General features: G+C 51.9%; 3 protein-coding genes across 4 annotated transcripts in view; all 3 read left to right on the top strand.

The window, feature by feature from the left end:
• Nucleotides 1-5215: 5215 nt before the first annotated feature.
• NOTCH3 (notch receptor 3) lies at nt 5216-37715 on the top strand. Of its 2 annotated transcripts, XM_045778561.2 has the most exons (33): nt 5216-5416; nt 7974-8052; nt 11439-11581; nt 11661-11999; nt 12091-12213; nt 12299-12532; nt 13148-13303; nt 13394-13579; nt 14195-14308; nt 14672-14785; nt 15340-15573; nt 15693-15803; nt 16276-16468; nt 16545-16696; nt 16927-17040; nt 17506-17661; nt 18567-18792; nt 19203-19404; nt 19544-19697; nt 20119-20303; nt 20868-21000; nt 21087-21344; nt 21427-21545; nt 21925-22490; nt 24175-24507; nt 25899-26053; nt 26157-26379; nt 27408-27492; nt 29641-29803; nt 30965-31269; nt 31527-31674; nt 34683-34780; nt 35618-37715. In XM_045778561.2, the coding sequence occupies exons 1-33, from the start codon at nt 5299-5301 to the stop codon at nt 36668-36670; spliced, it is 6972 nt and encodes a 2323-aa protein (XP_045634517.2). In that variant the 5' UTR covers nt 5216-5298; the 3' UTR covers nt 36671-37715. The 2 variants fall into 2 exon arrangements, with proteins under 2 accessions (XP_045634517.2, XP_087723332.1); XM_087867206.1 differs by lacking the exon at nt 16927-17040.
• Nucleotides 37716-44309: 6594 nt separating this feature from the next.
• On the top strand, nt 44310-51239 carry LOC123779807 (olfactory receptor 10T2-like). The gene is made up of 3 exons (XM_045778352.1): nt 44310-44489; nt 44967-45098; nt 50286-51239. The coding sequence occupies exons 1-3, from the start codon at nt 44310-44312 to the stop codon at nt 51237-51239; spliced, it is 1266 nt and encodes a 421-aa protein (XP_045634308.1).
• Nucleotides 51240-69034: 17795 nt separating this feature from the next.
• Nucleotides 69035-69557, top strand: part of HACL2 (2-hydroxyacyl-CoA lyase 2) — a 7589-nt gene continuing 7066 nt past the window's right edge. The window contains exon 1 of the mRNA XM_045778577.2: nt 69035-69393. The gene's annotated coding sequence lies outside the window, so the exon portion shown is untranslated. The remainder of the gene's footprint in view (nt 69394-69557) is intronic.

The following is a 69557-nucleotide window of genomic DNA, read 5'->3' on the forward strand; positions in this document are numbered from 1 at the left end:
TCCGAGTGAACTGCCAGGTGAAAGAAGCCTTCAGGGTTTGAGAAAGGTGCTCCCTCCGGTGGATGCAACCTGTGCCAAGACTGGGAAGGCTGGGAGACAGAAGTGAACCTGGTAAGGCGAGGACAGTGTCACTCTGGGCACTGGGGAGCCATAGAGGGTTGGAACATGAGAGGGCCCTAGGGAGGCAGTAGCCAAAAGAAATAGTTGAGCCTATAGCCAACGGCCCCTGGAGTCCACCCTTCCCACTTTTGCCCAGGGCCCACACCCAGCAGCCCCCACCCCTGCTGGTTCTTTTTGGACTCCCATGGCCCACTGTCTGGGCATAAGGCCCTGGCCCCAGTTTTGGTGCCGAGGGTGGGACTGTGGTCCCGGGAGGAGAAGCCGAGGGCATGTTCTCAGGTTCCTGGTCATCAGCCCTGGGCCCGGCAGCTGTATCTTGGCCTGGCCCCAGGTCCTGTGTCCCCGGGGACTGAGCTCATTGAGGAGAAATGCAGTCCTGGGCCAAGGCGGCCGGCAGGGGCAGGGGAGAGGGCTCCAGCTCACCCCTACCCCCACCACGTTGGGAACTGTGTGGCAGCCCACTGCAAGGCTGTGGGAATGGTCGCTCCAGACTATCCTGTCCCCCAAGGATCCTGACACCTTGGTCTGGATCTGCCACTGTGGCTGGAGGGTGGCAGGAAGCTGGAGCCAGGAATCCATGTTCTGGTGGCTGAGCCATGGGGACTTCAGAGAGGGACCAACACACAGTAGGCACTCTGTAGACTTTCTTTCTTTTGTGCCCACTCAACTCCCCATGCTGGCCTCGCCTGTGTTTTTACTATTATTGCTCCCTCTCTGTCTCTGTTTGCCACAGACTGGAAGCCACCAGATCAGCAGAGTCACAGACTCTAGACTTCCTGTCTAGCAAAATGTGGGTCTAGGTTCCTTGGTTGCTCCTTCTGATGGGGAGCTCAGCACCTCTTAGGACATCCATTCCAGCAAAAAGTCCTTTCTCAGATGGGTCAGGGTTAGAGCTAGCCTACCTCCTAAAGCCCCTACCTTTGCCCCTGGACCCCCAAACCCATTTATGGACCCCCCAGACCTCCAGAATGGTACTGAAGAAAGTGGTCTGGATCCCCCTATGGCAGCCCTTCTGGGCTGGGCATCCTAACTCCTTCAGCCAATTCCTGAGTCACCAAACCCTCCCATGTTACCCCTTCTGTGTCCATACCATGCTGTGTGATGCCTGGTTCCTGCGAAGCTCCCGGTCTAGGTGAGGAAACAGAGCAGGACACAGATATCCCAGCCACTTATGGATAAGGCTGGTAGAGAAGGAGGGTGCTGGGAAGGCCCAGGGGGCCTCTGCCTGGAGGGGCAGAGAGGGCTTCCTGAAGCTGGAAACTTTCTTTTCCTTTCTTTCTTTTTTTTTTTTTAACAATTTTATTTATTTATTTCAGAGAAAAGAGAGAGAGCAAGCATGAGCAGAGGCAAGGGTGCCGGTGGTGACAGAGGGAGAAGCAGACTCCTTGCTGAGCAGGGAGCCCGCCACGTGGCTGGATCCCAGGACCCCGGGATCCTGACTTGAGCCTGAGGCAGACGCTTAACCGACTGAGCCACCCAGATGCCCCTGGAGCTGGAAACTTGAGGAATAAATGGGAGTTCCCCAGGTACAGGAATGGGGGGAGGGTTGGAAGGCATGCTAGAAAGAGGGACCGGGACCGGCATGGGCAAAGGGGTGGCACGGGTGAGAAATAGCAGAGCATTCCCTGTAACTAGAAGAAAATATATTTTTGAAGAGAACGCATTTGCTGTGAGTTCCTGCTGGGGGAGGAAGCAAAAGGGTCCTTTTAACTTGCTGGGTATCCCAGCAGAGGGAAGAACCTGGGCAAAGGCCATGAGGGTGCAAGGCCTGCTGGGTGAGGAGGGAGTGACTCATTGTGATGGGGGGGAGGGCTGGAGAGGGTATGGACAGGCTAAGGGCTCTGAAAGCAAAGCCAGGGGTTGGGGGGGGGGCTTGGATCTCCTCCTGGGGTGATGGGCACGGGAAGGGACTGAAGCTGCCCCTGCCCTAGGGCCTGTTGACTCAGCACGCTCACTGTGAATCAGGCTGTGCCCCTTCTTGTGCAACTTTCGTCCTTTTTGCTGCCCAATCCCCAGTCCCGCCCCGCCCCACCCCTCACACTCTGTGTGGCCTGGAGTCACTCAGACCTGGGTTCTAACATCAGGTCTTCCTCTAGAAAGCCTCCAGCAAGTCACCGTAAGACGGGCAGGTACTCCTTCCCTGGGGGAGCTGTATCCAGAAATGGGACGGGCAGAGCAGCCTCAGTTCCTGTCCCCAGGGGCCTATCTACACCCGCCAGGCCAGGCTCTGGCCAGTCATTCAACTTGCCCCCTTGGCTCTTCATGCTTCTTCTTTCTCGCTAACAGTACTTCTCGGCCTCCATCCCCTCTTCCTCTTTCAGCCTTTAAAAATCATCTAATATATTAATGGATGAATGGATAAGCAAATATGGTATAGCCATTCAATGGAATATTAGTCGGCCATGAGAAAGAATGATGCTACAGGGAGGAACCTCAAAAACATTATGCTGAGGGAAAAAAAGCCAGACACAAAAGGCCCCACATTGTCCAACTCCATGTACACAAAATGTACCCAGGCAAATCCACAGAGGCAGAAAGCAGATTGGTGGCTGCCAGGGGCTGGGGGAGGGGGCTGGGCAGTGGCTGCCCTTGGGGACAGGGCTGCCTTTAGGGGTGATGGACGTGTCTTGGAAGTGGATAGAAGTGATGCTTGCGCTAAAGGTCTCTGAGCTGTACATTTTAAAATGGTAAGTGGTTACTTTTATGGTATGTGAATTTTATCTCAGTTTAAAAAAAACCTCAGAGGAAATCATCAGTCCCTGCCCAAACCAGTGGGTGAACGTGTGGTGGGCACCAGGATATTCACATCATCTCAAAGTATCTCCCCACATGATGCCGATATCGATTTACTACGGGAGGAGGGGTGGGAAGAGAATGGTACGGCAACAGTAGGGAAACCTGGCCAACCTCACTCAAGTGATCAAAGTCTAACCTCACCAATGGTGGGAAATGACGTCAGGTACCTCCGGATACGAGACGCTGGGGAGGACCAGCATCACCTCTGCGGTTCCAGACAAAGACACACACCCTGAACCGGGTCAGGAGGAAGCAGCAGGCCGGCCTACTGGGGGACATTCTGTGAAATGGGTGATCTCCACTTTCCAAAAATGTTACTATCAAAAAGATGGGGAAAAGCTGAGGAACTGATTCAGATTACAGGACACCAAGAGACATGACCATTTCAAGAAACACACGGTCAGGGGTTAGATCCTGGACCAGCGAAGAAACACGCTATAGAAGATGCTATTGGGGCAACAGAAAACTTGGAACACAGACTGAGGGTGGCAGCTGTGGTCTGTCTGGGCAAGAGAACACGCTCGTGCTCAGGGAACACACAGTGGTGTATAAAGGAACATCACATCCACAACTTGCTCTCAAAAATAAAAAGGCATATTGGGGCACCTGGGTGGCTCAGTTGGTTAAGCGCCTGACTCTTGGTTTCCGCTCTCGGGTCAAGATCTCTGGGTGGTGAGGTGCTCAGTGGGGAGTCGGCTTGGGATTCTCTCCCTCTCCCTCTGCCCCTCCCCCTGCTTATGCAGGCTCTCTCACTCTCTCAAAATAAATAAAAGCTTTAAAAAATTAAAAAGGCACATAGATATGTGTGTGTGTCCATATATATATGATTATAAAGCAAATGTGACAAAGTGTGGAAAGAGTTGGTGAATCTGGACAAAGGGCACATGGAAATTACATTACTCTACATTTGAAATTATTTTAAAATAAAAAGGTTAAAAGTTGCCTGAAGATCTCGGGGTGCCCTTGTGACTATCTCCCACCATGGCTTCCCCATGCTCAGCCCCAGTGTTCAGCTGCACATAGGCGACCCCCAGGCTCCATGGATTCACCCCCAAACCATTCCTTCCCCCTGCAGCCTCACCACCAAGCCAAATACCAGGGAGGCACCCTGGCCTCCTTCTCCTCCTCCTCATCCCAGGCCAGTGTGGCCTGACCACTCCTTCTCCTTTCTCTGCTCCCTCCTGTGGGTGCAGGCCTGTGTCTCTGCTGGGATGTTTTCCCTTTAATTCATCCTCCCTGGCTGATCTCCACTGGACCCTCCTCTGGGAAGCCCTCTCTGGGGGAAGAAGGTATACCCCCAGTCCCTGGAACAAAGTCAGACATCGAGCTGGAGCTTTATATCTACTTGTTGAATAAATGAATGAACAAATAAGCAACTACCATCAGGCAGAGCCCTCACCAACCCCTCTGTATGCCCATCCCAGACTCCCTCCCTCTGGCCCAGCTCTGAACCCACAGAGCTGGGGGTGGGGGGTGGGGGTCTGTGTCCAGCTTTTTCTTCCCCAGACTGAGGGCTCCTCCAGGGCTGGGCTTGGGGCCTCTCGGGGTCCCTATTATCACCACAGAGACAGAGTGGGCTGCTCCGCAGCTTTGCAGCAAGACTGATTTTGGAAAAGGCAGTTGATCAGATTGAGCGAAAGCTGAGCAGCAAAGCTGGGTAGGGTATGGGTGGGGCTGGGGGCTGGGATGGAACTTTGGAGCTTGTGCTGGGTAATAAGGAGCTTTCTAGGAGCTGAGAGTAAGAAGGTGTGTCTCTGTGTGTGTGTTCGCCCACATGCATGAGGCTCCCGTCTGAGGTCTGAGGCTGCAAATGCTGCCGCCGCCTCAAGGCCTGGCTGGGCCTGAGCTTTGGACTTGTGTTTTATGTTTTAAGTCCCCATGAAGCTCCGTGCATGTGTCTGCGTCTGTGCCTGGTAGCTGTGTGTGCATGAGCTTCTCAGGACGTGCTTGGCCTCAGTTTTGAGATATCTGGAGGTCTGCGTTTGTGTCCTGGCTCTGCGTGTGTCCCCGGCTCTACGTGTGTGTTGGGAGCCGGGGTGTTCACGAAGCCGGTGTGTCTGTCACTGCGGGTTCAGCCCACGCTTCACCGCATGGCCCGCCTGAATTTCCTAGGGTCTGCGGGTCCCACGCTGTGTGGGTGGAGGGTGGGCAGCGACCCCGGGAAGCCGGTTGGGGGTGGGTGGGAGTGGGGTGGTGTGGTGGTGGGGGGGTGCGGGGGAGCGCAGGGCCGGCCCCGGGGCGGGGCGAGCCTCCCAGGGCTGGGGGCGGGGCAGCCCGGCAGCCTCACTTTGGCGAAGTTGGCGGCGCGGAGGCTGGCCCGGGACGCGCCCGGAGCCCAGGGAAGGAGGGAGGAGGGAGGAGGGAGGGTCGCGGCCGGCCGCCATGGGACCGGGGACCCGGGGCCGCCGCCGCCGCCGTCGCCCGATGTCGCCGCCGCCACCGCTGCCGCCCGTGCGGGCGCTGCCCCTGTTGCTACTGCTAGCGGGGCCCGGGGCTGCAGGTGAGGGGCTGGGACCTGGCGGGCCGGACTGGGTGGGTGGGATGGGGGAGGGTAAGAGCGGAGTTTAAGGACCCCCGAGTTTGGGGCTGGGGGCGCTGGTCTAGGAGCCAAGGACCAGAGCGGACAGGGAGCAGGAGCCCGGGGGCTACGTGTCGCTCCCGGGGGTCAGGGGCTTAATGGGGGGGAGGGGCAGGGCCCCAGAGGTCCGCAGAATAGGGGCCCAGGAGCGATCAGAGCTGGGGATGAAGGCACCCAGGAATGAGGGACTGGGGAGCTTGAGGTGTGGGGGATCACGGACCCAAGATCGGGGGGATCAAGAGTCTGGGGCTCGCTCCCAATGCACGTCGGTCTGGGGCCCTGGGAAGGTCACGATTGGAGCCCAATACCCCCAGGTTGGGGACCCCTCGCACAAAAGCCCCCACACACACCCAGGGCTGGCCTGTCCGGGTGGGGGACGGGGAGGGGGCGCGAAGTTCTCGGAGCTCCGAACTCGGGGAAAAACTTCTCAGGCCGGAGCGCGGCAAGACCCGGAGCCGGAGTCGGAGCTGGAGCCACAGCGGCGCCCGCTCCCCTTTCCCCGCCCGCGGCCCTGCTCCCTCCCCTGGTCGCAGGGACCCGGCGGCCACGGGACCCCGCCCCCGCGAGGGGAGGGCCAGGGAGGGCGGGGGGCGCGAGCCCACGTGTTCCTTTCCAGCTCCAGCGCCCCGTCTCGGCAGCCCGAGCCCCTCCCCAGCCGGCCGGGGCCCCCCGCCCCTCCCCCTCCCCGCTCTCCCTTCCCCCGCTCGGGACAATGGCCGCGCCGTCTAGACACCCCCTCCCCCCCGGGCCGGCCTCGCGCTTTCTTTGCCAGACAAAGCGGGACGGGCGGCGGGTCCTGGGCGGAGGCTGCGGGGGCGCACACCCCCAAGGGAGGCCTGGCCGGCGGAAGAGGGACGCTGGCCGAGCGGCCCTGGCCCGGGGTCCCGGGGAGCCGCTGTGGGGCTCGGCGCTGGGAAGGAAGGGCCTGCACCGCCCAGCCCCGTTCTGATCGGGCAGGATCGGGCAGGAGCTGCCGCCCCCGCAGGGCCAGCGCACACACACATGGCCTGTCACACACTCGCAGGCACACAGAGCCCTGGGTCACACATGCGGATGGAGACGTGCACACACACACGCACACGCACTACACCGGCAGAGTGGATACGCAGCTCACACACTAACATACTTGCACATACAGTTACACATGTTCACACATACCAGGGATCACCAGCCCAAGGCCCTGTACACTCTGCCTGCACACATTCAGACACACACAGATCCGAGGCCTGCCTATCCCCAGTTTATACATGCAGCCAGATGGGCACATCCAACCCACACACAGACACACCTGAGGATACACTGGTCACGCAGAGACACACAGCTGCACACCAGAGCAACGGCTCTCATGCACGGGCACCGCGACAGGTCCAGCCTGCACATAGATGGCACACCTATACACCCATGTACTTCAGGCACACACACATGTGGCTCACATGGCCCACAGTCTGGTGAGGCCCACAGTCTGCATCATGTGGCTCCCAGTGTGAGTTCACAAATATCCACAGGCCCCTGTCTGGGTGGTCGTGTTCTGTCTCTGCCTGTCCCCTGAGGAAGGGGACACACGCCATGTTGTCCTGGTCTCATGTCCTGCTCGACTTGCCCTGTCTCTCCCTCTCTATCTCTGTTGATCTCTGCCTCCTCTCTGTGTCGGCCTGCTTCTAGTTTCCTTTTTTGTGTCTGTCTCCGTTTTCCTCTATCTCCCTCCATCTCTCTCTTTCCATCTGTCATACACACACACACACACACACACACACACACACACACACACACACACACTGGCCCCACACCTGCCGGCACACACAGTTCTCCACTAGCTCACACCCAGCAACACCCCAGACCAGTCTGGCAGGACAGTTAGACTGCCACACCCCAGAGGGACACAGCCCTCAGGGATGGGGACGCTGGACAGGGCAGCACATGCCTAGTGCCAGCAGCTCCTCCCTTCAACCCACACTCTATCCCTGCAAAGTCCAATGCTGGCTGTGCGTGGGGTACAGGCCTTGGCCCCTCTCACCAGAGCACCACTCAGCTCTGCCCAGCTGGAGCAGATGTCCAACATCAGGGCAAGAAAGACCCATGGCCCCAAGCCTCCTTGCCCCTGCCCTCTCCATTACCCTGGGATCTGGGCACACAGCCCCAAACCTCCCTTCAACGCTCAGCACCCTCACTTCCTGCCTCAGCACCCCCCATTCTGGCAGCTTCCTGAGTCCCCACATCTGGCACAAGTCAGCACCTCCTCCTGCCCGCCCCTGCCTTGTGGTTCCCAGGGCTTGAGCTGGCAGGGACAGCTGCAGCCCCAACAGCTGGGGCCGGGGCGGGGGGCCGTGGGAACTGTGGATGCGGGGCCTCCATGCACCCACAGAGACACCCCCAGCCCGTTGCAGCTGTTGCCTGGGGGAGGGAAGAATGGGCCCTGTCACTCTGAGCTGGGGTTCCTGGGTGCCTGGCTGACCCCCCATTTTCCTTTGCCCCTACACAGCACCCCCTTGCCTGGACGGAAACCCGTGTATGAATGGAGGTCGCTGCACCCAGCCACCCTCCCGGGAGGCTGCCTGCCTGTGAGTGCCTGGCTCTGAGCCATTAGTGGGTCCTGTGTGGGGAGGTAGTCTGTCTTCTCCCCTTGCCTCTGTGTCCACCATTGGATGCCTCTGCCACTTCCTACATGCGTATGGCTTGGGTAACCTCTTATTTCCCTGTTGGAATCAAGCAGGGTTAAGAATGGAGGAAGGTTAAGAGCAGGGCCTCTGCAATTTGCCCTGCCTGGGTTCAGATTCCACATCGTGTTGCTCACTGCCTGGGACCTAAACTCTTTAAGCTTCGGTGTCCTGGTCTGGAAAACAGGCGTACTTTACCCCCCACTTCACAGAGTTCTTGGCTGCCTGAGGTCATGTGTAAAGCCTGTGATGGAGGTAGTTATTATTCAGCCAGCAGATCTTCAGGGACCAATGGCAAGTGACTTGGCAGTAGTGGGTACACCAGTTGCATCCTCCCATGTCTCGACATGTAGTTGGGGGGGGGGTACAGGGAGCCTGTAATACAGCCTTGCTCTGTCACTTTCTTGCTGTGTGACCTTGGGTTAGTCACTTCTCTCTAGATTTCATTGCATCTGTGAAATAGGGGTGCTTTTCCCTGGCTTGTGACCATGAAGGGGTTCAAGAATTCAGTTGTTGGATAATACAGGGAAAGGCAGAGGGTTGGAGTTGCTGAGCAGAGAGAGGTTAGGAAAGAACCGAGCAGAGGGAGACAACTCAGCTTGAATTCTGGGCTCTGGGATACCTTGAGCAAGTGCTTTGAGCTCTCTGAACCTCAGTTTTTGCACCTGGAAAGTGGGGTAAAGGTCCTTCTTTATGGGGTTGATTATAAAGATTAAGAGACACTTCATATGATGAACTCATCATAGTGCTCAGCAAACAGTAGTGCTCCGTAAATAGGGATGATGATGATGATGATGGTGATGATGATGGTGGTGATGATGGTGGTGAATAATGGTAGGGGCACAGGAAATACGCGCCATAAAGGGGAACGTCTCAAGGTTTTTGGGAAATGCTTGGTTCCTTTTATAATATCGGTCATTAGTAATAGTAGCCATTGATTGATTCGTTAATGTATTCGTTTATTCAACAACATGTGTGCCAAGCTGGGTGGGTCTGGGGTGATTTCTGATTCCGGAGAGCCCCTTTGAAGTTACACACGCATTTTGACTGGAGGCCCACTTGGGCTCCCCCAGGTGGGGGCTTAGCCTGGCCGAGCGGGTTCCTCTGGTTGGGAGTCTGCGATGGTGGGGGCGGGGGAAAGTGTGACCTTATCCTAAGCCACTCACCTGGGAGGCGGGGCCGCGGGGCCGGGCGCCTGCGCAGTGGAGCTCTGCACCTGGAATACAGCCGACAGGTGAATGCTACCGCGGCTGCCCCGCCCCTCAACAGGTGAATCACCAGCGCGCGCGGCCGCCCGGAGCCCGGATTACCCGGAGTGGAGCGGGCTGTTCCCAGAGCTGGGCCGTGGGAACCACTCCCCACGGGCCCCCCCAATCTCCTTCAAGGTTCTAAATACTCGTATCTTTTCAGGAACGCCCCAATAGGTCACCCCTCCACGGATCCCCCTTAGCCTCTTCCTTAAAGTAGCCTCCCAAGCCGTCGTCTCGGTCTCGCAGTCCTCGCCGCACCCCCTCCGCTCCCGCCGACCCCCAACCAAGTGTGCTCTCCCCCTGTCGGTTTCCCCCAAAGCCCTGGCTGTGAGGCGGGGCGCGGGCTGAGGCTGGAACCGGCCCGACCGGTCGGCAGGGGAGCGGGGCGCAGAGCGTGGGAACCCGCCCGGGGCGTCGGGAGGGGGCCGCGCGGCCGCGCCCTGCCTGGCGGTGGGACCGGCAGTTCCCGGCGCCAGGCGCCCGGAGCAGCGCGCCCCCTCTCGGCGCGCAGTCGTGACGGACATCCTCTCCCTGCGAGTCTTTGGGGAGGGGGCTGGGAGCCTGGCCCTCCCTTCTTAACACCTTTGGCACCCCTGTCCTGCCGTGTCCTGGCCTGTTTCGCTGGGGCCTGGGGTGGAGGAATCTTGTGGGTGACGCTAGGGACTGAGTCAGCTGCCTGAGGTTAGCCCCAAGCGACTGGGACGAGCCAGAGGGAGGGACCGTGCGAGGGGTGCGCAGCGTTGGGGGCGGGGCCTTGGACCCTCCTGCCAGTCCAAATCCTTTCCTCTCTCACGCCGCCGGGGGCCCTCTGGAGGTTTCCAGTCTCTAGGCCAACCGCCTTATTCCTCTCCTACTCAAGGTTGCCTTGGTGGGTTTGGGGAAGGGGCTGCAGGCGGAAGGACTCTCTCCCAGTAAGAGGACGCCAGCATCGGTGCCCACCTCCTCCTCCCAGTGGCAGGAAGCACTGCATGTGCCGCCAGGAAAGGAGTGGAGGATTTGTGAGAGTTACACTGTCTGTGCACGGGGGAGCTACCCATGTGAACTGCGCTGTGGATTTGGGTCTGAATGTTGGCCAGGCCAGTATGTCGAATGGGCTGTCCCGGCGTGTTATCTGTGTATGTTTCTGAGTCTGTCTGTGTGCCTGAGTGGTTGTCTTCTGGAGTCTGAGACTTCGCATTTGCCATTTCCTCCGCCTGGAAGGCTCTTCCTCACACAGCCCCGTGGCCCCCTCCCTTACCTTCTTCAGTCCGAAAACATCATGTTTGCCCTCCCTTGTTACTCATCTCCCTCATCCTGTGTCTTAGTTTCCTGGCTACCATAACAGACCACTCAAAAGTGGGTGGTTTAAAACAACAGAAATTTATTCTCACAGTTCTGGGGGCCAGAAGTCTGAAATCCAGGTGTTGGCAGCCACGCTGTCTCCAGTGGTTTTCCAGGAGCTCCCTTGCTGGCCTCTTCCACCTACTGGAAGCTCCTGGAGCTCCTTGGCTTGTGGGTGCAACACTCCAGGGTCTGCTTCTGTCTTCCACATGACCTTCTCTTCTTCCTCCGAAATCTCCCTCTGCCAATGGATTTAGAGCCCATTTGGAAAATCCAGGATGATCTCATCTTGCTCTCTGTCACTTAGTTACATCCGCAAAGACTCTTTTTCCAAATAAGGTCAGAGTCACAGGTTCTGGGACATGGGCATTTCTTTTCTGGGGCCATCACTCAAAACCCACTAAACTCTTCATGGCCCTTACCACCCCAAGCTGGCGTGTTATATAATTCATTATTTGTGTACCTTCTCTTTGCCCAACTTGGCTGTGAACATAAGGAGGGTGGGGATGATTTTTATTGTGTTTTCGACTGTATTCCTATTGCTAAGAACTCAGTAGGTACTCAGTGAATATTGGTTGCACGAATGAACGAGGGTGCCTGTTGGTTGGGCTGTTTGTGTGTGTGTTTCTTGACTGCCACATGTGTGTATCTCTGTGTCTGGGAGGCACCTGCCCGGTATCACCCTAGTACTGCCCTGTACTAAGCTATCTCTGCCCACAGGTGCCCACCAGGATGGGTGGGCGAGCGGTGCCAGCTGGAAGACCCCTGCCATTCCGGCCCCTGTGCCGGCCGGGGCGTCTGCCAGAGCTCCGTGGTGGCAGGCACCGCCCGGTTCTCCTGCCGCTGCCCCCGGGGCTTCCGAGGTAAGGGACGGTCTGGAGGGGAGCCCAAGACAGGCAAGGGTGTGAACAGCCCAAGCTCACCCTCTCCTGGTCCCTCTAGGTCCCGACTGCTCCCTGCCGGACCCCTGCCTCAGCAGCCCCTGTACCCATGGGGCCCGCTGCTCGGTGGGGCCCGATGGCCGCTACCTCTGCTCCTGCCCGCCGGGCTACCAGGGCCGCAGCTGCCGAAGCGATGTGGATGAGTGCCGGGTGGGAGTGCCCTGCCGCCATGGTGGCACCTGCCTCAACACGCCTGGTTCCTTCCGCTGCCAGTGCCCAGCTGGCTACACAGGGCCACTGTGTGAGAACCCTGCAGTGCCCTGCGCCCCCTCGCTGTGCCGTAACGGGGGCACATGTAGACAGAGTGGCGATCTCACCTATGACTGCGCCTGCCTTCCTGGTGAGGGAGCTGTGCCCTGGGGAGGTGGCAGGAGTGCAGGGACAGCTGGCCAGCCTGGCAGTGACCATCTTGCCTCCCCCTCCCATGCTAGGGTTCGAGGGCCAAAACTGTGAAGTGAATGTGGACGACTGTCCAGGGCACCGATGTCTAAATGGGGGGACATGTGTGGATGGCGTCAACACCTACAACTGTCAGTGTCCTCCTGAATGGACAGGTGAGCATCGGGGCTGAAGACAGCCAGGTGGCAGACCCTGGGTGGGCACACAGCGGGTATGGACTGGTGCGTCTGTGTGCCACAGGCCAGTTCTGCACGGAGGACGTGGATGAATGTCAGCTGCAGCCCAACGCTTGCCACAATGGGGGCACCTGCTTCAACACTTTGGGTGGCCACAGCTGTGTGTGTGTCAATGGCTGGACTGGCGAGAGCTGCAGTCAGAATATCGATGACTGTGCCACGGCTGTGTGCTTCCATGGAGCCACCTGCCATGACCGTGTGGCCTCGTTCTACTGTGCCTGTCCCATGGGCAAGACTGGTGAGTGGCTGTTTTCCTTATAGGCAGCAGGGAGCCATTGATGGTTTTGGAGTCGGGGGAGGGACGGAGTCTGACTCGAGTGTTAGAATGATTATGCTGGAGGCTAGATTTGGGGTGCAGGGTGAGCCTGGGTGGGGCCTAAGAAGAGGCTGGCCCACAGTCCAGGGCAGTAGCCATGGGAATAGAGACCTATCCCGTGACTGAGGAGACGGGGACCTTTGCAAGTGGCAAAGGTCAGGGAAGGCGTCTGGGAGGGGGACTTGGATGTGGAGGGCATGGCATGTCAGGCAGAGGGTACTGCAGAAGGAAAGACTTGAGGGTATATAGCCAGAAAAGGAGTCAACAGACTTTAAAACAATATGTGGATGTTTCCAGCTAATTTTCAAATAGTTCAGAAAAAAAAATACGTAAAGCTTACAAGAGTTGAATCTAGGTGGTGGGCGTATGAATCAACTTTGCAGTACATTTAAAAATTTTCATAATAAGTAACGGGAAAATGGCTACCCAATACACTGCAGGTTAATAAAAACAAAACACAAAACAATATGTGGGGGATATGGGACCTTTGGGCAGAGCTGGAGGGTCCGCCCTTGGACTCTGCCTGCCCTTTTCCAGGGCTTCTGTGTCATCTGGATGACGCCTGCGTCAGCAACCCCTGTCACGAGGATGCTATCTGCGACACGAACCCCGTGAACGGCCGGGCCATCTGCACCTGTCCACCAGGTTTCACCGGCGGGGCATGTGACCAGGATGTGGATGAGTGCTCTATTGGTGAGCGGGGCGCCGCCTGAGAGCTGGGAGGGAGGGGAGAGGCAGGTCCTTAGCCACCCACACTCACACTGGCGACGCCTACTCCCGCAGGCGCCAACCCATGTGAGCACCTGGGCCGGTGCGTGAACACACAGGGCTCATTCCTGTGCCAGTGCGGCCGCGGCTACACTGGCCCGCGCTGCGAGACCGATGTCAACGAGTGCCTATCCGGGCCCTGCCGCAACCAGGCCACGTGCCTCGACCGCATAGGCCAGTTCACCTGCATCTGCATGGCAGGTGCGTGGTGGGTGTGGCTGGGGCGGAGCCTGAGGCTGGGGGCGAGGCAAGGGAAGCCGGTGAAACTGAGTCTGGAACGGGGCCCTGAGACGAGGAGGCTGGGTCAGAGCAGAATCTTTGTGCGAGGCTGGGGCCATGGTCAAATGTGGTCTGTAGAACCTCAGAGGGGTTGGGAGTGGAGTCGTGCCTTAGACCCACTGGGGGGTGGGAGAGGATATGAGGGTGGATCGCGAGCTGGAGCCGGTCAAGGCCCAGCGGGTCAAGGCAGAGCCTGCAGACAGTCATGCACTAATGCTGGGGTGGGATTGAGGCTGGGCCCAAGGCTATAGTGGGCCCCGGGGCTGGTAGCTGAGGACCTGGTATAGTGTGAGCACTACAGAGGGAAGAGGGTGGTCTAATGGCAAGGTCCATACGGACTCACATAAGCCTTGGACCAGTTGGATCCACAGCTGCGTGAGGGTCCACAATGAGGCCGAAAGATGAATCTGGGATTGGGCTGGGGGGCGGGGGGCAAGGTCAAGCAAGGCTCAGGGAAAGGGAGTGCCTTCCCATTTGCTCTCCCTTTAGACCAGAGGCTAACCCCCACTGCCCTAATCCCCTTCCCTCACTCCCTAGGCTTTACAGGCACCTATTGTGAGGTGGACATGGATGAATGTCAGAGCAGCCCGTGCGTCAATGGTGGGGTCTGCAAGGACAGAGTCAATGGCTTCAGCTGCACCTGCCCCTCGGGTGAGGACCCTGGGCCAGGGAGCCTGAAAAAGACAGGTCCCTGCAGAGGCAAAGGCTCTAGGGGAGCCTACAAGACCATGTTAGTGGATAACTATCATAACAGAAACCACATGTTATGAAAAACATTGAAATTAATTTGAAACTAATTTGGGGCGCCCGGGTGGCTCAGTCGGTTAAGCATCTGATTCTTGATCTCAGCTCAGGTCTTGATCTCAGGGTTGTGAGTTCAAGCCCTGCATTGTGCTCACAAAAAAACTAAGTAAATGATCATCCCACTCATCCCACCCAAACAAGGCAGGGCTGGCAAGGGATGACTTTTCTGACCCTCTCTGGGCCTCTACCCAACCCACTCCCCACCCTAAGGCTTCAGTGGGGCCATGTGTCAGCTGGATGTGGATGAGTGCGCGAGCACACCCTGCCGAAATGGAGCCAAGTGTGTGGACCAGCCCGACGGCTACGAATGCCGCTGCGCAGAGGGTGAGAGAGGGCCAATGACAGGCCAGCAAGAGTGTGGAGGCGGGGCAAGGGAGGGAGAAGGCAAAAGCCTTAGGGAAAATTTGGGGGGGGGGCTGCAGCAAGGCAGGACCTGAGTAGAGCCAATGACAGAGCCAGGGGGCGGAGCCAATGATGGATGTAAGCAGTGGTAAGGCTAGGGGTGGGGCCAGTGGTTCTGGCAGAGACAGTGCACCTTGGTCGAGGGGGCGTGTCCAGATCCCTCTATCCCCAGGCACTTCCCATGTGTCCCCATTTCCAGTCCAGAGTAGAGAGTGAGGTGGAACAGGGTTGATAATGTAAGGATTGGACGCAGGGTTACAGCTGGGGTTGGAAGTTATCTGTGGAAGTGTCTTGGCCAGGGGCTAGTCCTGGAGCTTGTGGCTGGATGGAGTGAGGGGGCGGGGCCTGAATTGAGCCCACCTCCTGCTGGCTAGATGGGCAGTGCCTGAGGTAGAGCTGGGCCAGGATTGGGCAGAGGCGAAGGCTGTGGGCAGGACCTTGGCACGTGGGTGGAGTCTGACTCTCTGGTCCTCCAGGCTTCGAGGGCACGCTATGTGAGCTCAACGTGGATGACTGCTCCCCGGACCCCTGCCACCATGGGCGCTGTGTGGACGGCATTGCCAGCTTCTCGTGCGCCTGCGCCCCGGGATACACAGGCACGCGCTGTGAGAGCCAGGTGGATGAGTGCCGCAGCCAGCCCTGCCGCCACGGAGGCAAATGTCTAGACTTGGTGGACAAATATCTCTGCCGCTGCCCTCCTGGCACCACAGGTGGGCTGGAGGCTGGGCTAGGGCAGAAACAGTACATCTGGAAGGGCACAGAGGGTTTAGGAATGGTGCCCCTGGTGGGGTTTAGTGGTGGCTACCCCTGCGGTGTTTCCCCTCCCTAGGAGTGAACTGCGAGGTGAACATTGATGATTGTGCCAGCAACCCCTGCACCTTTGGAGTCTGCCGGGATGGCATCAACCGCTATGACTGTGTCTGCCAGCCAGGCTTCACAGGTGGGCAAGTGGCTGCCATGGGAAGAGGGTCTTCATAGGCTGAGAGGGTGAGGATGAAAGCACCCTATTCTTGGCTGAGTTTGACCCTCTCTTTGCATTTGCTTGTCCGAAGAGATTGTCCACACTTAGCCTTGCAGTTGTGCTCTCTCCCATTGGCCTGGGTTGTCCCCATATCAGCTCGAGGTTATCCTGGAACACAGATAAGGGTGTCCGATCTCAGGGATGGGGGTGTTTCTGTGTGGGACCAAACTAATCCTTGGTGAAAATGAAGGTGACTTCATGTAAATCTGTGGACGAGTATGATCTGGGGCAAGGCAGCTCCGGGTTGAGGAGGTGGCTGTCTTAATTTGTACAAGAGCGGATGTGTTATGAAGATGAGATTGTTCTTGCTTGAGGGTATGGCCGTGCTAAATGCGTCCCCGTTGGCACCACTGTCCTTGTCCTGGGATGAGGTTGCCTTCGTGTTCTCCAGGGCCCCTTTGCAATGTGGAGATCAACGAGTGTGCGTCCAGTCCGTGCGGTGATGGAGGCTCCTGTGTGGATGGGGAGAATGGCTTCCGCTGCCTCTGCCCTCCCGGCTCCTTGCCCCCACTCTGCCTCCCCCCGAGTCATCCCTGTGCCCAAGAACCTTGCAGTCACGGTGTTTGCAATGATGCTCCCGGAGGGTGAGGCCTCTCCCCAACCCCTGAACCCCTGCTGCCTCCCTGCCCACGGGCATTCCCTGACTGCCTTCCCCTCCAGGTTCCGCTGTGTGTGTGAGCCTGGCTGGAGTGGTCCCCGATGCAGCCAGAGCCTTGCTCGAGATGCCTGTGAATCCCAGCCCTGCCGGTCTGGCGGCACCTGCACCAGTGATGGAATGGGCTTCCACTGTACCTGTCCCCCTGGTGTCCAGGGTGTGTGTCCCCACGTTCCTACCCCAGGCTCTCCCTCCCCACTTCCTCCTGCTCATTTCCTTTCTGCTCCACTCTCCCTCCTCTACATTTGCCTTTTTTTCCCTTCCCCACCCCCCCGCCCCTGCCCCCGCTCCCAGGAGTTTTGGAGGTGGGTAGCAAGGTGGGGACACTGGAGGGAGATGGGGACAAGGAATCTGTCAAGACTGTCTCACTCTGCCTGCCCACCACAGGCCGTCAGTGTGAGCTGCCGTCCCCTTGTGCCCCAAATCCCTGTGAGCATGGGGGCCACTGCGAGTCTGCCCCTGGCCAGCTGCCTGTCTGCTCCTGCCCCCCTGGCTGGCAAGGTACACCACTTGCTTCTTCCTCCTCCTCCTCCCCTTCACCTCCTCTGCACCCCACTGCATACTGGGTGGTGCTGGGGACCCAGAGGGAAACGTACCCTTGGCTCTGTCTTTTGAGGGGGCTTCTTTTTAGGAAGGGACCGAGCTGGACACAGACACTTGCAGCCTGTGTCATCAGTTCTGGAGAAGATGAAGGAATAGGGGGGTGGGGAAGCTAGGACTCAGGTGGGGGGTTTGGGGACAGCTTCCTGGAAGGGCAAACGTCGATCAGAATGCATTCACTACCCACTGAAATAAGGGGAAGGCAGTTTGGGGACAGCATGTGCAAAATGCCCAGAGGCAAATGACAGCGTAGTTTGTTCTTGTATTCACCCACCTCAGCCTTCAGGTTCTTCCTGCGTTCCAGGTATCCTCAGGCCCTACCCTGCACCCTCTAACCCTAGATGTTACCTTGCTCCCTATCCCCAGGCCCACGATGCCAGCAGGATGTGGATGAATGTGCTGGCCCCTCACCCTGTGGCTCCCACGGTACCTGCATCAACCTGGAGGGGAGTTTCAGCTGTACCTGCCATAGGGGGTATAGTGGCCCTTCCTGTGACCAGGACATCGATGACTGTGACCCCAGTGAGTTCAGGGGAGCTCCTGGAGGCACTGCTCTCAAGAACGTGTTCCTCAAGCCCACACTGAGCTTTCATCTTCACTCTTCTCTTACTTTCCTCATTTTATTATTGAAAACCGAGGCCCCAAAGAGGTTAAGTGACTTGCCCAAGGTCACAAAGCAAGAGGCGTGAGGTGGGATCGGAGCACAGGTCTGTCTGAAGCCCATAGACTGCCTCTGGCAACACGCAAGTTAACATTATGTGTAAAGTATGACGTAATAGACCCCCAGTGTGCCCTCCAGGAGCACTGATAGACCAATAACACAGGCCACATACATACTTAAAATTTTTCTAGTAGCCACATTGAAAAAGTAAAAAAAAAAAAAAAGATTAAATTTAATAATATGTTTTATTTAAACTAACATGTAAAAATGTTATTTTGATATGTAATCAATATAAAACTACTGAGATATTCTACATTCTCTCTCTTTTTTTCATACTAAGTCTTCAAAATCAGAAATCTAGTGTTTATTTCACACTTACAGCACATCCCAATTTGGGCCAGCTACATGTCAAGGGCTTAATAGCCACACGTGGCCAGTGGCCACTCTACTGGCTGGCACAGGTCTGGAGGAGGCCTACTGTGCTGTGCCCAGGAATTAAATAGACACGACTAGCAGCATGTACTTGGCAGCCCAATGGGACCTTTTGGCTCCCCTGTCTCCCTCCTCCTTGCGCATAGGTGAGGTTTCCAGATAAGGGAGGAGATGAGGCCACAGAGGGGACAGAATTTGATCCCTCTGACCAAATGTGCCCCTCCCAGTTAAGCCTGGTTTCCTCCTGATTCCCCTCTATGAAAGGCACGGCTGGGTCAGGTTGGGCTGATGGGGGGCGAGGTGTATGACCAGGCCTTCTCCCTTTGGACCTTAGACCCCTGCCTGAATGGTGGCTCCTGTCAGGATGGCGTGGGCTCCTTTTTGTGCTCCTGCCTCCCTGGCTTCGCTGGTCCCCGCTGTGCCCGAGATGTGGACGAGTGTCTGAGCAGCCCCTGTGGGCCGGGCACCTGCACCGACCACGTGGCCTCCTTTACTTGCACCTGCCCACCTGGTTATGGAGGTTTCCACTGTGAGCAGGACCTACCGGACTGCAGCCCCAGGTATTTGGGGCCGCTGCTGGGAGTTCAGGGACCTTGGCGTCGGATGGGTTGTAGAACATGAGAAGGGGTGGGGACAAGAAGGGGGTTCTCGGCTTGGCACCCACCTCACAACTCTGATCCGTGATGGAGCAGTGTCCAGGAAGGGTCAGGGCATCTGTTTGGAGGTCACCTTAGGGACGCTGGTCCCTAAGGGAGCAAGACCAGGGCAGGGCCTCCACGTGGCTCCCACCTTAGTTCTGAAGAACTTGGTAAGTTGGGGCTGAGGGACACGAGGGGGCGGAACCTCTGCTGCGGCTGCTGCTTCTTGTGGGCGTAGGGGCCAGAGAGATGCCCTCTGGACGCGGGGAGGGGCTGGGAAGGCGGGGCCTGCATGGGGGCGGAGCCTGACCCCTCCCTCACTTCCCCTCCAGCTCCTGCTTCCATGGCGGGACCTGCGTGGACGGCGTGAACTCCTTCAGCTGCCAGTGCCGCCCCGGCTACACGGGCGCACACTGCCAACATGAGGCCGACCTCTGCCTCTCTCGGCCATGCCTGCACGGGGGCGTCTGCACTGCTGCCCAACCTGGCTTCCGCTGCACCTGCCTGGAGGGCTTCACTGGCGCTCAATGCCAGGTGGGCGGGGCCACCGGGGGGCCTGGGGGAGGAATTTGGAGGGCTGTTCTGGGGCAGGGGCCTGTCTGGGACCCTGGAGAAGCTGGGGTGCGGCCCCTCGGGGGTCCTCGAGCACTGACGCTGAGAGCTTCCCCTCCAGACGCTGGTAGACTGGTGCAGCCGCACGCCCTGTCAGAACGGGGGTCGCTGTGCCCGGAGCGGGGCCACCTTCTACTGCCTTTGCCCTCCGGGGTGGAGTGGCCGCCTCTGTGACATCCGGAGTCTGCCCTGCAGGGAGGCCGCGGCCCAGATCGGTGAGGGGGAGCACAGAGGTGGGGTGTGGGTGTGGGTGCACAGACGTCTTGCTCATGTGAGCCGAATAAGGCTATGGCAGAGCATATGGGCAGGATGGGATGTGTAGCTGAGTGTCTGTGGATGTGTAATGTGGGACAGCTGGCCGGGGCCAGGATGGTGCATGTCTCTGTCACCATGAGGTAGCTGGAATGACTTCTGTGCTGCTGTGTGTGTGACTGAGCTAGTGTGGGCAGCAAAGGTGTGGGTATGTGTTAGTGTGTCAGTGACTGACACCGTGCCAGTTGGGGGGGCTGTGTGACAACCCGATGGAGTGTGCGTGAGACCCTGGTGACTGATGCCAGCAGGGATGTTCGGTGATGCTGTGAGCGATGCAGGCAGGGAGGGGCCGATGCGTGCCTGACACCGCTCTCCTCTGTGCAGGGGTACGGCTGGAAGAGCTGTGTCAGACAGGTGGGCAGTGTGTGGACAAGGATAATTCCCACTACTGCGTGTGCCCGGAAGGCCACACGGGCAGCCACTGTGAGCAGGAGGTGGACCCCTGCTTCGCCCAGCCCTGCCAGCATGGGGGCACCTGCCGAGGCTACATGGGGGGTTATGTATGCGAGGTAAGGGGCACCCAGAGTCGGGGAGAGGGGACCTAGTCCTGCTGGGTGTGTCTGTACACACATTTCTGTGTCTGTGACCTGGCACAGGTATGTCTCTCTGGGCATGTCTGAGTTTTTGCTTTTGTGTCTCTGGGTATAATCTTGTGGGTGTATTTCTTGGTTGATCTGAGGGACTTTCTGTCTGTCTGGCTGTGCCTCTGTCTTTGGCTGTTTTCTGGATGTATCTCTGTCCCTCTGTGCACCCTGTCTTTTGGGTATGAATGTATGTCCCAGTGTCTGAGTGCATGTCTGGTTGTGTGTGTCTTGGGTACATCTGGGCATCTGGATGTTTCTCCTGTGTGTCTGTCCCGCGCATCTGTATGTGTGTGTCCCTCTGCACTGGCTGTGTCTGAGTGTCCTCTGTGACTGGGTGTGTTTCCTTGTACCGTGTGTTTGTTTCTGCACCTGGGGCATGCCTCTGTGTGTTGGATGAGACTATGTCCTTTTGTTCTGTGATCTCTGTGTCTTCATGGGGAGTATCTGTGTCCCTCTGGGCTTAGAGGTCCCTGTCTCACATCACTGCAGTGTCCAGCTGGCTACACTGGGGACAACTGTGAGGATGATGTGGACGAGTGTGCCTCCCAGCCCTGCCAGCATGGGGGCTTCTGCATTGACCTTGTGGCCCGCTATCTCTGCTCCTGCCCCCCAGGAACACTGGGTATGCCAGGGCCAGGGTTGGGGGACAGGATGGGAGGCTGGGTCTCCATCCCCTCCTGACTGCTCCCCCATCCTCCCCTCCCCAAGGAGTGCTCTGTGAGATTAATGAAGACGACTGTGGCCCAGGCCCACCCCTGGACCAGGGCCCCCGGTGCCTGCACAACGGTACCTGCATGGACCTGGTGGGTGGCTTCCGCTGCACCTGCCCCCCGGGATACACTGGCTTGCGCTGTGAGGCGGACATCAATGAGTGTCACCCGGGTGCCTGCCATGATGCACACACTCGGGATTGTCTGCAGGACCCAGGTGGGGGCTTCCGCTGCGTTTGCCATGCAGGCTTCACAGGTAAGCATGGGAGAGGCTGCTGCCCTGGGATCCTGTCTGTGTTCCTACACTGGAGCTGATCCTCGAGCTCCCGCTCGTCTAGGTCCCCGCTGTCAGACCGTGCTGTCTCCCTGCGAGTCCCAGCCATGCCAGCACGGAGGCCAGTGCCGTCCCAGCCCAGGCCCTGGGGGTGTGCTGACATTTACCTGTCACTGTATTCCGGTATGTGTCTCTGGGAGAGGAGTGGGAGCCTGGCCTCGTTGGAGGGCGTGGCTTTAGGGGGGAAGAGGTGGAAGGGAAGGGGGTTCCTGAGAAATACTGAAAATACCTGGAGAGAGAGAGAGAGAGAAAGAGAGAGAGAGAGAGAGAGACGGGGAGGATGGGGGGAGGCACTGGGGTTTGGAGGCACGGTCTCCTGGGGAAGGCGGGGCTTATCTGCAAGGTGGGGCTTCCAGTGGGCAGGGGAGAGGTTGGGCGGGACCTGGGGAGATTGGAGGCTCAACATTCTCAAGCCTTGACCCCCCTATCCTCCCCCTTTCTCTTCTCCACCCTTCCAAATCTCTCCCTCCCCTGTCTTTCCCCAACCCGATCTGATCTCCAGCCGTTCTGGGGCCCGCGTTGTGAGCGGGTAGCGCGCTCCTGCCGGGAACTGCAGTGTCCGGCGGGCGTCCCGTGCCAACAGACGGTTCGTGGGCCGCGCTGCGCCTGTCCCCCCGGACTGTCTGGGCCCGCCTGCCGGAGCGCGCGGGGGTCGCAGCCGGGAGCCGCCAACGCCAGCTGCGTGGCCTCCCCGTGCCTCCACGGTGGCTCCTGCCGCCCCGCACCGCTCGCACCCTTCTTCCGCTGCGCGTGCGCGCCGGACTGGGCCGGACCGAGGTGCGAGGCTCCAGCGGCGGCGCCCGAGGCCCCAGAGGAGCCTCTGTGTCCGAGCGCCGCCTGCGAGGCCAAGAGCGGGGACAAGCGCTGCGACCGCGAGTGCAACAGCCCGGGCTGCGGCTGGGACGGCGGCGACTGCTCGCTGAGCGTGGGCGACCCCTGGCGGCAGTGCGCGGCGCTGCAGTGCTGGCGCCTCTTCAACAACAGCCGCTGCGACCCCGCCTGCAGCTCGCCCGCCTGCCTCTACGACAACTTCGATTGCCGCGCTGGCGGCCGGGAGCGTGTCTGCAAGTGAGCCCCTCCGTCTGTCCGTCCGCCTGTCCGTCGTCTCTTTGACCGGTCTTCTCTATCCGTGTGCCACACCTGCCCCGCCGTGGGCCCCGCCTCTCTATCTGCCTGTTCACTGGCCTAATGTCAGTCCGCCCTTAGACTGTCCGTTGGATGTCCACTCGTTCGCCCCCTCTGTTTCTTCGTGGACCCTGTCTGCCCGTCTGAGTGCTGTTTGTCTGTGCGGCTCATCTGCGCGTCCATGTGCCACTGCTGTCTGTCCTTCCGTCCACACACGACATGACCTTTTTGTCCATCAGTGTGCCCATCCATCTGTCCATCCATGTGCCCTGCCTGTCTTTCTTTCTGCCTGTGCACTCCATCTGTCTCTCCCTATGTCCTATTTGTCCATCTTTGGACTTTGTTCTGTCCATCCGTGAATTCCTTTTGTCCCTCAGTACACCCAAATGTCTGTCTACATCGTTTGGTTTTTTTTTTTTTTTTTTTTTTTTTTTTTTTTTTTTAGCTTTTATCCATTCATTTGAGAGAAGAGAGAGAGAGCATGAGCAAAAGCTGGGGGGAGGGATGAGCAGGCCCCCCGCAGAGCAGGGAGCCTGACTTGGGGCTCTATCCTAGGTGGCGAGATCATGACCTGAGCTGAAGGCAGATGCTTAACCAACTGAACCACCCAGGCGCCCCTATCTACACGTCTTCTGGTCCATTCTTGGACCTCATCTGTCCATCTGTCTAACTGTATGCCAGTCTGTCCATGTGCCTCATCTGTCTGTTCATCTGTGCCTCTTCATCCATGTTCATCCATGTGCCTCTTCTGTCTGTCCTTCTGTCCATCTACCCACCCTTTTTGCCTCCCTATATGCCCATTCATCTGTCCACACCCCTGCCTGTCTATCCCTGCCCATCTCCTGCCCCTCTCTCTGTCTCTTCACGAGTGCTATCTTTCTGTCCTATGCATTCCATCTGTCCATCCCTGTGCTCTGCCTCTTTTGTCCCTCTGTCTGCCTAGAACCCTTCCCTCACTTCTATCTCCCTGTCTTTATTATCCCCACTTTCCTCCTCACCCACTCTGCTCCAAGCACCCTGGCCTCTGCCATTTCTCAGATACCCTAGGCTTGGTCACACCTCAGGGTCTTTGCACTGCCCTGGCTGTTCCCTCCACCTGGAATCCTCTCCCCTCTGAAGCCACGTGGCTCCTCCCTCACTTCCTTCAAGCCTTTGCTCAAACAGCGGCTCCTTCTCAGAGAGCTCCTCCCTGGCCATCCCCAGGACTTCCCTGGCTTTATATTTCTCCTTAGCATTTAATTCCACAGAGTGTGTGTATGTGTGTGTTTGTATTTGGCTTTTACTGATGTGTAATTGAAATGCTGTGTATTCTGCTGCTCATTCATCTGTTTTAATGTCTGTCTGCCCGCCCACGGGAACGCCTGTTCTCCCTGGGCAAGGATTTGTGTCTGAGCCATATCCTGGATGCCTCCAGCAGCATCCAGCACACAGCGGGCATCTGTCAATATATATTTATTACTAGTTACTGAAGGAACGGCTGGGTTTGCAGAAGGCCTGACACCTGTTGGGTACATTCTAGCCCTCTGCTCTCGCCGGCCGTCCTCCTTGTGTCTCTGGAGTCTGGGTGCTCTCTGGTGTGTGTGCAGGGGTGTAGGATGACCCTGACCCCACTCCTCTCCTCCCCCAGCCCTGTGTACGAGAAGTACTGTGCGGACCACTTTGCCGATGGCCGCTGCGACCAGGGCTGCAACACAGAGGAGTGCGGCTGGGACGGGCTGGACTGCGCGGGTGAGGTGCCGGCCCTGCTGGCCCGTGGCGTGCTGGTGCTTACCGTGCTGCTGCCGCCCGAGGAGCTGCTTCGCTCCAGCGCCGACTTTCTGCAGCGGCTCAGCGGCATCCTGCGCACCTCGCTGCGCTTCCGCCTGGACGAACACGGCCAGGCCATGGTCTTCCCTTACCACCGGCCCGGTCCCGGCTCCGAATCCCGGAACCGGCGGGAGCTGGCCCCGGAGGTGATCGGGTGAGTGCTCCACCCTGGAGGAGCCGCGAGGGCCCTTGAGGAGCTGATCTGGGAGGGGAGGGTCCCTGCTGATCGGGTCTTGTGTGTTTCACTGCCCTTAACATCTTGGAGAGCCTTCTTGGCGATGGGACCAGCACGGCCCACCTTCCGCACCTCTGTCATTTGGGGCAAGATGTGCCGACCAGAAGTGCCTCCGGATGCCAGCAAGGGTCCTTTGGGAAGCAGAGTGGTTAAGGGCATGTGTAGTTTTTGCTTTTGTTTTTTAGAAATGGAAAACAGAATTTTCCTGATGGTGGCCTGCGAGAGAGGCCAGAAGGGGGAGGTGTGGCCTCTGAGCCGGGAGGGGGCCTCTGACCCCAGAGGGCTGGATTCTAGAGATGGAGGGCCGGGGCTCTGACAGGGACAGCTGGCATGGGGGCGTGGATGGGGTTGGGTGGCTGACCTACCCGTCCCGGGATGCTCCCTGGGTGTGGTGATACAGTCTCTGGGGGCAGTGGGGACAGGGTTGGGGGTGTCTCATCAAGATAAGGACACAGGGTGATAAGCAGGGGTCACTTTCAGGCTTGCAGAATTTGAAGAATCTGGGGGTATCATGGAGGGCCCCCCAGGAGACAGCCAGAGGCTGAAGACACGGACAAGAAAGACAAAAGGGCGTTGACGCCATGGGAGGGATCAAAGAAGTGGGGACAGAAGAATGATGTGGGGACACTGAGACCTAAGGATTGGTTGGGGGAAATCAGCTCACGAAAGAGAAGGAGCAGCCAGAGAGATGGGAGAACTGGGCCGTGCAGCACTAGGGATCTCAAGGCAAGAGGGAGTTTGGAGAGTCTGCGATGGGGATTCAGATGTATGTGCCTCATGGAAGGGGTGCTCCCAGGAGAGAGGGAGTGAGGGAAGCAGGGTGGGGCAGGAAGGAGTCTCAGTCTGGCCTCAGTGTGATTCTTCAGGAAGCTCTAGAGTGCGAATAGCACCCCAGAGTCGGTGCCCCCTGGAGAGAGGAGGGCCACTGTGTATACCCTGTATCAGCCAGTCACTGGCTGAGGGCTGCCCAAAGAGGTGTCACCTCCCAAGTGAAGAGGTCCCCACTTTGCTGAGGTCAGTTTTCTGGAGAAGAGGCGGCTGTCAGCTGTTAGAAGCTGGAGACTTGGGTGTGCGCCAACGGCATCCAGTAAAGTTGTTGACATGAAAACAATGGCCACTGGATTCACAGCCAGGGGGACACTGGTGGCCACAGCAAGACTGTTTTTGGGGACGTGGTGGGGTTGGATGCCAGACTGGGGGCACAATGTGGTGAAAGGAGAGGGCTCTTCTGAGCCCTGGGGATGCGGCTCTGTGCCTGGCTTACAAAGTGCCCCATGGAACCTGCCTGTCCCTCCCTTGTGCCCCTGAAGCTCTGTGGTGATGCTGGAGATTGACAACCGGCTGTGCCTGCAGTCGTCGGAGAATGACCACTGCTTCCCCGACGCCCAGAGCGCGGCCGACTACCTGGGAGCGCTGTCGGCGGTGGAGCGCCTTGACTTCCCATACCCACTGCGGGCCGTGCGGGGTGAGGCCTGGCCCGGTGGGTGACGAGGGTGGAACCGGGGCTCCGCGGAGGGGTGCAGTGGGCCCTGGCCTGTGGTTGAAGCCCCCCTGCCTCCCCCCCACAGGGGAGCCGCTGGAGCTGCCAGAGCCAAGCGTGCCGTTGCTTCCCCTGCTGGCCGCGAGCGCCGTCTTCCTGCTGGTCATCCTCGTCCTGGGTGTCATGGTGGCCCGGCGCAAGCGGGAGCACAGCACCCTCTGGTTCCCCGAGGGCTTCGCGCTCCACAAGGATGTGGCTGCCGGCCACAAGGGCCGGCGGGAGCCCGTGGGCCAAGACGCTCTGGGCATGAAGTAAGGACCTTGCCCACTCCCCGTGTCTGACCGTGGGGGGGAGACTTGGGAGCCCTTGAGTCCACTTTGACCTGACTCTGAACTCTCATCCCAAGCTGACCCTAACTTCAGGCTCCAGCCCGGACCCCGGTGCTTGACCACTGACCGACTCCATGATCCCTGGGGATCATCCCAGACTCATGACCCCCCCGACCCCATTTCCTGTAGCTCAGTTCCCTTGACTCATATCCTACTCTGACCCCACCATGACCCTGCCCTGATCCTGGCTTCTCCGACTTCACCATGATACTCAAATTTGTTCCCACGTGACTGCTGGCCCCATGATCCCTGTCTGCACCTCAACCCCTCACTGACCCCTGACCCTATCCTCTATGACCCCCCAGTACCACCTCTGGCTCTAACTCACCCTGACCTTTGACCCCATTCTGACCCTCTTTCTACCCCAACTCAGTGTTCATTCTCCAAGATCCTCAATCCTGGCCTTGGCCCTGGGTCTCACCTCTAACTCCCTGACATGTCCCTCAAGACCCCTAACCCCACCCTGACCTACCCCCTGAATTTACCCTTCTTCTGTGACCCCCATGACCCCCTGACTCCTCAGTACAGCCTCCTTGATCCTGGCTGCATGTCTTACCTGTGGTGAGGATAACTCCATCCTCATGACTCCTGATGTCATCTTCTGTAATCGTTGCTACATGCCTGTGACCCTCACCTATCCCACAGCCCACTGTTCTGACCCCTGACCCCACTCCTGTCCCTTCCCCAATTCCACCTTAAGACCCTGGCTGCCACCCATCATAACCTCTGACACCCCCCTCACCCTGACCTTGACTTCATCCTGTATCCCCTCTTTGGACCCTGTATCCTGATCCTGTCCCCTGTGCCTACTGACCCAGGACCCCAGAACCCAACCCCAGACCCAGACCTGGCCCCTGGGAGCTCTTCTCTGACCCCACCACAAATCCTCCTACCAGGTTGTATGTCTCCATTGTCTCCTCTCCCCTGCCCCCTTCCCATTGTCCCCACAGGAACATGGCCAAGAGTGAGAGTCTGATGGGGGAGGTGGCCACAGACTGGATGGACACAGAGTGCCCAGAGGCTAAGCGACTGAAGGTTGTGCCCCCTTCTCTGACCCCTGCCCTCAGGATCCTGGGTGGGGGCCCCGATGGTCAGGGGGAGAGTCAGGGGAATCTCTGCTCTCCCTGGCTCTGGGGGAACAGTCATGGCACCTGCCCCACCCTACCCCTCTATAACCAGGCCCCTGCTCCCAGGCCAAGGTGGGGTCTTCCTGGAGGGAAGGGGAGGGCTAGGGGAGCCCCTAGCCCAGACAGCGACTCTGCTTTCTCTCTGCTGGGTCCAACTTTGTGCAGCGTGTCGAGGCTGAAAGTGCTCCTAGCTGGTTTTATACCATGTCCTCTGTGGGGGCCACACCCACGGGCTCTGTGTTAGTCAGTTTGGGCTGCCATTTTGAAATACCACAGACGGGAGGGCTTAAACAACAGATCCTTATTTTCCCACAGTTCTGTGGGCTGGAAGTCCAAGATCAAGGTGCTGGTAGGGTTGGTTCTTGGAGGGGACTCTCTTCCGGCTTTCGGACAGCTGTCTTCTCCATGTGTCCTCTCACGGCATTCCTCTGATTGTCTGGAGGGGAAAAGCCCTGGTGTTTCCTCCTTTTCTTACAGGGATATCGGTCCTGTTGCATTAGGGCCCCACCCTTACACCCTTGTTCCACCTTAGTTACCTCCTTAAAGGTCCTACGTCCAAATATAGTCATGTTGGAGGTTAGGGCTTCAACATATGACTTTTGGGGGAGCACCTGTCTGTAACAGGTTCCTGCTAGCGTGTCTTCCTACTTGCTGAATGTCTTGGACACGCACGAACATCTTATTTCATCTTTATGAGGACTCTATAAAGCAGCTATTAATATACACCTCAGTTCTCAGCCTGCCTCTCCCCTTTTTTTATGAGAGCGAGCGAGCGAGAGTGCACGCACAAGTGGTGGAGGGGCAGAGGAAGAGGAAGAGAGAATCTCAAGCAGTCTGTGCTGAGCGCGGAGCCCATCCTGGGGTTCAATCTCACCACCCCGAGATCGTGACCTGAGCCAAAACCAACAGTCTGATGCTTAACTGACTGAGCCACCTGGGGACCCCCTGCCTAGATTTTAATGTTAGTGAAATGGAGATATCTATTACAATTGACACCTGAAGAAATCTGTTCATCTCAGGCTTTTCTTTTTCTTTCTCATCCCAAAGTGGATATTAAGTAGAGTGCAATACATTTTTGATGGCATTTACACATTGCAGAATGACAGCATTCTCCTGATTTTGCTAATGAGAAGCTCAGAGCTCTCGTGTGATTTGCCGGCTAATGGACAGCTAGCCAGAAAGGGTCAGGGAGGATGGGATAGCTGTCCATCCCCTGGCTCTCCCCTTCCATGAAATTCAACTCTCTACCTGGGTCCTTAAGCTCGGGTCTGGCTTGATCAGGCTGTGTTTGGTGCCTGAAGGCTCTTCAATGTCCTGGCAGGCTAGTTAATACTCTGTCCTGTTTCCATAACATCACTATGCCTTTTGGACCGTGAGCCTGAAATTTATCAAGCTTCTGCTAGGGACCCAGGTGCTATGCTTGTGCAGGTAAATCGATAACATTTTGTGTGTATGACTGTTCTGTCCTGATACCTTATGTTCATGTTCATGGTACTGGGTAGGAGTCCCATGTGGTACTCAGAGCATCCCCCTGCTTCTCTCTTTCCCTCCCACCCATGCACCCTTTTCTCAGATTGTAATTGATCCATGAAGGACCACCTGTCTCCACCCCCACATTTCTTTTACCACTGATTTATAGTTTCCAGAGTACAAGTTTTGCATTTCTTCTGTTAAATTTAATTCTAAATATTTTATTCTTCTTGATACTGTGGTCATGGGATTGTTCTCTTAATTTCACTTTCGGTGTGTTGTGTCTAGTACATAGATAGGTGTGTGCTGACAGATGCTATGCTCTGTGTCTCTTCCTTGATGACCCACCTTGGGTTCCTAGCCCTCCCCTCTTCCAACCTAGAGTCAAATCCCAGTTCTTCCTTTTATGAGTTCTCTGAGCTCCAGTATGTCAACTTCCTGTTTCCGTATGTATAAGAGAAGCAGGATGTTCATGATTTCTTGGGGCTGTGAGTGCATTTCCATGAGAGGAACCTGTGAGGGTGTCCAGACTGTCCCTCTGTCTCTCTCCCAACTCTTCGTGAGAACCTGGTCCTTGTGCCTCCAGGTAGAGGAGCCCGGTGCAGGGGCCGAGGATGCTGTGGATTGCCGCCAGTGGACTCAACATCACCTGGTTGCTGCTGACATCCGTGTGGCACCAGCCATGGCGTTGACACCCCCGCAGGGTGACGTGGATGCTGATGGCATGGATGTCAATGTGCGAGGCCCAGGTCAGCGATGGGGGTCTCGCCGCCAAGGATGCCCCTTCCCCGTCCTACTTGTGAAAAGTTGCATCTGGGTCTGTGTTCTGGGGAGAGTTGGGTGTGTCTAGCATCCATCTGTAAGGGTGTGTGTTAATCAGGACTCTTGGTTGTAAGTGATAAGAGCCCAAATCAAACTAGTTGAAGTAGAACAAGGGATTTACTGGCTCTTGTAACTGCAAGCATCATGGATATTTGGGTCCAGGACTCACTGTGTCCTGGCTCCAGCCCAGGGATGCTTTCTTCTGGGGGCACGATAGCCACAGGCCTGACCAGCCTTATAAACCTTTATTACCAGCTGCACTAGCAAAAGTCCCAGGATGACTTCTGATTGGATAGGTTGGAGTCACGTGCCCATCTCTCAACTAATCAGTGTGCCCTGGGGGCTGGAATATGCAGATTGACTATAGGGGGAGGGGCTAAGGCCTCTCTGAGCCAGGGACTGGGTTTAGCTCTACCCAGGGCTTGAGGATGGGGAATGGGGTGCATGTGGCTCCCTCAGGGAAACGAGGGCAAATGCTCACGCGGAGCGTAGCAGATCACATTATTTGGATCCTCTTGGATCCGTCTTTGCCACATTTCAGGGTAGTCCTCCCCCAGCTCATTTTGCTTTTGTTCCAAACGACCTGCCTCTATGGTTCTCTTTCGAAATTCCTCAGGCTCCCAGGGTCTGAGGTGCCTGGGATTTTCTGTCCTTGGGATGTCTCTTCAGCAGTGGGTGGGGGCGTGTGAAAGGCACAGCTCCTTTGCCTCCAGCCAGATTACAGCTTGAGGTACAGCTCAGCCTCCAGAGTCCCCCTTCAAGATCAAGCTCAAGTAACCGCCTGAGAATTTGCCTGAGGCTGAATGCTTGCTCCTCCCTCCCTCCCTCCTGGATCCCCTACTGTGACAAATTAAGGAGGGGCTGCCCGCGAATCCTCATCCTGGGTTGGCTTCTGGGGTACCTGACACAGCTGTGTGTGTGTGTGTGTGTGTGGGCGTGCGCGCACGTGTGCGCAGACAGGAGGACTTGCCACTCCCTCTTGTGCTCCCATGAGTCACACTTCTCCGAATGCAGTGCCCTCAGTAGTAGTATTCCCTGGAAAGGCCCCTGTGCCCACCTCCCTTGTGACATACTCCTGGTCCCTGCAGATGGCTTCACCCCACTGATGCTGGCCTCCTTCTGTGGGGGGGCCCTGGAACCGATGCCCGCTGAGGAGGATGAGGCGGAAGACACATCAGCCAGCATCATCTCAGACTTGATCTGCCAGGGAGCCCAGCTTGGGGCACGGACTGACCGCACAGGCGAGACAGCCCTGCACCTGGCTGCCCGCTACGCCCGGGCTGATGCAGCCAAGCGGCTGCTGGATGCTGGGGCAGACACCAATGCCCAGGACCACTCCGGGCGCACTCCTTTGCACACTGCTGTCACCGCGGATGCCCAGGGCGTGTTCCAGGTGAGAGACACCTGCCCCTTTGGACTTTGGAGCTGGCACGGGCATCAGGCAGACCTGGGTTTGAGCCCTGGCCCTGCAAAATAGAGCTTTGTTTTTCTCGTTTGTTAAATGGTGATATACGGTGCCTGGCAGGTAGCTGCTTCCCGAACTTCATGGAGTCTAGGGGATGTGGGGTTGGGGAACTCAAGGGACTTGGAGATGCTCCTGGCCTCTCTGTTTGTGCCATGACCCTCCCTTCTGCGTGCCTTCTCTTCTAGATTCTCATCCGGAACCGCTCCACAGACCTGGATGCCCGCATGGCGGATGGCTCAACGGCACTAATTCTGGCAGCCCGCCTGGCAGTGGAGGGCATGGTAGAAGAGCTCATTGCCAGCCATGCTGATGTCAATGCCGTGGATGAGCTTGGTAAGCTTTGGGGTGTAACAGTGGGTGGGGCTGAGACAGTGTCACCTGGGCCCTGACTGTCTTGTATGGTGCGTGAATTATGTGAATCATCTCGAGACCTGATCACTGAAACTCGTGCACGTATAATAGGGCTTCGACATGGACTTAAACTCACATGCTTTTTTTTTTTTTTTTTTTTTATGGCGTCCCCTAGCCCATTATGACACCTCAGTGGCTTAGAAAAAGGTGGCCTTCCCCCAGACCATACATTTCCATCTGCTTTGTTAGAAGAACCTACTCTGCTGCCCTCTGCTGGACAGCTGGCATACTACGTTTGCAAATTGGCCAAATCCTCACGTGATGTCACTACCTCTGCGGAGGTGGCTGCTGGCCCAGGTCCCAGCCGTGCAGATTCACAGCAACCTGCCCTCATGTCCAGAGGACCTCACATAGCTGCAGACACACTCAGATGCTCATAAACATCCTTTGGAGCAGGTGTTCTCAACCTCTGCACCATTTACACCTGGGGTTGGATGATTCTTTCTGTAGAGGGCTGTCCTCGCAATGCAGGGTATTAAGCAGCATCCCTGGCCTTGACCCACGAGATGCCAGCAGCACCCCACTCCCTAGTTGTGACAACCCAAAATGTCTTCAGACATTGGCAAATGTCCCTGGGTGGGGGCATCACCCCAGCTGAGAACTGTGGCTCTGGAAGACCGCTGTCCAACAACTTTCCATGATGATGGAAATATTCTTGGTCTCTGCTGTCCAGTGTGGTGGCCACTGGCTACACGTGGTGGCTTTGGAGCACTTGAAATGTGGCCAGGGTGAATGAAGAGCTAAATGTCTTATTTCATTTAATTTTTAAAAAAGATTTTATTTATTTATTTGAGAGAAAGAGAGAGAGAGAGTGAGTGTGAGTTGGTGGGGGAGAGGCAGAGGGAGAGGGAGAAGCAGACTCCCTGCTGAGCAGGAAGCCGGACACAGGACTCAATCCCAGAACCCTGGGATCACAACCTGAGCCAAAGGCAGGTGCTTAACGGACTGAGCCACCCAGGCACCCTCATTTAATTTTTAACCTTTGTTTTGCCTGCTGTTTTTTTTAAAAGGCTTTATTTAGATATAATTCACATACCATACAATTCAGCCATCGAAATAAAACATCCAATGGCTTTTTTTTTTTTAAGATTTTATTTATTTATTTGACAGAGAGAGAGACAGCCAGTGAGAGAGGGAACACAGGCAGGGGGAGTGGGAGAGGAAGAAGCAGACTCCCAGCGGTGGAGCCTGATGTGGGGCTTGATCCCAGGACTCTGGGATCATGCCCTGAGCTGAAGGCAGACACTTAACGACTGAGCCACCCAGGAGCCCCTCAATGGCTTTTAGTATAATCACACAGTTGTGCCACTATCATCACAATACATTTTAGGACATTTTCATCACCTGGAAAACAAGCTCTCACCAATAGTTGGCCCCCTCCAATCTTGTCTTCCTAGTCTTGGCCAACCACCGACGAATGTACTTTCTCTCTCCATGGATTTGCCTACTCTGAACATTTCCTATAAGTGGAATCAAATAATATGTGGTCTTTTTTGACTGGCTTCTTTTGCTCAGCATAATGTTTGTAAGGTTTACGAAATGCGGTAGCAGGGATCAGAACTTTTAATTTGTTTTTAATTTTTTAATGATCAAATAATATTCCGTTGTATGGATATACATTTTGTTTATCGTTTTATCCGTTGACGGACATTTGGCTACTGCTGCTATGAACATTCATGTACAAGTTTTGGTGTAGACATATGGTTTTCATTGCTCTTGGATATACATCCAGGAGCGGAATTGCTGGGTCTGGGTTGTACAGTCGTGTGATCACTCTGTGTTGAACCTTGTGAGGAGTGGCCAGACTGTTTCCCACAGCGCCTGCCCCTGTTTGATGTCCCTGCCAGCAGTGCACGAGGGTTCCAGTTATTCCAGTTTCTCCAGTTTCCAGCTGTTTCCTTCCAAACAGTTGTTATTGTCTGTCGTTTGTGCTAGCCTTCCTATTGAGTGTGAATTGGTATCTCATTGTGGTTTTATTTTTATTTCCCTGATGACTAATGATATTGAGTGTGTTTCCCTGTGCTTATTGGCCATTTGTAGATCTTCTTTGGAGAAATGTCTATTCTGATCCTTTGCCCGTTTTTAAATTGGGTTTTTGTCATTTTTTTGGTCTTTTACATTTTATTTTATTATTTAAAAAATTTTAATTCCAGTATAGTTAATGTAGTGGGTTTTTGTCTTTTCATTATTGAGTTATAAGAGTTCTGTATATGTTCTGGGTGTAAGTCTCTTATTAGTATATGGTTTATAACCATTTCTCCCATTTTGTAGGGTTTCTTTTCACTTAGAAGCACAAACATTTTAATTTTGGTGATGTCCAATGTATCTATTTCTCTTGTTATTGCTGCTTGTTTTTTGGTATCACATTTAAGAATCCTTTGCCTAATTCAAGGTCATGAAGTTTTACCCCTATGTTTTCCTCTGAATGTTTTATGGTTTGAGCTCTTACGTTTAGGCGTTTGGTTCATTTTGAGTTAATTTTTGTATTTGGTTTAAGGTAGGGATCCAGCTTCATTCTTTTGCGCGTGGAAAGCCAGCACCATTTGCTGAGAAGCCTGTCCTTCCCCCACTGAATGGCCTTGGCACCTATGCTGTTTAGTTGTAATTGATTTAAGTCTAAAGAGCAATGTGGACCTGGCGGCTACTGCACTGGACAAGCACAGCTCTAGTTACAACCAGCACCCCGCATACTACCCCCTGTATGTGGACAGTCACACCCTGTAGGTCACACCCTGTAGATCCCTTGGACAGAGAGTCGCTCAATAAGTGTGCACGTACACGGACCCAAACACATGTTCAAATACTTGTGGCAGGTCACCCGCCCCCCCCCCACCTCCCCAGGGCATATTCTAGATACTTCCTCTCTCCCTGCCCTGGGATCCTAGCAAATGAACCCAGTCCTAACCCTGACCTCTGCCCCTACCCTCCAGGGAAATCAGCCTTACACTGGGCAGCAGCAGTCAACAATGTGGAGGCCACCTTGGCCCTGCTCAAAAATGGAGCCAACAAGGACATGCAGGATAGCAAGGTAAGCCCCAGCCCTTGACCCGCCAGGCATTCAGACCTGGCACAACCCCCTATATGTGGCAAAGAGCAGGGTAGGGTAGGTTAGTGGGGGCTTTCATCCTGCCTGCAGCGGGGTTTCAGGGGTAGGATTTGGACCTGACATCCTCCCACAGTGGATCAGAGGAGAAAGCGTGTGTCAGTTTCTGTGTGACCTTGGACAAATTGCTTAACATCTCTGAACTTTACTGTCCTCATCTGTGAAGTGGGAAAGCACCAGTACGCACTTCACTTTTGTCTCCTGAGGATTCAGTGAAATCAAGCATTTGTAAAATGCTAAGCAGATCCTCAGTAAAACATAACTATTATGATCATTGTTTTAGAACCCTTGCAAGGTGGAATTACTCTCCTTATTTTATAAATGGGAAGATTGAGGCTCGGAGGGGCACAGGGGTAGATTCTGTCCTTATCTGACATTTTGATATTTTATTCATTATGGATTTTTTTTGCAATAATCTTAATTTAAAAAGTAATGCATTAAAATATCATTTATTTTGATGACTGGTTTTTGATACCCCTTAAATTTTGTGCATAAAGCAAGTTCCTCACTTTCCTTACCCTAGTCCTGCCTCTGGGGCATGGTGCTTAGTAGGTCCTGGATGAAAATGCTTTAGAAGAAAGAACTTGCCCAGTTTCCCTTAGCAGTGGTGGGATTCCAACCAAGTCTGTTGGGCTGGAGAGTGTGGATTCTTCACTGTCAGTGTCCACCAGGGGCTAGGGGCCTATGAGACCTGGGCCAGGAGTTAGTCCTGGCTCTTGTGATGCTGACATCTGGTGGGTTCTGCGCACCACTCCCCCTCAGGAGGAAACGCCACTGTTTCTGGCCGCCCGAGAGGGTAGCTACGAGGCTGCCAAGCTGCTGCTGGACCACTTTGCCAACCGTGAGATCACAGACCACCTGGACAGGCTGCCGCGGGATGTGGCCCAGGAGCGGCTGCACCAGGACATCGTGCGCCTGCTGGACCAGCCCAGTGGGCCCCGCAGCCCTCACGGCCCGCATGGTCTCGGGCCCCTCCTCTGCCCACCTGGGGCCTTCCTCCCTGGCCTCAAGGTGGCACAGTCGGGGGGCAAGAAGAGCCGGAGGCCACCGGGGAAGGCGGGGCTGGGGCCGCAGGGCGCCCGGGGTCGGGGCAAGAAGCTGACGCTGGCCTGCCCGGGTCCCCTGGCGGAGAGCTCGGTCACGCTATCTCCGGTGGACTCGCTGGACTCCCCGAGGCCCTTTGGTGGGCCCCCTGCGTCCCCTGGCGGCTTCTCCCTCGAGGGGCCCTACGCGGCTGCCACCGCCACGGCCGTGTCCCTGGCGCAGCTTGGTGGCGCGGGCCGGGCGGGTCTAGGGCGCCAGCCCCCCGGGGGCTGCGTGCTCAGCTTGGGTCTGCTGAACCCCGTGGCAGTTCCCCTCGACTGGGCCCGGCTGCCTCCACCTGCCCCGCCAGGCCCCTCGTTCCTGCTGCCGCTGGCGCCGGGACCCCAGCTGCTGAATCCCGGGCCCCCCGTGTCCCCCCAGGAGCGGCCCCCGCCGTATCTGGCGGCTCCGGGACACAGCGAGGAGTACCCGGCAGCCGGTGCCCATGGCAGCCCCCCCAAGGCCCGCTTCCTGAGGGTCCCGAGCGAGCACCCTTATCTGACCCCATCCCCCGAGTCCCCCGAGCACTGGGCCAGTCCCTCACCTCCCTCCCTCTCGGACTGGTCGGACTCCACGCCCAGCCCAGCCACTGCCACCGGGCCCACGGCCATAGCCGCTGGGGCGCTGCCTGCCCAGCCACTCCCCCTTTCTGTCCCAGGCTCCCTAGCTCAGGCTCAGACCCAGCTGGGGCCCCAGCCGGAAGTCACCCCCAAGAGGCAGGTGTTGGCCTGAAGGCTCTTCAGTTCCTGGATTTTGGGGGGCTGAACAGATATCCCATCCTGACTCTCTCTCTCCCCTTTTCTTTCTAGACCTTCCCATTCTCTTCTCTCTCCCCTGGCCTTTCTGTACCCCTCCCACCCCCCTGAAGCTGACTGAGATAGGTCACCAGCCTAGGCTTTTTCAGTCCTCCTTTATTTATAGGGGGTGCGGGCTGACCCCTGCCCTCTGGGCCTTGTGATGAGCCTGGGACCTCCTCCTGCAACCCCTCCCCCACCCCTTTCTTCCCTCCTTCCCTTCCTGCCTCCTCTGGTCTCTCTCCTTACACTCTGACATGAGTGGATTATTTTTATTTTATTTTTTTTTTACATTTTGTATAGAAACATTCATTTAAGCAAACATTATTATTATTATTTTTTACAAAATATATATATGGAGACACTCCCTGCCCCTGCAAAACCCCCCAGTGCCCCCGTGGGGCTGAGTCTGTGGGCCCATTCGGCCAAGCTGGATTCTGTGTACCGAGTACACAGGCATGACCGGGATCCTGTGTACCGAGTACACAACCCTGGTGTGTACCAAGTAGGCACCCTTGGGCGCACCCTCCGGGGCAGTGGTCCTGTGAGACTTGGGAGCCTCTTTCCTATCCCACCTCCCTCACTTCACTGCATTCCAGATGGAACTTGTTCTATAGCTTTGCCGGGGGGGAAGGGCCCTTCTGGCCCAGAGAGCCCGCCCCGGGTCCCCCCAGCCTAGAGCCTGGGCCACTCCGTTGGGGAACTGGGTGGGGGTGGCTGGCGAGAACACGAGGACTGGGGAGATGCGTGCGTTTCACTTTGTCTTGCTGTAAATATGGGACTGCAGGAAGGGAAGGAGCCGCCTGGGTGGCATCCCCTCCTCCTGGTACTCCCCTGGCCCAGCCCCGGGGCAGAATAGAAGTATTTTTAGGCTATTTTTGTAATGTGACTTCTGGTCACAATCCCGTGTAGCTCAATTCCCAGGCCTTGCATTGTACAGCCCCTACTCCCCTCACCGCCTAATAAAGGAATAGTTAACATTCCGTGTCACTGGTCTGTGTCTAGGTAAGGTGAGGGGTGGTACTGGCGGGCCTTCCGTATCGCCAGGGCCAATGTGTGAGCTCCCATCTTGGGGTGAATCCGTTTAGCTTGTCACCCGCTCCTGCTTCCTCTTTGGGCAGGTGATGCCACTGATTAGCTCAGAGGTGGTCACCTGACTCAAGGTGGGCCAATCAGAGACCCTTGCCCCTGAAGTTCTTTGATGGAGATGCTAAGGAAGCCGGCAGCTGTTGGAACTTGTAAGGCCTGGGCGGATGGAGAAATATGGGTGGCCAGTTTGGGGTGGTGGGTACAGATGAGCAAACAGAACAGAAGGGGGCTGATATGCAGGGAAGAGCAGAGATGAGTGCTCAGATGGCTCCAGAGAGTTGGAGGCACTGTCTCAATTCCAGATGGAGCGTCAGTTCCGGTTAATTGAGCGTGTATCCCATTGCCATCAACAGGTGCTCATTCATTGCCTCCTAAGTGCCCGACGGTGGTTCAGCAGGAATCTCACCTCCACCTCATGCTCCCTTGGGTTCTTTTTTTTTTTTTCTTTCCTTAAGGTTTTATTTATTTATTTGACAGACTGAGAGCACACAAGACAGACTGAGAGCAGCAGAGGGAAAGGCAGAAGCAGGCTCCCCGCTGAGCAGGGAGCCCCATGCGGGGCTCGATCCCAGGACTCTGGGATCATGACCTGAGCCAAAGGCAGACGCTTAACTGACTGAGCCACCCAGGCGATCAACTCCCTTGGGTTCTGGAGACGATGCTGCCCCGTGGAATAGATCCTCCCTTACACATACCCGCTTGGATGGGTTTCCGTGTCTTGCAGCCAACTGCGCCCCCAAACGAGGTTGCGTTTACACTGGGACCCTCCAGGAAAGGAGGATAACGTAATGTTCACTGATTCCTCCTGTCATTTTGTCATTGGCGGGGTCCCTTCCCTGCCTCCACACCGACCTTGGTTCTTGGTTCCTGAGTTTGGCGAAGAAAGAATTCAGAGCTAACTCTCCCGCAAGGGTTTGGTAGCAGTTAAAGAGAAGTATACTGTCCAGATGGGAAAGTGGGCAGGTCCTGAGGTGGCAGCTGTGCCAGCGGTCAGCGTTGTCTTGCTTTTATGCTTGCTGGGTTATAGGTCATAGCTACGGCTCTCTCTCTCTCTTTCTGGTTTCCAGAGTTTGTCTTTATTTTGCAGTACAAAATCCTTGGAGCCATTTTTGAGACAGACGTCACTGAAGTGGAGGTTCTGTGGAATCCATACTGCATCGCACCTTGTTCGGTTGAGGAAGCCACACCTGGGATACAAAAGACTATTCTCTGTTTACCTGCTTTATAATAGGTTTCTTTCCCCTTCGCTCTCATCAGTTTTATAAGGTTAAAACATGGCCATTAAAACATGGCCACCCAGCTAGGGCGGTGTCTGCCTGGGCTTGCCTCCCATCATCTAAGGGACTCCTCCTACCGCTTGGGAGGGGGAGTTTGCCCCCCTCCCCCCATGGTCCTTGTGGAAGGGTCCTGGCACCCCCCCCAACCCCCCCCCCCCCGCCCCGGCAGGGGTGTCAAACCCGCAAGGTAAATGTGTTCTTTTGAAGCTAGAGGTTACTGGAGGGCAGCAGTTGTAGGGAAGAACGCATGCGAATCTCCCCCCACCGCCCCCCACCGCAGCTTTCTCTGCTGCGTGGAACTTAGTTTCGGCCCTTTGATCAGTTGGAAAGCATTTGCTCCGAGCTCACGTCTAGCTGACTGCCTGCGCTATCCGTTTGGAGTGCTCTTGGTTGCAAGGGACGCAAAGCTGCCTCAACTGGTGTAAACAGACAAGGAATTTATTAGCTCATATAATTAAAAAGGACCAGCTTCAGGGGAGATTCGATCTAGTGGCTCAAATGTGAACAAGGGCTGATTTTCTCTTTATCTCTAGGGATTTTTCTCTGGGCATCAGTTTCAGCCTCAGGCTCCACATAGGACCCAACCTAACCTCTCTTCCCACCCCACACAGCTCTAAGCCTCCTTCTGGGTAGCAAAAGAAGTGCAAAGAGCATGGACCATATTGCACTTTCCAGAGAATTGAGAAGCTTCTAGTTTGTTTGTTTGTTTTTAAAAGATTTTATTTATTTATTTGAGAGAGAGCACAAGTTGGGGGGGGGGGGCGGGAGGGGCAGAGGGCAATCCCAGGACTCCAGGATCATGACCTGAGATGAAACCAAGAGTAAGATGCTCAGCTGACTGAGCCACCATGTGTCCCTTTAAGATTTTATTTTAAGTGATTTCTACACCCATTGTGGGGCTGAAACTCATGACCCTGAGATCAAGAATTGCATGCTCTACCAGCTGAGTCAGCCAGGCACCCCACATTGATTGATTTTTAAATTGAGACATACTATAAAATTCACCACTCACCATTTATTTTTTATTTTTATTTTTTAAAAAGATTTTATTTATTTATTTGACAGAGAGAGAGACAGGAAGCGAGAGAGGGAACACAAGCAGGGGGAGTGGGAGAGGAAGAAGCAGGGTCCCAGCAGAGGAGCCTGATGCGGGGCTCGATCCCAGAACGCCGGGATCACTCCCTGAGCAGAAGGCAGACGCTTAACGACTGAGCCACCCAGGCACCCCACCACTCACCATTTAATTATTAATTCCTACATTCGTCATTTAGACATATACAGTTCAGTGGATTATAGTATATTCACATGGTTATGTACTCAACTTCAGTGTCCAATTCCAGTTTTATGATTGCTTTCTGAGGGAGAGAATTTTTGGAAGTCATCACCCTGAAATTTTTGCTGACATCACTCTCCTCATGTTGATTGAGTTTTGATTGTTGGTATTATGGGTCTGGCGTTCAGCGGGAATGACTGATGTAGGGTGTAGATTTGGGGAGTACTGGCATGGGGACGGTATTTACCTCTGTATGATTGCACTGACCAGCTAGGGAGAGAGGAGAGAGTCAAGACCGAAGCCCTGGACAGCTCCAGTGTTAGGGCTGGGGAAGAGAAGGAAACTGGGAAGGAGTTTCAGAGATCAAGGGGGGAAAACCAGGTGTAGTAGATGCCGTCAGTATCTCCTGTCCATATCTCCTTGCTCTGGCCACATCAGTGCCCATCAGCCTGACTTCCCACAGCCAGTGCTCACATCTGTTTGTCCGAGGGCTTTCTCTACTCTCTACTCACATGTGCAGCCCGCCAGGACTACTGGGGAATTAACGCCCCCAGCAGCAGCCCACAACAATGACCAGCTGGGCTTGGTGGCTACATACCTCAGCTCCCTCGCCCCTTTGAAGTGAAGGTCATAGGCTGTATTCACAGAGGGAATGAACCCCAACTGCCACCGGGACAGCTTGCTCGAGCACGCATGCTTCTTTTCCTTTCTTTTCTCCTTTCTCCACTCCCCTACTTGTGTTTTCGGGGGTCACCTCCCAAATTAAATTACCTCCGCTGGAATCCTTGTCACCGGGTCTGCTTCTGGGGGGCCCCAAACTACGACCGGGGTTGTTGGTCTACAGCAGGCTTGTGAAATCAGGAGACTGTGCTCACGTACATTCATGAAGTTGAACGCATGAGATTAAGTGTCTCGCTAGGACTCCCATATTCACCGCAGCTCTCTCACAATAGCCAAAATACGGAAACAACCTAAATGTCAATCAATAGATGAATGGATAAAGATGTGTGTGTACGTATACATACATTGTGAATATAATATACATTGTTTATGGTGTTACGTGTGTGTGTGTGTGTGTGTGTGTGTGCAATCGAAAGAAGCTGAACTCAGAAAAACAGAGACTAGAGTAGTGGTTACCAGGAGTTGGAAGGTGGGGGAAATGGGGAGATATTGGTCAAAGGGCACAAACTTCCATTTATAAGATTAACAAGTTCTGAGGATCTAACGTAAAGCATGGTGACTGTAGTTAATAATACTGTATTATATACTTGAAAGTTGCTAAGAGAGTAGATCTTAAATGGTCTCACCACAAAAAAAGAGATGGTAATTATGTGATGGGACGGAGGTGTTGCCTAACACTTTGGCGGTAATCATTTTGCAATATACAAGTGTATCAGATCAACAGGTAGTACAGCCTTCAACTTACACAATGTTATACATCAATTGTATCTCAGTAAAGCTGGGGAAAATTTAAAAAAGCAAATTTCTCAGCTAGGGAGAGAGAAGAGGGTCTAGGACTGAATTCTGGGGAGTTCTAATTTTAGGAGCTGTGAGAGGAAGAGACTGAGAAAGCACGGTGTATGGAGGTTAGGAAAAGCAGATGCCATGGAAAGCAAGAGAGTAGCCATGGCAAGGAGGGAATTCATTATTTGGGTCTGAAGCTCCTGGAGGTTGGAGTAGGATGAGGACAGTTCCAGGGAGCTCACAGGCTAGGGGGAGACACACAAGATACAGACAATATGAAGAGGAAACCCAAGATGTCTGGGAGTGCAGATGCCACAGGTGACTAGCCTGGAGTGATCAGGGAAGGCTTCCTAGGGGAGGTGATGTAGAGATGCGTCCTTTCGGAAGAGTAGGAATTTGCCAGGAGGCTAGGAGGAGGGGAAAAGAAATTCCTGAGAGAATAACATGGGGAGGGGCAAAAGGATGTGAAACAGCATGGAAACCTCAGAGGATGGGTCAGCAAGTTGGAATGGCTGGGTCTATACCTCACTTCCTTATTACTAATTGGATAAATGGTTGTGTGTGAGTTTGCATGGAACAATGGCTGGGTTTGGAACTAGAGAAGATAGCAGGGGCCAGATCACAAGGGTCCTGGATGTGAAAATGAGGAATTTTAAACTTTACTCAGGGGGCAATGGGGAGCCACAGAGGTCTCTGAGGAGAGAGGGGACACAGCCAGAGCCTTTTGTTCTAGTGGCCAATACAGAAGATGGACAAGAGGGAGGTGGCGCTGTAGGCTTTTGCCAGGTGAGAACGATTGCACTTGAGTTAGGGTGGGGCTGGGGGGGGGAGTATAGAAAAGGAGGAAGGACAGAGAAAACATTTGACTATAATTCTGGGGAGAGTAGGGAGTGGGATCGAGGGGGCTGGGGTCACTATGAGAAGTTAAGCCTGGAGAGCATTTGTATAACATCAAGTGAACCACTTCTTTCTCCCAGCCCTGGGAGCAGGGCGGGTGCGTGTGTGTTCCTGTGTGTGTGTGTGTGTGTGTGTGTGTGTGTGTGTGTGCGCGCGCGCGCGCGCGCGTGGGCGGACAGCAGTCTTGCCCAGCACACAGCGAGCACTGATGGGGAGCACAGATGGAGTGAGGAGTGTGTTTGTGATCTCCACCACAAAAATAAATCATAATTAGTTCTTGCCTCACTTTTTGCCATCAGAGCCCAGGGGGCTGGGGAAGTAGACCCTGGGGTCTTTAGTTTCCAGTAGGGAGAATATCTGCAGGGAGTCACTAGCCTGAGCCCTGGGGTGCTTGTTAGTGGCTGGGGAGCCCCTGGGACAGGAGCTCCGGGGACCCCCTGCATAACAGGATCTGGGTCCTCAGCCCCTCCAGAACTTCTCAGGCTGTTGAGCAGAGAGCGATGTGGGCAGGCACTGTGGGAACCTCCCTTGGCCATGGTGAGTGTGGATTCAGAGCCTTTGCAAGACAGGAAAAGCCACTCGGGCCCATTCCTGGCCTTACGGGTGAAATCTGAAAATGAGTGGGGGAAGAGAGAAATGCCAGAGTGACTGAGTATTAAACCTGAAAACAGCCAACGGTGATGGGCTTGGATGGCATTTGCTCAAAGGGTGTTCAGTTCTGTTTTCTGTGGATGACAAAATGTAGAATGGAGGAGAATATGACATCTGCCCAGGAAGGGAAGGAGAGACCTCTGGGGGAACCTCAAGGAGAACCCTCCAAAGCCACAGACGCTCACCCGCACACAGAACGCTGGTACGCGCAGGTTTGCTAGCAGACCGTGGGACCGTGGTCTGAGCACATGGGGTGTGAAATGCACACATGTGAAATGTGTGTGTCCTGCAAGCAACACACACACGCATGCACACACACGTACACTGGAGTTTCGTGAGCACAAATGCACACACGCTTATATAGCAGTGAGGGCTCAGAGGTGGTGGGGAAAGGGCTCCTGTTTTTTTTTTTTTTTGGGGGGGGGGATTCCCAAAGAAAAGAAAGAGGAAGGGGAAAGACTCTAGATCCTAATCCCATGTGCTCCTGTCTCACTCTCACCATGAAGGTGGCATTGGGCAGAGCTCCAGAACTCACCACCCACTGGCTCCTGCCAACTCCCTCTCCAAGAAGCAGCTGGCCTGGGGTTCTTTCTGTGGAGGCAATTTTCTCGGGTTCCGGGTATGCAAATAAGGTACTTTCTAGACCTGCAACCTGATTTCCTTTGATTACGCACTCCCACCTGTCACGGTTGGAAAGTGGAATTTGGACATGTTGAGGCAAAAAGCCACGGCTTCTCATCTGCTGTGGGGTTAAATTTCGGCCATGTTCAAGGTTTCCTGCTTTCTTCTTCCCCCTCTGGGGGGTGGGTGCTGGGGGCTGGAGCAGATGGAGAGGAGCCTCCTGTTTCTCCTGTCTGTATGAATCTCCTGCCCCCTCCCCCAACTCCCAGCTTAGCTCAGCGTGTCTGCCTCCAGCATTCCCTGAAATGACGGAGTCCCCTCCATCCCCTGACTGGACCCTGGACCAGTCTTACCCCGACATACTCCTGACGCAGCTCTGCCAGCCCCATACCCTGCTCTTTCTTTCACACCTGCCTCCACCCTGTCCGGAAGTCCAGCCTGTCCACCACGGGCCACTTCTCACCGCCTCCGTGGCCCTCGCCCTGGTTCAGCTCCCATCATCCCTCACCTGGACCAGCTCAGCACCTCCTCCCAGCCCCAGAGCCTTTGCACCGGCTGATGCCTTCTCCTGGTCTTCCCTCACATATCCTCTGGGCTGATTTAAAAATTTTTTTCAAGTGTGAATTTGGGGCCTTGGCCACCCTGCTGAAGCCACCCTGGCCCATCCCCAGCCCTAGAAGTGAGATCTGAAAGTGAAGGAAGGGAAGCATTCCCCAGGGACTGAGCATTAATCCTCAACAAGCCCATTCCTGACTGTCCTACCCAGAACTGTAACCCTTCCCCTCAGGGAGCCCCTAAGTACTCTGCTCTTTCTCTCCTGCAGTCCTTCTCTTCTAACATACAGGCTCACTTGTTTAGTTATCAAGTTTGTTGCTTATCGCCCAACACCCTCCCTCTAGAACCTTCCGCTCCTCCAAGGCTGGGATCTCTGCCTCCTGTTTAGCTTCCTGCTGTGTCCACAGCGGCACCTGGCCCTGAGCAGAGACTTAGTGGATATGAGCAAGATGAAAGGTGAGCCTGTAAAACAGCCCTTAACGCACAGCATCCAGAGACAGCCCCCTGGCTTCGAATCCTGGTACCGGGCCCGCAAGAATGTGAGCAGATTATCCCCCTAGACCCTGCTTCCCCAGCAGTGCAAAGCCTCTCAAGGAGTCCAACACCAAAAGGTTCATAGCACTGTTCCGGGAATCTTATCCGACTATTATTCGTGAACTCACAGGATCAATGTCAGCCCTCACAGATGAGGCTCAGAGACACAAGACCAGCGGTCCTCGGTCACACTGCCTCCAGGGAAGGAAGGTACCAACACTTAAGTTCAGGCTTGTCTGATTCTGGGGCTCATCCCTGTTGTTCCTGCAGGTTACCGAAGGGCTGCCTTGAGCACGGGATTTCTGCCCTATGTAATGGGGATTTTTTGGGTCAGATAGTGACCTCCCCATCACTGGAGGCATGAGAGTAGAGGCTGTATAATTGCCAAAGAGGAGACTCCTACACTGAGTGTATATTGAAGGGGTGGTTTCCTTTTCGATCCCCTTCTTTAAGGTGCCCAAGACGGGCTGACTTATTGTTGGAGGAAGCTTGTGTTAATACCACGAAGGGCCCCTTCCCTATATGGCAACTAACAGTTGGGAGTCCATCAGCCTGGTTTTGACTTCTCCCTCTACAAACCTCACCTCACTCTGGAAGTTTCCTCTAACTCCCTGATGTCCTCATATTCAGCTTCCTATGATCGTCTGCCTCATGGCGGACCAAGAAGCCTTGTCACCTACCTATGTGCAGTTTTTACTAGACCTTTGCTGTTCAGGTCACATATTGAAAAACGTTAATCAGAAATGGTGTTAGCATATTTTACATTCAGAAAGGAGCCTCTTCATCTCTACGCTTAGCTTCCCCTGTCAAAACCAGATTGATTAAACTTCTTGAAGAACAGTACAAAAATTTACCGAGAAGAAAAATCCTTCTAAGAAATTTTTGTTTCTTTTACTTAAAAAAATTCCCACTTGATATAGAAAATCTGAGACACACACACACACACACACACAGAGAACACATGCATATGTAGTCAGTCAGTTAGAATCTTACTGTCTTGTTTTCCATTTTTTTTGCAAATCACAAACATAAGAATTCCTCTCATCTTATCAATTATTTAAAATTTTTAAAAAAGATTTTATTTTATTTTTTAAAAGATTTTATTTGTTTATTTGACAGAGAGAGTGAGAGAGCACAAGCCGGGGGAACAGTAGAGGGAGAGGGAGAAGCAGGCTCCGCACTGAGCAGGGAGGCCGATGTGGGGCTTGATTCCGGGACCCTAGGATCGGAACCTGAGCTGAAGGCAGACGCCCAACCTACTGAGACATCCAGGTGCCCCTAAAGATTTTATTTTTAAGTAAACTCTACGTGGGATGTGGGGCTCAAACTCATGCCCCAAGTTATTGATTCTTCTTCTCCTTCTCCTCCTCCTCCTCCTCCTCCTCTTCCTCCTCGTCCTCCTTCTTCTTCTTCTTCTTCTTCTTCTTCTTCTTCTTCTTCTTCTGCTTTTTAGAGAGAGAGAGACTGCGCAGGCGAGCGCATGCATGTGAGTTGGGGGGGAGGGGCAGAGGGAGAGGGAGAGAGAGAATCCCAAGCAGGCTCCATGCTGAGTGATCCCACTGTAGACAATGCTCTATGCGATCCCAGATATCCCCGTCTGGGTGTCTCCAAGTCACTAGCAGGGCCTGAGAGTGTACGCCTTTCTTGGGTCCATCCCTCTGACATGGACCATGCTGCTGGCAGTGGTCAAGGAGTGGCAGCTGGAGAGGGGGTGTAGGTACAGCTTGAACTTGCATGGTAGGGGTATCCATACACGTACATGTGAGGCCTCTGGAAGTGCTATGTGGAGCTGGGGTGGAAGAAGGGGATAGTCCAAGGGCCAGCGGCAGGGCCAGGGCACTCTGCCTACCGCCACACTCCAGTGTGGGACCCTAAAGAGCCCAGGAATTCTAAATTCTAGTCCGGTTTTCCAGGCCATTATGAAGGTATGTTTCTCAGTGTAAGGAGTGAGAACATATTTCATTTAACTGTGTGTTCACTTTATTCTTAACTTTAACTGTTCAGTCATAAGGCTTGTGGGTCATAATTTGAACCCCACAGATGTTGGGAAGTTGGCCTGGCTGTTCATTTTCTTCTTTTTTCAAAAACTGAAGTATAATTGACATATAACATTATATAAGTTTCAGTTGCACGACATAGTGATTCAATGTCAATATATATGGCAACACTATCACCGTCATAAGTCTAGTTAACCGTCCCTCACTATACACAGTTACGAATTCTTTTTCTTGGGATGAGAACTTTAGGATGTACTCTCCAGTAACTTTCAAATACCCGATACAGTATTATTATTTTTTTTTAAGATTTTATTTATTTATTTATTTATTTATTTATTTATTTATTTATTTAACAGAGAGACAGCCAGCGAGAGAGGGAGCACAGGCAGGGGGAGTGGGAGAGGAAGAAGCAGGCTCCCAGGGGAGGAGCCTGATGTGGGGCTCGATCCCAGGACTCCGGGATCACGCTCTGAGCCGAAGGCAGATGCTTAATGACTGCGCCCCCCAGGCGCCCCCCAATACAGTATTATTAACTATGGTCACCATGCTGGACTTTATATCCCATGACTTACTTATTTTATAACCGGAAGTTTTCATCTTCTTCTTAATGATTTGTAAGAGCTAAACACAATTTAGAGCCACAACCTTTTCTAGTTTGTGATTTGCTTGTACATTTGCTTCAACTTAACAATGCTTTGTGATATTTGGAAATTACAGTTTTTAAATGGTCGTATCTAATCACTTCATGAAGTCTTCCAGGTCACTGAGTTTCTATTATTCTCACATATAAAGACTCTGATGTTCTCTCTGATTCTGTTTAATTTGCAGTAAAGAGGCTTCCTTTAGACACATATGTCTCTGCCCAGTGTGAGTTTTCTCAGCTCTAGATTTCTTAAGTGGAGTCCAAGATTCTTAGTTTTTGAGTTTCATTTTGCTTTAGTTTCTGCAGATTTCAAGGCAGGCTTTGCTTTTTATCATAACATGAATTCCTCAGAGGATCTCTTTAGAGTTTCCCTAGGTTGAATATTCTTTTAGTTTTACTTGTGCTAGATCAGGGGTTGGCAAACTACCATCTGAGGACCAGATCTTGCCCTCCGCCTGTTTTTGTAAATAAAGTTTTATTGAAACAGCCGTGCACAATTGTTTATACATTGTCTATAACTGCTTTCACATTAGAATGGCAGAGTTGAACAGTAATGGCAGAGATTGTGTAGCCCACAAATTCTAACATATTCACTATCTGATCTTTTACAGAATAAGTTTGCACCCCTGTGCTCGATTGACGTGGCTGCCTGTTTCTTCCTTTCCTCACCACCTTCTCCCTCCTGTTAAGTCCATCGATGGTCCCGACTCATCTTTTCTTTATAACCAGAATATCGATCAAGAACATTTTTGTTGTTTTTCTCTATTTTATATATCTTCAGAACTAAAATCTAAAATTATGTTTCCTAAATTAAAATTTCAGCAACCTTCCAAAACATTTAAATGATTATTCTCAATTTCTATGGCCCCATTGCTGCGGTGGAGAATTGTCAGGGAGACAGCCATTCATTTTTCCTCTTCTTAGAGGAGTCACTGGCTTGCAGGTTACCCACAATGCCACTAGGTGGCTCCTAAGTCAGGACTGTCCTCTCCACCCTCCTCTCCACCTGCCCTGTCTCTGAGTTGGTATTTGAGGAACTCAAGCCTGAGTGTTGCTTATCAAGCCAATGAACTCTTGATCAGCAGGGAAAGATGGCATTAGGGGGCATTTTCCTTAAAAAAGTCCCATGTTCTGAATGAGCGCAAAATACTCTGAGGAACATTTCAATATAGGTATATTTTTTTCTGAGCTAGCAGGTTAATTGATCATAAAACAATTAAGCTATCGCCAATCCAGGATTTCTACTGAAGCTTCAGCATTTGAATTAAAATGGTCAATAATTTCAGAGTTACTTTCATTTAATTAACACAGATGTAGCCATTAGCACAATGCCTAGAGTCCATAGTACTATTGGGTAGGGGTGAGGGGCCATGCAATTGTGTTAATTTCTCAGATCAGAAGAAATAAATAAACTTTGAGTGTTGAAGAATATACTCATCTTTATACCACCACAGTCCTATAACACACACCTCTAAAATGTTAAAATATTTAAATAATTTTACATAAAATTTAGATTTTATTTATTTGATTCAATAAATTTTATTTGAACAGAATTTAAATAAAAATTTAAAAAATTTTTGTGGGGAAGGCAGAATTGCCTAGGGCCCATAGAAGTCATGATGTAGCCCTAGTATTCATTTTCCTAAAGGTGTTATTTTGTTCACTGCAGGTATCACTGTTACAAGCTTTGTCTTTCTGGGTGTTCTTTTCACATGGACTGCAGCAGACCCTGTAAATTCCTCTCCCACATCCCCTCGACCTTTCTATGTTTTTTTCTCGTCAGATGGGGACTTAGAATTCCCCGTACATGTCAAGTGGGAATTACTGGGAAATTCATGCCTCCTGGTAGAAACTCTTTTTTCCTTTTTAAATGTTTTTATTTATTTTAAGTAGGCTCCACAACCAACGTGGGGCTCGAACTCATGACCCTGAGATCAAGGGTCACCTGCCTTACTGACTGAGCCACCCCAGCATGCCCCTCCTAGTAGAAACTCTCAAGCAATGACCATTTCACTCTCTTGTTTTTTTGAGAGTTCGGCTCTTTTAGATTCCACCTACGAGTGATATCATATTGCATTTGTCTTTCCTTACCTGACTTATCTCATTAGCCTAATGACCTCAAGATCTGCCATGTTAGTTGCCCTTGGCAGGATTTGCTTCTTTCCCAAGGCTGATTAATACTCTATTGTGTGTATATAGCCCTTCTCCTCCTCAATCCTCTCCTCCTCCTCCTTGCTCTCTACACTAAACATGGGCTTGAGCTCGCCACCCCCAGAGTCACTTGCCCTACCGGTGAGCCGGCCAGGTGGCCCTATACCACATCTTTATTCATTCCTCCATTGACCGACACAGTTTCTTTCCATATCTGTGATCTTCTTGTCTATTGAGAGACACTGGCTAGCTGGGTGATAGCAAGGAGAACAAGGGACATAATTTCTGAGTCTCTTTCCTCTTTAGTAAGACAGGGATGATTTCCTATCCTGTCGGTACCAGATGCATGGCAGATCGTTACGAAATTGTCCCAGTCTATTTATTCTGTCCTCTCCTCTCAGGCTCCTGAGAAGCAGCAGGAAAATGCCAGCCAGCTGGTGACCGAGTTTGTGCTGGTGGGTTTCTCCAACCTCCCAGACCTGAGAACTACCCTCTTCGGGCTGTTCTTCCTCACATACCTGGTCACCCTCAGCGGCAACATCACCATCATCACCATCATCCAGGTGGATCGGAGCCTTCACACTCCCATGTACCGCTTCCTGGCGGCGCTGTCCCTCTCCGAGACCTCCTACACGCTGGTCACCATCCCCAACATGCTGGCTCACCTGCTCATGGAGAGCCAGGCCATCTCCATCCCTGGCTGTCGGGCTCAGATGTTCTTCTTCCTGGGCCTGGGATGCAGCCATTGCTTCCTCCTTACCCTGATGGGTTATGACCGCTACGTGGCCATCTGCCACCCACTGCGGTACTCGGTGATCATGAGACCCACAGTTTCCCTCTGCCTGGGAGCCCTGGTTTTCTGCTCCGGCTTCCTGGTGGCCTCGATTGAAACCAGCATGATCTTCTCCTCGCCCTTCTGCGGCAGTGACCGCGTGGAGCACTTTTTCTGCGACATCGCCCCGGTCCTGAAGCTCAGCTGCTCGGATAGCGCCGGCAAAGCGCTGGCCATCTTCTTCCTGAGCGTCCTCGTGGTGCTGGTCTCCTTCCTCCTCATCCTCCTCTCCTACGCCTTCATCGTGGCTGCCATCGTGAGGATCCCCTCGGCGGCCGGCCGGCGCAAGGCCTTCTCCACCTGCGCCGCCCACCTCACCGTGGTCATCGTGCATTTTGGCTGCGCCTCCATCATCTACCTGCGGCCCGAGTCCGGGGGAAGGCCAGACCAGGACCGCCTGGTGGCTGTGTTCTACACGGTGGTGACGCCGCTGCTGAACCCCGTGGTGTACACCCTGCGCAACAAGGAGGTGAGGGTGGCCCTGAGGAGGTCCCTGGGGTGGAGCCGCGGGGTTTTTAAGTAAGCACTTGATCCACATTCCCCTTCTAGCTTTTTCATGAACCTACGTCCCGCCTGACGCTCAGTTTCCCCACTTGGAAAACAGGGGCCGCTCCCGTAGCCTTGAAGGAAAGAGGCGGTGGACGGTGGCTGAGACCCATCATGAAGTCCCTAAAGGCTGCCTCTTCCTTTGGTCTTTGCGTCTTTGACTTTGCTGGGATGCACGTCCCTCTGCAGTGCAGATGGTGACCAGCAGATGGCGCCACGGACACTGCCAAGCCTTGGCTGGCGGCGCAGGGTAGTGCTGGCGGCGAGCAGGGAGGGCGGCTTCCTCCTTCCGCTGCGGGGCTAGGACCGCTGTATAGCCATGTGCCATCCCCCGCGGTACTCGGTGATCAGGGGACCCATAGCTCACCTCTGACCGGGAGCCCTGGTTTTCTGCTCCCGCTTCTCGGTTGAGGAAGGAGCCCAACTCTGGGCTTGATTCCAGGGCCCTGAGATCACGGCCTGTGCCAAAGGCAGACGCTTAAACTACTGAGCCATCCAGGTACCCCTAGCATAATGTTTTGAAGGCTTGTCCGTATTGTAGCATATGCCAGAACTTCATTCCTTTCTATGGCTGAATAATATTTTATTGTAAGGATGGATCACCCTTTGTTCATCTATTCATTTGTTAATGGATATTTGGTTTATTTCCATCTTTCAGCTATTGTGACCAGTGCTGCTATGAACATTCTTGTATAAGTATCTGAGTCCTTGTTTTCAATCCCTTTGGGTATGCATCTAGGACTGGAGTTGCTGGATCATAAGGTAATTCTGTTAAGCTTTTTGAGGAATTACCAAATTGTTTTCCACTGAGGCTGCACCATTTGACATTCCCATGTGTAGAGAACAAGTTTTCCAGTTTCTCCTCATTCTTGCCAAAATTTATTTTCCATTTTTAAAAATTATAGCCATCCTAGTATATGTGAAATGGCTTAGTAATTCACTTTTGTCTAATTAAACACTGATGATGGCTTGAAATCATCCCAAGTATCTTGTCTGACCACTGTGGGATGAAATAAATCAGTAACAGAAGGAAAACTGGACATTTCCCAAATATGTAGAAATTAAACTATACACTCTTAAACAATGGGATCATTGTTAGATTGGAAAATAGTTTGAGATGAATGAACATAAAAACACAACATACCGAAACTTATGGGATCCAGCAAAAGCAGTGCTCAGAGAGAAATTCATAGCTGTATGTGCTTCCATTAAAAAGGAAGAAAGATGCACATTTAACAACCTGACTGGGGCGCCTGGGTAGCGTAGTCGTTAAGCATCTGCCTTTGGCTCAGGACGTGATCCCCGGCGTTCTGGGATCAAGTCCCATATCGGGCTCCTCCGCTGGGAGCCTGCTTCTTCCTCTCCCACTCCCCTGCTTGTGTTCCCTCTCTCGCTCGCTGTCTCTTTGTCACATAAATAAATAAAATCTTTAAAAAAAACCCAACAACCTGATTATACACCTCAAGGAACTAGAAACAAAAGAGCAAGCTAAACACTGAGGATGGGGTTTCCACCTCGAGTTTCTCCAGAAAAATGTGGTCTGTGTGTTAAATGCTGTATCTTCCATTTGTCAGAGCAAGACCACATTTTGTGCTCATCTCTGTCTCAGGAGATCAACCTGTATGGATCACATTGATGGGCTCTCTGCCTTCTGGCTTCTGGTTGGGTTTGGGCAATGGGAGGCACTGTCAGGAGATGGAGGGTAGGAGGAGAGAAAGGCCAGGGTATTACTCTCCCCAGTCTCTCACTACATGTGCCAACAGGTGGCCACTCTTAGAGGTCACAGTGCATTCCACACAACCAATCTTTCTGGCTATAACCACTGTTTCCTTTGTTTCTTCAGGCATGTGGCTGCTAACAGCTCTCCAGTCCTGCTAGCTCTGGGGTGCTGCTCCAGCCCCTAACTCTGCTCACACTTTTACAAACAGCCCCTTTTAAAAACTGCCCCTGCATTAATCAGCAGAAATGCATCACTCATTTCCTATTGGATCCTATTGATACACGTACAAGTGGAATCCCTTAAAAAAGAAGGAGAAAACACCTCAGAAAACTTTCCCTATGTACCTCTGATTGCTCAGGGGAAACCAAGCCACTGTCTCTGACAACCCTGACTTCTCATGCAGACCCCTGTGCCTTGCCTCAGAGATGCCTCTCCTTGCTTCTCTGTTTTCTAACTCTGTTACTCATTCTTTGTATTTAAACTCATAAATGATTATATGACTCTTTCAGGGATAAGATTTTAAAAATGCCAAACAGATATGTTTATTGAAATCCTCTGCATTCCCCTGGAATGATTCTGTCATTGTGGTCCTGCAGAAAAAGAAGGGTGATTCCTACTTCAGGAAGGTGTCAGTGGGGGTGGGGGTGGCATGGAGAAAGCCTTTCCAGTAGCAGGGGAACACAAGGAGAGAGGGCTCAGGTAGAAGTTGGGGAAACAAATGGTCAAGCGCCGGAGTCCTGAAATCCAGAAGAAGGCACAGTATGGCAGGGAGCCTTGAAGCTATTCCCCAGTGATCCTACGTCCTGATGCTCATGATCTCATGTAATTCTCTCCCCTTGAGTAGCTTGCTTCTTTTTTTTTTTTTAATGATTTTTTATTATATTATATTAGTCACAATACAGTACATCCCCGGTTTCCGATGTAAGGCTCGATGATTCATTAGTTGGGTGTAACACCCAGTGCACCATGCAATACATGCCCTCCTTACTACCCATCACCGGTCTATCCCATTCCCCCACCCCCTCCCCTCTGTAGCCCTCAGTTTGTTTCTCATAGTCCATAGTCTCTCATGTTTCATTCCCCCTTCTGATTACCCCCCCTTTCTTTATCTCTTTCTTCCCCTACTGATCATCCTAGTTCTTATGTTCCATAGATGAGAGAAATCATATGATAGTTGTCTTTCTCTGCTTGACTTATTTCACTTAGCATTATCTCCTCCAGTGCCGTCCATGTTGCAGCAAATGTTGAGAACTCATTCTTTCTGATAGCTGAGTAATATTCCATTGTATATATGGACCACAACTTCTTAATCCAGTCATCTGTTGAAGGGCATCTCGGCTCCTTCCACGATTTAGCTATTGTGGACATTGCTGCTATGAACATTGGGGTGCATATGGCCCTTCTCTTCACTACGTCTGTATCTTTGGGGTATACACCCAGTAGTGCAATGGCTGGATCATAGGGTGAGTAGCTTGCTTCTAACCAGCACAATATGAAAATATTGAGGGGATGCCATTTCCACGGTCAGGTTACAAAGACTCTGACTTCTATCTTGCTACCAGACTCTTTCCCTTACCGGTTGTGATGAAGCAAATTGCACATAAGAGTTAGAGAAGCCCACTGAGAGTAGCTCTCAGCCAACAGTGAGGCCCTGAGGTCCAGAGTTCAATGGTTCTTGAGGAACACAATCTAGTCTGAAACCGAGTAAGTGAGCTGGGAAAAGGATCCTTTCCCAGTTGAGTCTTCAGATGAGACCTTAGTCCCGGCTGACATTCTGATCACAGCCTGTGAGAGGCTGTGTCACAGGGGTCCCCTCTAAGCCTTGCTCAGATTCCTGAACAGAAACGTTGAGATAATAAACGTGTGTGATTTTTAAGTGATTAAGTTTGGGGTAATATGTTATGCAGCAATAGATAACAAATAATTAATAGGTAACAAATAAGGGTATATTTCTTGGGGTGAAAAAGTAAGGGTTTTCTTTTCTTCTCCTGGGAATGAGCTCTTGGAACAGCCTGCCATGCAGGGTGGCCCACCCAACATCTATTTTTCTTCCTTAAAAAAAAAAAAAAAATATATATATATATATATATATATATATACACATATATGTATATATGTATGTATATATATACACTGAGAGAGGGTGGGAAAACAGAGGGAGAGGGAGAGACTCCCAAGCAGACTCCCCACTGAGCATGGAGCCCGACACAGGGCTTGATTGCATGACCCTGAGACCATGACCTGAGCTGAAACCAAGAGAAACCAAGAGTCAGATGTCCAACCAACTGAGCCACCTGGGTTCCCCCTATTTTTCTTCTTCTTCTTTTTTTTTTTATAATGATTTTTTATTATATTATGTTAGTCACCATACAGTACATCCCCGGTTTTCGATGTAAGGCTCGATGATTCATTAGTTGTGTATAACACCCAGTGCACCATGCAATATGTGCCCTCCTTACTACCCATCACTGGTCTATCCCATTCCCCCACCCCCCTCCCCTCTGTAGCCCTCAGTTTGTTTCTCATAGTCCATAGTCTCTCATGTTTCATTCCCCCTTCTGATTACCCCTCCTTTCTTTATCCCTTTCTTCCCCTACTGATCATTCTAGTTCTTATGTTCCATAGATGAGAGAAATCATATGATAGTTGTCTTTCTCTGCTTGACTTATTTCACTTAGCATTATCTCCTCCAGTGCCGTCCATGTTGTAGCAAATGTTGAGAACTCGTTCTTTCTGATTGCTGAGTAATATTCCATTGTATATATGGACCACAACTTCTTAATCCAGTCATCTGTTGAAGGGCATCTCGGCTCCTTCCACGATTTAGCTATTGTGGACATTGCTGCTATGAACATTGGGGTGCATATGGCCCTTCTCTTCACTACGTCTGTATCTTTGGGGTAAACACCCAGTAGTGCAATGGCTGGATCATAGGGTAGCTCAATTTTTAACTTTTTAAGGGACCTCCACACTGTTTTCCAGAGTGGCTGTACCAACTTGCATTCCCACCAACAATGTAGGAGGGATTCCCTTTCTCCACATCCTCTCCAACAATTGTTGTTTCTTGCCTTGTCTATTTTTGCCATTCTAACTGGCGTAAGGTGGTATCTCAGTGTGGTTTTGATTTGAATTTCCTTGATGGCTAATGATTTTGAACATTTTTTCATGTGTCTGTTAGCCATTTGTATGTCTTCATTGGAAAAGTGTCTGTTCATTTCTTCTGCCCATTTTTTGATTTGTTTATTTGTTTCTCGTGTATTGAGTTTGAGAAGTTCTTTGTAGATCTTGGATACCAGTCCTTTATCTGTAGTGTCATTTGCAAATATCTTCTCCCATTCCATGGGCTGCCTCTTAGTTTTTCTGACTGTTTCCTTGGCTGTGCAGAAATTTTAATCTTGATGAAGTCCCATAAATTCATTTTATCTTTTGTTTCTCTTGCCTTTGGGGATGTGTCATGAAAAAGGTTGCTTTGGCCGATGTCGTAGAAGTTGCTGCCTATGTTCTCCTCTAGGATTTTGATGGATTCCTGTCTCACACCCCCTATTTTTCTTCTTACTTCTTGCTAACAAAAGCTTCTTTTAATTTGGCCTCAGGGAAGTCTTGGAAGCTGGGCCCCTGCTAGCTCCAGAGTTGAGAATTTTGATTATTATAAGCCAATTATAAGAACTCTGTTGTCTTGCTAGAGAGGGATGTAGAAGGGGGCACATGACTCAGCTCTGTCCGATAAGAGTGGGAGGGAAGTCAGCACAGGGGGATTCTGAAGTTTCCTTGCATCTACAAAAGTTGTGAGAAGGATATTTTCTTGTCTTGCCTCTGAGTCTGTGTGAGATGATGTCTGGAGCTTCTGCAGCTATATTGTGACACAACATCTGAGACTGGCAGAGTAGAAATGATGAAAAAACGGTATCCTCAATGACATTTCTTGACTTGTGTGAAAGAATAAATTGTCCATATCATTTAAACTCACATGTATTTGGTTTTCTGATATTTGCAGCCTGGAGCCCACCCCTCAAACTGAAACAGATATTTGAGGCAATGTTTTACCTTTCAACACACCCACTGCCACACTACCCAGGGGCCGAGGACTGAGGGGCAGGATTTGGAAAGTTATAGAGAGTAAAGATGCCCATTTTCTTTCCAAACCTAGTTTTGTCTTGTGAGAGTCTCCTCACTGTCTTCTGTCTCCCGTGGCCACTCCTGAAGCTTTCTCAGCTCGTTTCCTACTCGAAAATTTTGGGGGCCTGGGGATTTGTTCTAGAAACTGATTAGTTACAAATAGTACTTGAACATCGTGTTCCGAGTCATAGACTGTAGTGTTCCTTTAGTGTTACCACCCTGCCTTAATCCCCCTTCCTGGGGAAAATGGAAATTTATTATGTGTGTTTGTGGCAGGATAGGGCTTTCATTCTCTCTCTTTGAGAAACATTGGCAAAATCCAAGAAAGAATGAATCTGGACAAAATGGTGAATTAAAAGTTACGCAATCACATCCATTGCGATGGTTAGTACAACCCCTCCCCCCCACCCCCCCCAGAAGTTAACAAGTGTTGGCAAGGATGTGGAGAAACTGGAACCCTCGTGCCCTGTTGGTGGGAGTGTGAAATGGTGTAGTTGCTGCAGAAAACATTATGGTGGTTCCTCAAAAAATTAAATGTAGAATTATCTAGTGATTCCACTTCTGGGTATATATCTGAAAGAATTCAAAGCAGGGTCTCAAAGAGATGTTTGCACACCCATGTTCATAGCAGCATCATCCACAATAGCCAAAAGGTGGAAGCAATTGTTCACTGATGGGATAATTGGATAAACACAATGTGGTCTATCCATACAATGGAATATTATTAAGCCTTAAAAAAAAAAGGGAATTCTGACCCAGGCTGCAACATGGATGCATGAAGGAGCCTTGAGGACATTATGCTAAATGAAATAAGTCAGACACAAAAGGACAAAGATTGTGGGATTCTGCTTATATGGTCACATTCATAGAGACAGAAAGCAGAACAGTGGGAGCCAGGGGCTGAGGGACGTGGAGGAATGGGGAGTTGTTGTCTCGTGGGGACAGAGTTTCGGTTTTGCAAGAGGAAGAGTTCTGGAGATGGAGGGTGGGGACGGCTGCACAACCCTGTGAATGTACTGAACACGACTCAACTGTACACTTAAAAGTGTAAGTGGGCTACGTGTTAAGATGGTGAATTTTATGTTATGTGTATTTTACTGTAACTAAAATTGAAAAGTGGTATCGAAGCAGTTATGCTGTGAGAGGGGGTGGCTATTTGCAAGAGAAGGATTTGTTTGTCTTGCAGATATCTGGGTGCTGACAGATCTGAAAGCTTGTCCCTGGACAAGCTGAACCGGAAGGACTGGTGTCGCTGTTTTGAGTGTCATGAAATATGCTCAAACCGTTCCTTCTCTTGCACCCAGCACCCTTGCCCCATTACGTAGCCTAATGCATCTCCTGTTCTCTGAGTCGTGTTTGAAATAGCAGCTCTGCTCTTCAAGCCCTGTAGTAGCTTCTCACATTCTGGCGACCCCATGAACTTTAGAAAAATCTAATCTCTGCATGAAATAGATGTTAAAACCACAGTAAGCAACAACGACAACAAAACCCAACAACCCCCGCGGAAGCATGGGAAACGCACGGAACTCACTGAACTTAGCAACTTAAAATTTTTGTTAGGCAGCACTTGTGAAGGCTCCTCCCCTTGCTGGAAGCCAGTTCTTTGTCCTTTGTCTTCCTGGTCTGTGGTCCCTGAGGCTCCTCACCGTCCCCTGTCTTTCTTCACCACTTCTGAAGCTTTCTCAGTGCATTTCCTGCTGCTGTGGTGTTGGGGACCTCATGGTGCAACCCTGGGGCATTGTTTTATGAGCCAACTACTCAACAGTCTTTTTTTTTTTTTTTAAGATTTTATTTATTTGACAGAGAGAGAGAGAGCTCGAGAGCGAGCGCGAGCAGGGGGAACAGCAGAGGCAGAGGGAGAAGCAGGCTCCCCGCTGAGCAGGGAGCCCCATGTGGGTCTCAATCCCAGAACCCCAGGATATTGCCCTGAGCTGAAAGCAAGAGTTAAATGCTTATCTGACTGCGCCATCCAGGCGTCCCCGGCATTAACTCTTATATTCGTTATTGTACAGTGCGGGCTGCTCTAACAAAGGGACTCCAAAACACAGTAGCTGAAACTGGACGTCGCAGTCTAGAGGTGGTGATTGGTTTGGGGCTGGTAAAGTGGTTCTGCTTTCCTTATAAACCATGTCTTCAGTCCCTCGGTCCAAAGTAAGCTCGTTACCTCCAACCATTGTATCTACATCCCAGGCTACAGGAAAGGGTGTAAGGCTCAGAGGAGCACATGCCCTTTCCTCTCAAGGACACGGTGTGGATGTGGTAGTTATCCATCTGTTCATGTCCCATTGGCTGGAACTGTGACCCTACGGCAGGCAGCAAGGGGTCTGGACACGCGCTTTTTCTTTTTTTTTAAGATTTTATTTATTTATTTGACAGAGAGAGACAGCCAGAGAGAGGGAACACAAGCAGGGGGAGTGGGAGAGGAAGAAGCAGGCTTCCAGCGGAGGAGCCCGATGTGGGGCTCGATCCCAGGATCCCAGAATGCGGGGATCACGCCCTGAGCCGAAGGCAGACGCTTAACGACTGCGCCACCCAGGCGCCCCTGGACATGTGCTTTTTAGGTGGATTGCCATGGCCTGGGCCACATCTTGGGAGTCCTATTTTTTTTTTTTTTAAGTAAGCTCTACTCCCAACACGGAGCTTGAACTCGCAATTCCAAGACCAAGAGTCGCATGCTCTACTGACTGAGCCAGGCTGGCACCCCCTGAGAGTTCTATTTTTAAAGGAGGAAGGTGAGAATAATTTTTTGGCAGACAAGTAGCAACACATTACTTGTATCCTCCCACGAATCAAGATTATTACTTCCATTTTACTGATGAGAAACCCTGAGAGTTTAAAAAACTTGCCCCGTATCACACAGCTGCTGAAGACCCAAGCCGGGATTCGGTCCCACGTGGCGTGTACTCTTAGCAAGCTTCACCAGTTCACTGGGAGCCAGGACCCTGCGGAACTGAGAGATTATATACAATTGAAAAGAAAGGGGGGATGAGAAGTGGAAGGGAGAGTAGAGCAAAGAAATTCCCAGATTTCCATCTCAGGTGATTGGATGGATGACTCAAGAGAATAATGAAGTTTGGACAAATTTCTAGATACTGTGTGTTCATGATTATCTACTCTTTTGAAACTTTCCTTCTGGGAATGGGAGTTCTTTTATTCCCTTCAGCCTCTGGGCATGATTAAGAAGGGACACGTTTGGGCAGGGTGCATTTGCAAGACTCCGCCTCTCTTCTCTGCCAATAATAATCACCTTCCATTTTATAATACACAATACAAGATACGGTATAATATAACGTACGTGTGTACGAATGCCTACCGCAGCAGTGAGAGTACTCCATAGCGTGGTTGTAGCATAGTCTAGCCATTCGCCTAGTGAGGGACGTTTGGTTTTGTTTTGTTTTGTTGAGTTTTTGACCATTACAAATAAAGCTGACCCTAGGATATTTGATTTCAATTTCTATTTTCTTTTCTTTGTTCAATTTGCATTTTATTTTTTTTTAAGATACGCTTATTTATTTATTTGACAGAGAGAGAGAGAGGGCACAAGCAGGGGGAGCAGTAGAGGGAGAGAGAGAGAGAGAGAGAAGCAGGCTCCCCGCTGAGCAGGGAGCCCGACTCAGTGCTCGATCCCAGGACCCCGGGATCATGACCTGAGCCGAAGGCAAACACTTAACCAACTGAGCCACCCAGGGGCCCCTTCAATTTCTATTTTAAAGGTCATATTAAGCACATTAAAACTTTTGCATGACGCTTCCATTTTTCTTTCTGATTTGGGAATCAGATGATTCATAAATTACTAGAAACTACTAAAAACGTAGCACAGGGACGCCTGGGTGGCACAGCGGTTAAGCGTCTGCCTTCAGCTCAGGGCGTGATCCCGGCGTTATGGGATCGAGCCCCACATCAGGCTCCTCCGCTGGAAGCCTGCTTCTTCCTCTCCCACTCCCCCTGCTTGTGTTCCCTCTCTCGCTGGCTGTCTCTATCCTGTCGAATAAATAAATAAAATCTTAAAAAAAAAAAAAGTAGCACAGGCATACCTCATTTGATTGCCACGTAGCTTCATTGTGCTTCCTTTCCCCACGCTTTGCAGACATTGTGCTTTTTACAAATTGAAGGTGTGTGGCAATCCTGTGTCGAGCGAGTCTACGGGCACTAGTTTTCCAACTGGTGTTTGCTCACTTCGCATCTCTGTGTCAGTTTTTGGTAGTTCTGGTAGATATTTGTTATGATCTGGGATCAGTTATCTTTGATGCTACTCCTGTAATTGTTTTGGGGTGCCATGAACTGCGCCCATATGAGGAGGAATACCTAAACAATAAATGTGCGTGTTCTTACAGCTCCACTGATGAACTGGTCCCCCACCTCTCGCCTCTCCTCGGGCCTCCCTGTGCCCTGAGACAAAACAATATTGCAATTAGGCCAATTAACAACCCTGCAATAACCTCTAAGTGTTGAAGTGAAAGGGAGAGTCACACATCTCTCACCTAAAAGCAAAAGCTAGGACAATCAAGCTTAGTTAGGAAGGCAGGTTGCAGGTAGAGAGAGGCTGGATGCGAGGTCTCTTGTGCCAAACAGGTAGTCACTTTGCGATGCAAAGGAAATTAAAGTGCTAGTCCAGTGAACAAACACTGGTGATAAGAAAGTGAAACGACCTTATTGCTGATGTGGACTAAGTCTGAGTGGTCTGGACAGAAGATCAAACCACCACAACATTCCTTTAAGCCAAAGCCTAGTCCAGAGCCAGGCCCTGACTCTCTTCAATTCTGTGAAGGCTCAGAGAGGTGGGGAAGCAGCAGAAGGAAAGTGTGAAGCCAGCGGAGTGTGGCTCATGAGGTTTAAGGAAAGAAGCCAACTTCATAACCTAAGAAGTGCAAGGTGAAGCAGAGGGTGCTGATGTAGAAGCCACAGCAAGGGATCTGGAAGATGTCGGTGAGATAACTCGGGAAGGCGGCTACACTACACAACAGGTTTTCAGTGCAGACCAAACAGCCTTCTATTGGAAGAAGATGCCATCCAGGACTTTCACAGCGAGACAGAAGTCAATGCCTGGCTTCAAAGGACAGGCTGACTCTCTTGTTGGGGTGAACGCCGTGGTGACTAAGTTGAATCCAATGCTCATTTACCATTTGGAAAATCCTAAGGCCCTTAAGAATTATGCGAAATTGACTCTGCCTGTGTTCTAGAAACGGAACAACAGAGCCTAATGACAGCACATCAGTTTACGACATGGTTTACAGACTATTTTAAGCCTACTGTTGAGACTTACTGCTCAGGAAAAAAGATTCCTTTCAAAGTATTACTGCTCATTGACAATGCACATGGTCACCGAAGAGCTCTGATGGCGACATGCAATGAGATTCATGTTGTTTCCATGCCTGCTGACGCAACATCCACTCTGCAGTCCATGGACCAAGGAGTCATTTTAATTTTCAAGTTTTACTCTTTAAGAAATACATTTTGTAAGGCTACAGCTGCATAGGTAGTGATTCCTCTGATGGACCTGGGGAAAGTCAGGTGAAAACCTTCTGGAAAAGGTTTACCATTCTAGATGCCATTAAGAACACCTGCAATTCATGGGAAGAGGTCAAAATATCAACATGAACAAGGAGTTTGGAAGAAGTGGATTCCAACCCTCATGGATGACGTTGAGGGTTCAAGACTTCTGTGGAGGAAGTAATCACAGGTGTGATAGAAACAGCAAGAGAGTTGGAATCAGAACTGAAGCCTGAGGAAGGGCCTGAACTGCTCCAATCTCAGGCTGAAACTTGAACAGATGAGAAGTTGCTTCTAATGGATGAGCAAAGAACATGGTTTCTTGAGCTGGAATCTACTCCTGGCGAAGATGCTGTGAAGATTGTTGAAATGACCACAAAGGGTTTAGAATATTACAGAAAATGAGCTGATAAAGCAGTGGCAGTGTTTGAGAGGATTGATTCCAATTTTGAAAGCAGTCCTACTGGGGGTCAAATGCTACCAAGCAGCATCGCATGCTACAGAGAAATTGTTCGCGAAAGGCAGAGCCAATCGATGCAGCAAACATCACTGTCATCTCATTTTAAGAAACTGCCACAGCCGCCACAGCCGCCCCAGCCGTCAGCAGCCACCACCCTGATTGGTCAGCAGCCAACAAGTGGAGGCAAAAAGCCTCCACCAGCAAGAAGATCACTACTCACCAAAAACCCAATGATGGTTGGCATTTTTTAGCAATAAAGTATTTTCTAATTAAGGTCTGTACGTTGTTATTTCAGACACAAGGCTGTTGCACACATTCCGGACTACAGTATAGTGTAAGCATCACTTTTACATGCACCGGGAAACTAAAAAAATGCATTCCACTTGCTTTATTGTGGTGGTCTGGAGCTGAGTCTGCACTATCTCTGAGGCATGCCTGTTTTTGTGGTTTCCGTGGACTTCTTTTTTTAATTTTTTTAAATTTTTTCAGTTTGAGGACTGCCTGGCTTTCATTTCTCTGCTTTGGAGGACGGAAGTGTGGGTTTGGCCCTCCTTATTAGGCCTTTAGTGCAGGTGTGGGGCCAGGTGACTCGCACCTCCTGAGGATGACTGGAGGCCCCAGTGGTGCTGCCCCCGGCTCAAGCAGATGGAAGCAAGGCTGGGGGGCTCCCATCAGTTTAGAAGGAGCTCTGGGCACCCTGCGCTCCCTCTCAAAGGCTGTGTGAGCATTTAGAAACACGGTCCACTCAACCAGAATCTGGAGATCTGGGTGCTAGTTTACCTCTGAACCACCCGTGGGGGCATGGACAGATCCTTCCCCTTCTCTGTGACTCAGAGGTCATTAAATGGAGGAATCGACACCAATGATCTCTTCTCTCGGACATTTTCAGACCCTATCTGTTTCTGGAGCTCATAAATATGAGGCTTGATGAGGATATGAAGGTCTGGCAAGGTCACTGTTTCCCAAAATGTGAAACATAGCGGCAACATTTCCTGCATATGACGTTAAAGAAAACTTTGCATTACCCAGGCGGAAATGCACTCCTTTTCCTAATTCTCTCACAAGGCTACTGACTACTTCAAGGAAAAATTCAGTTTGATGTGAGTGGATCTTTTATTTATTTGTTACATTTTAAAAATTTGAGTATGACACACAATGTTACATTGTTTCAAGTGTACAACATAGTGATTCCACATCTAAACCTTATGCTGTCCTCACACCTTCTGTCCTCCTACAACGATATTACAGTATCATTGACTGTATTCCCTATATTGTACCCTTCAGTCTCGTGGTTTATTCGTCCCCTAACTGGAAGCCTGTGCCTCCCACCCCCGCTTCACCCATTTTGCCCATCCTCCTATCCCCCTTGTCTCTAGCAACTATTGGTTTATTTTTAAGTCTGATTCTGCTCTTTGTTTGTTTATTCTTTTTTTGTTTGTTTTTTAGATTCCACATGTAAGTGAAATCAGATGGTATTTGTCTTTCTCAGTCTGGCTTATTTCTGCTAGTGTATCTTAAAAAATACTTATTTACATCGTGTATGTATAATATCCATCTATATACACACAGGTATGAAATTGTACGTATAATTTATTTATATTTTTAAAAAAGATTTATTTATTTATTTTTAGAGAAAGCGAGATAGAGAGGGGGAGGGGCAGAGGGAAAAGGAGAAAGAGAGAATCTCCAGCAGACTCTGTGCTGAGTGCGGAACCCAATGCGGGTCTCGATCCTGTGACCCTGAAATCATGACCCGAGCTGAAACCGAGAGTCCGACGCTCAACTCACTGAGCCACTCAGGGGCCCCAAATTTAAAAGCATCATACGTTAAAACAGATTTTTTTTGTGTGTGTACAATTCATTGAATTTTAACACATGCCACCAGCACTATAATCCGGATACAGAACATCACCTCAGAAAGCTTCCTCGTCCTACACCCTTTATAGTCACGTCCTTCCCTAGTCTCTGGCAACCAGGGATCTGTCCTCTCCCACTATGGTTTTGTCCTTGGAGAATATCATATTAATGGAATCATATAGTATGTAACCTTTTGAGACTCAGCATAATTTTGTGTGTGTGTGTGTGTGTGTGTATGTGCGTGTATAACTTTCGATACAGAATACTACCCCTCTGTTTTTTTTTTGTTTTTTTTTTCCAGTATATACTTTTTAATTAACATATAATGTATTATTTATTTCAGAGGTACAGGCCTGTGATTCATCAGTCTTAGAAAATACCCAGTGTTCATTACAACACATACCCTCCCCAATGTCCATCACCCCATTACCCCATCCACCCATCCACCTCCCCTCCTGCAATTCTCAGTTTGTTTTCTAAGATTAAGAGTAGGCTCTAACACACTGTGTCTGTGTGTTGGGTTCTGTTTCTTTTTGTTTTGCTATGACTTAGATTTAGTTTGGCACTATTGCCAATATTTTTATCTCTAAGTGAAAATAAAAATTTTCACAAACTCTCATTCTGTTTTAATTACACTCCTTAGTGAATTAAACACTCTAAAAAGAAAAAAATGGTAATTTTAAGCTTATCAAATATACTTATGTGGTCGGGTCTATTTGTTGACTTTTTTTTTTTCTAAAGGTAGGCAAGCTCTTCTTTTTGTTGACATCTTTTAACAATTAAAAATAATTTTCCCAGGCTAAAGTTTAAATTTTGAAATGCCTGAAACATACAATTTCTTTGCTTAGGATAATCTGTTTCTGTCATACTCGTTAATGTACAGCATGATTTGATTTGTAATGATAATCTGAGAACACAGAGTTAATAGCCTTTCTAAAATTAAAGAATAAGTGATATTTAAAATAAACCTTTTTGGGGGGCCTGGGTGGCTCAGTCGTTAAGTGTCTGCCTTCGGCTCAGGGCGTGATCCCAGAGTCCTGGGATCGAGCCCCACATCGGGCTCCTCCGCTGGGAGCCTGCTTGTGTTCCCTCTCTTGCTGGTTGTCTCTCTTTCTGTCAAATAAATAAATAAAATCTTTAAAAAACAAATAAAATAAATCTTTTAAATAATATCTTATTTCTCTATAACAGAAATGGCATTCCATTCAACACAGAAAATTAAATGTTTTTGGAGATTAACATAATTTTAAATAGTCAGGATTATATGACACCAGCATAAGGAATGCTGATATCTGATATATTAATCTGATGTAATTTATAACATATTCATTCTTTAAAACTATTTCACCAAAAATATCATTGATTTCATCAAAAGATAAAGGGCCAGAACACTGAAATAGAAACTCAAGAGTCTGTCTAGGAATAATAAGATATACAACACACAATCCCACAGGCCTTTGCCAGAACTAAACATAATTTAAATTATGACTGATGTTTGTAGTTCTGGGTTTTCTTGCCCCCCGTCCCGGGTTTTACTGAAGTATGATTGACATATAACATTGTACTTTATTTTATTTATTTATTTATTTATTTATTTTTATTTATAATGATTTTTATTATATTATGTTAGTCACCATACAGTACATCCCCGCTTTCCGATGTAAGGCTCGATGATTCATTAGTTGTGTATAACATTGTACTTTAAGGTACACAACCAATGGTTTGATATACGTATATATTGCAAAATGATGACTACAATAAGTTAACATCTGTCACCTCACATCATTACAATTATTTTTTTGTGATGAGAACTTTTAAGACCTACTCTCTTAGCAACTTTCAGATCTACAGTACAATATTGTTAACTGTGGTGTCCAAGCTGTACATTACATCCACGGGACTTATTTATCTTTTAACTGGATGTTTGTATCTTTTGACCACTTTCCCTCCTACCCTGGCTTCTGGAAACCACAATCTGTTCCTGAGCATAACTACTTTGAGATTCATCTAAGTTGCTGTGTGTTTCAATAGTTTGTCCTTCTGTTGCTGAGTAGAGCTCCGTGACAGGGATGGACCACAGCTTGTTTAACCATTCACCTATTGAGGGCATTAACCTTAACGATAAAACCATCAGTTACTTATCAACAAAAATGGGCTTATTCAGGTACAGCAGAAAATTACAATTCAGGATACACAAGCTACAGCAAATCTATAGGCAAATCTGGAGAACACAGGCAAGGTATGTTTATTATAGAAGAAAAGGGAGGTTTGGGAGGAGCTGTTATAAACCAAAAGCTCACTGGAGTAAACTGGGAGTTCCAAGAGTAGTGACTTTTCATTGGCTGAGCTGTCACAGTCCGTCATTAGCTGGGCTGTTGCCGGGAGAGGAGGAAAACCTTTCTTTCTCCTGCTGGAGTAGTACAATAGTATCTATTCTCAAGACTTGCAAGTAAGTCTCTTCCTGCTAGGTCTGCAGTTGATGAGTGGTAGGGCGTCTGAGCTCCCCTTCTAGCCTCCCAACTCCATTTTAAATGAGGTTTCCTTTTACTGATTTTCACAAGGGACATTTGGTTTTTCCAGTTTTGGGCTATTACAAACAAAGCCCCTATGAATAACTGTGTGCAGCTTTTGTGTGACTTAGGCTGTTCAAAATTTTCTCTGCTTTCCAAATCAGAATAAAATCCAATGTTAAGTGCAAGTGTGTCTGGGTTACACCCAGACAGGCATGGGGAAGCCATGTGGCTGAAGCACAGTACCTGTTCTTGACGTGCTCCCAGTCTGGGGCAGCATTGCTTGAGTTCACATTGTGCCTCTTTCACTTACAAGCTGTGTGACTTTGAGCAAGTTCCTTAACCTCTCTGTGCTTCCATTTCCTCATCTGTAAATGGGGATATTAATAATATAAACCACCTTAAAGGGCTGTTGTGAGGATTAAATGAGCTGATGTGAAGAGTGTATGGAACAGCCCCTCCCACACAATAAGGGCTTAATGAAAAGTAATGATCACTATTTCATTATTTGTTTTGGGAATTTAATTGGACCTAGAAGGCCTTTCTAGGAAGTTTGCATTTTATCCTGTTAATTATAGGCAGGGAGAGTGGGGTTGAGCTGGTAGATGAGAGACAGAAGGGAGAGGGACCGGTTCGGAGACTGTTGGAATACTCCTAACAGCTCTCACAGAGTGGCAGTGAGAGGCTGTTTGGAGTGGGTTCAAGAGAGAATAGAAGGAGGGCTCATGGAGACAGCAAGTACAAGGAAGTCATTGCAGGAATTTTACTAAAAAGAGGTGCAAAGGGACAGTAATACGTGGAAAATGTGGGGCAAACGGAGTTTTCTTTTTTTTAATGTGTGAAAAGTAGGAATGATTCGACAGAAGATAAAATTAACAACGGGTGGAATCCTCAGAGGGAAATTCCAGAAGTTGACAAGGGACGGGAGCCACTGTTAAAATGGCAAGATTAGTTTTGGAAGGTAGCAGGGTGGTTAGTACTAGAATTACTTCCCCTTCGCTGATGGGGAGATCATTTCCCAGAGGCCAGGACGGCTGGAACCAGGCCCCTCCGGCTGCGGAAGGTCCACTCCTCTTCACTCTCAACTGAGAAACCCCAAGGGTCGGTAAGGAGGCGGGGCCTCGAGCAGAGACGGGCCTACGAGCGAGGGGGCGGGCCTCTGCCTTTGCAGGGTTACGGTGGGATGGGAGGCGGGGCCTGTGCAAGAGCGAGGGGTGGGGCTTGTTTGGGACGTGGTGCTGGGTGGTGGATTCTGGGGAGCGGCCTGTGACGTCCACGTCCGGCTAATCTGAAGGGGCATTCGACACGGCTGGTGTGAGAGCGGACAGGCTCGGAAAGCCCGAAGACTACAGGCTGAACCGTGGGGCCAACGGAAGGCCGCGGAAAGTCGGCTCCAGGGGTGTTGGCTTACCCAAGATGCCGAGGGGCGTGGCCTCTTGTAAAGAAAAGTGTTAGGCCTGAAGTGACCGCCAATGAAAAGCGGGGGAAGGCGGGGCCTGTGCGCGAGCGGCCAGTAGGGACAGGGTCCTTGTAAGAGGTGCTTGGGTCGGGAGCAAGGTTACCGCTCTGCGCACGCGCGTCGGGCCGGACTATAGGGCACCAATAATCCTAGGGAGAGAGAAGGGCACGGCCAGAGCTCCGGGCCCAGCCACCCCAGGCCGCGCGCCCGGGTCACGTGATACGAATTCCTCTGGAGTCAGCGCCATTTCCCGTAGATGAAGGCCAAAGTGCCCCGGGGGTGGGAGAAGTCTTCTGATGCGATCTGACCTCGACCCGCGGCCTGGGGTGTGGGGTCAGGTTCGGGTGCTCGCACTGGGTAGAAGTCCGGCTTTAGGACAGGGGCGCCCACGCTAGCCTGGGGGCGTGGCCTCGTCCTAGGTGACGTAGACGCGGGGTGGGCGGGCTCACCTTTAGGACCGAGATTTGGATCCAGGTGTAAGAGAGAGGTGGGGCTCCCCGGCGATTCGTTAAGAAGCAGGTGAGTGTAAAAAGCTATCTTGAGGCCGTTCTGGCCACATTGACCTGTGTTGGTCTAGTTTCAGTGGTGGTGGTGACGTAAGAAGGGGGGGGCTGGCGTCGCAAGCGGTCCCCCCGAGAGGCGTGGCCTCGTCCCGAGGCGCGCGGCGTAAGGGGCGTGGCCGC

Source organism: Ursus americanus, chromosome 14 (genome assembly GCF_024610735.1).
Source record: "Ursus americanus isolate L20-20 chromosome 14, mUrsAme1.1.p, whole genome shotgun sequence".
In the NCBI taxonomy this organism is placed as follows: Eukaryota; Metazoa; Chordata; class Mammalia; order Carnivora; family Ursidae; genus Ursus; species Ursus americanus.

What these genes read in the sequence shown, in the direction of transcription:
- NOTCH3 (XM_045778561.2), top strand. Translation starts at nt 5,299, where the DNA reads ATGGGACCGGGGACCCGGGGCCGCCGCCGCCGCCGTCGCCCGATGTCG. An exon ending in CTGTCCCATGGGCAAGACTG is followed by an intron (nt 12,533 to 13,147) that starts GTGAGTGGCTGT and finishes GCCCTTTTCCAG; the next exon opens with GGCTTCTGTGTCATCTGGAT. An exon ending in TTGCCATGCAGGCTTCACAG is followed by an intron (nt 21,345 to 21,426) that starts GTAAGCATGGGA and finishes CCGCTCGTCTAG; the next exon opens with GTCCCCGCTGTCAGACCGTG.
- LOC123779807 (XM_045778352.1), top strand. Translation starts at nt 44,310, where the DNA reads ATGACGGAGTCCCCTCCATCCCCTGACTGGACCCTGGACCAGTCTTAC. An exon ending in CCTCCGTGGCCCTCGCCCTG is followed by an intron (nt 44,490 to 44,966) that starts GTTCAGCTCCCA and finishes CTGTGTCCACAG; the next exon opens with CGGCACCTGGCCCTGAGCAG. An exon ending in GGTACCGGGCCCGCAAGAAT is followed by an intron (nt 45,099 to 50,285) that starts GTGAGCAGATTA and finishes CTCTCCTCTCAG; the next exon opens with GCTCCTGAGAAGCAGCAGGA.